Source organism: Convolutriloba macropyga, chromosome 1, assembly GCF_964194025.1.
Source record: "Convolutriloba macropyga chromosome 1, txConMacr16.3, whole genome shotgun sequence".
NCBI classification, from domain to species: Eukaryota; Metazoa; Xenacoelomorpha; order Acoela; family Convolutidae; genus Convolutriloba; species Convolutriloba macropyga.
In genome coordinates, this window is record NC_134468.1 from 21,664,703 (window position 1) to 21,722,409 (window position 57,707).

The window sequence follows — 57,707 nt, forward strand, 5'->3', positions numbered from 1 at the left end:
CAGTATTCTGGCAGAAAGTAAAGTGTAAATTGCTCTTTGGAACAACTATTTTTGAAAATTTTGCCTCTGCTTATAAATTTTATTTTGAAATTTCTAATTTCAGCTTTTTGAATATAAAGACTAAACGGTTGTTGGTTTTGTGTAATCACATTATTCTTTTCTTTCGAAGAAAAAAGACAAATGAATCACTGATTTTGAGCTTGTAGAGGAGTTTTAGTGAGATGAGTGGGGTGGCTTTCAAAGAACATCACAAACATATTTAGAAATTTTTCTTAGTGAAAACGTCAGAAAAAAGAAGAGCTTATCTGACAAACTCCATTGCTATGTCAATAAAGAATGACTAAAAAACAAAATTATTCTATTTTTGTGGGTGAGCAATCAATATGTTTTTGACCTATCAATCTGATGTCAATTGTTAACTTCTCCAAACCATAAAAACCTGATTCTATCATCCAGTAATCACCAACTGAAGAACAGTTCATTGAAGTCATGTATGAGTTTTGTTGAAGTCATCTATGAAATCTAAGAAAAATAGAAGATCACTGATAGAATTTCGGACTAAAATCTAATCGAATGCCAATCACGAAAAATATTATCCAACTAAAGCTAAACTTCCTCTCTCTGCATAGAGAAGTACTTTAAACACGAGCTAATTTTTGTATAATTTCAGTTCCGATTTCAACCTAGAATTCAATTTACTGAATCCTTTTCCTTCAATACTGATGTTCAGGCCACTGAGCGACCAACAAAACTTCGAACTTCAGAATGTTGACTCATGTACGGCATGGATGATGTCATTTGTGGCAAAACGTCGCGCAATATTTAGGAAGTTAAAATCAACGCAGAATGCACCTTAGTGGATCCAGAGGTTACGAGTTTTTTCTTAGCAATTGCCGGCAAGACGCAATTATTGAACTTAGGAACCTTTATGAATCCTTTATGAATATTTTATGAATCCTAAGAAGTTATTAGAAACTTCGTTTAAGGATATCAGTAATGCTCTTCAAAATTTTTCCTCCAAAGAAGAAAACGCATTTAACGAAGTAACGACAGAATGTAAAAAAATACTGTATGCTGTAAGCAATGTGCAGGGGAGGTAGATGAAAGTTTCCTAGCTCATCTCAAAGAATAAGCGCGCTATTATTTTGCCAAATAATTTAAAACATGAATCAATCCCGAAGAGAAAACTGTGAAAATAAGACTTGGCTCAAGATTGCGGGATCCCGAAGAAACACTTAAACAAAAAGACAAAATAAAATTAAAACAATCGATATCTCGCTTTGAAAAGTTTGAAAATTTACAGTTAACAAGACAAGCAATGGCTTTTGCAAGCTATTCATCAAATAATCAACTTCTACAACTTCAAAAACAGCCCGAAAACATCTAATAGAAACAGCCACTTGTGCACTGAATGTGGAGGATAAATAATTTCTGGTATAATTTGCCCAGCTCTAGGTGAAAAAAACGTCAAATGTTAAAAATATGGACACTTTTGAGAAATCGGTAGATGCAATCTTTGGTTCAGGTATAATAGACAAACACAAGTTTTGTGATGAAACTATTCCATCAAAGCAAGCATCTCCAGGGTCGTAGGTGGCAATGTTTTTTATACAAGATTATATCTTTAGCATGTCTACCATATGGTAATATATCTCAAACAATAACTGATAAAAAAAATGCACGTAGATATAGGTGTAGATAGCACAGTTTTACATCTGAAATCAAGACGGGGGTTGTAAAATTTATTTATGTTGTAAAATATGATCTCTTAAAGTTTATGATAGTCATCAATTAACAGCCATGGGATCATTCAATTGCGACGTTGAGTAGAAGTGAAGTAGGTCTCCAACAAACAGCTGGCAGTGTTGCAGTCTGGTCAAGAATTTGGATTTCTTGCAAGTGGCTTGCTAGCCGGTCACGGTGTATGCAACATCACTACAGAACACTTGCTTGTGGTGAAGCGTTAGAAAATCAATGTGAAGTTAAAACCGAGCTCACAGCCAGTGTTCAGGGAAAATAGATCTTCCGGACATGGTCACAAGCAAGATCGAATAGATTCCCTGACAAGGCAATTGGAGCCTTGTGCAACTAGTTGATTGACAGAAAAATAAAATTGGAGAATTGATATTTTGCGAGGAACTGAAAGTGCATAACAATGACAAAGTCATAGACAAGGACTACCCACACCAGACATGAACACAAGGATATTCCAGAATCATCATGAGTCCTATTTATTTGGCAAAGCTGACCTCTCGGAATCTTAATATCAAATTTAAATTGACGTGGAGTAAAATGAGAGATATAAACAAGACATCACGGGGACTATTCAAAGCGTGCCGACTAACTCAGGTATTGAAAAACCTTTTTTCAGTCTTCAAGAATTGCGTCAAGTTAACGCTCAAAGGAATCAAGGATGTTGGGATCATTCAAGACTTTGTGTTGGTCTACGGATTATCAAAGGGAAATTCAAAAAAAATGCTTAGACACGAGGGTTGGCGACGTGAGAAATTTTCTTTACTATTGATGAGAAAACAATTAACCCGAAGCAAGCAAATAATGTTATTGTTTTAGAATGCTAATGTTTAAAAATTCTAAGGGCGGTGAAGTACCATAACCAAAAACTGTTTAAAAAATTAAAAATGCTAAATATTCAACTAGCTTCAAAGAACTCGAATAATTTGTTCAGCTAGCTAATTTATACGTAATGGTGATTTTCGGTTTGCAAATAAAAAAATACAATTGAATGACCTGGGAAACAGCAATTTGTGGTAAGGCAAAACACAACAGAAAAATAAAACAAACTATGTGCTCACCCCTCTGGTACCGTTTGCAGAAGAAGCCGAAAATGCTATTGAAAAACCAGTTGCCGGTGTTCTTTTGCTTTTAATGGAGCAAACTGACTACATTAATTAATCACACAAATAACATAGAGCACTGGCAGTTGACTTCGCACAAGTCCTCAGGATTGAAACTATTTCTTCATGAAAGAAGATTTACTCTGAAGACATATCACAAACCAATCAAATAACTTTTTGCACCAAAACTGCATCAGCTAGATTCATATGATGAGCAATAGCTCTGATCGGCTTCGACTTTGAGTGGAGGAACACACACAAAAAATAGCCCACGCTGATGCTGGGAGCAGAACTGATTTTGACAAAGATGACAAAGACATCAATAGAAAGTGCTCCCTAATCAACAACCTTTACTTAGCTCAAACTGATATAGTGACTCAAACAAGATCAGAACTTAAAAAGGAACAGGGCCACTCCATTCCAGCATATAATGGAAAGAATACAATGTGGAAATCTGACACAAGGATTACAAGCGGGAAACGGATTCAAACAAATGAACAAGTCGTAGACTGAACCCAATGGGTTCATCTTCAGAGGAGTTGTTCCCGTCATTCCAACCAAACTATATTATTTGGTATTGGCACAAGCACACGAGACACATTCTGCGACGAAGGAATACAAAAAAGGAGATGTTCAACATCAGAAAAGGCTTGAACACGTCGTTCATACAACCCGCAAACTCAACTCGGACTATTCTAGTGAGCGACATAAATTTCCTGAAAAGTTGAGGATCATGTGAAATTTGAACCACGAGTAGAGTATACCATATCTGAATCAAAATAACCACTTCAAAACACAGATGTTTACAAACAGCGACAAGCAAAAGAAAATAACGAAAAAGATTTGGAGAACCTTTTCCGCAAACTTAACTTTAAAATAGAGGGAGAATGTGATGCCAAAACATCATAAAGCTTAGAAGTGATCTCTTTGTTAAAGTTTCAGAAGACAAAAGAAGAACTTTCATGAGGAATGCCATTGCTATGTCCAAAAGCAATGGCCAAAACACTAGATTCAATACTAATATTTGTTTGTCCGCGATTATCTTCATATTGACCTATCAATTAGAAGCTACTTTCTCCCGCCCAAAGAGACCTGATTCTATCATCCACTGGCCATCAACTGTACAGGGTCAAAACGATCCAACATAGGCAATTATGGAAATGTTGAAAGTAGTTTTGGAATCAAACTGAACGTAGTATGAAGTTGAAAATCAGAACTGACTGATTGAAAATCAGAACTGAAAATACTGCCCATACGATGTTTGTGGCTTTTGTCACAAGCAGAGGTGACGAAAACAACGAATATCGTATTTTATTTCTCAACTTTTTAACGAGTACCGCAAAATGACTTTTTGTATATATTCAGTTCGTTTCAACCAATACTATCGACATTAACGACGCTCATTTAGCTGTTACGCCTTCAGGTTCAGGTTTGAGAATTTCATGATGTTTATTTCAAACTTGAATTTTAGTGGCACATACTGCCATAAACAAACTGAAGAATAATAACTTCAACCTTTCAGTCAGTTTGACTGCTTAGTTTACAAATTGTGTTTTAACAACGTGCGTATCAAAGGGGACAATTTCACCGTGCAAGATAATAATTAAGTAAGGAACACTTGAACAAAACGGTGAAGAATTTTGGAGACTTGTTTATCAATCAAGCGACAGGTAGAGTAGTAACCGATAACGAACAGCAGCATAGCAATAAAACTGAAACGCAGACCTTTCGTTTCCTCTGCAACATCTAGGCGAAATGTCACCTAGCCTAATCAAGGAATTTCAGCAAGTTTAAGCTAAAATAAAATTTCATTTATTTACACGTTCAAATATTCAAGAACTTGACAATTTTGACAAAAAATTTATCGAAGATGAGTTGCAGTTTGTAGTAACCGGTTCAAAACTGTTGCGCGTGATCTTGAATCATTTTAGGGTAAAATGGGACTGAGAGGGGGGTTCAGCTACAAGGGTTTTGTTAGGGTCTAAGGAGGTGTGTAGTGTGTTTGCGTAGTGTGTGTGTGTCTCTGTATGTGTTGGGGGGGGGGGGGGGGGGGTTGAGGTGAGGTGAGGTGAGGTGAGGTGAGGTGGGGGTTTGAGAGTTTGATATGGACATTGTGACTGACTGGTCTAAATAATTGTACAACATTAGGCGCATGTGGTGGTAGTGGTAGTGGTGTGATAGTTGTGTGTGTGTGTGAGCTGTGGACTAGTAATGGCACACTACTCTCAGTAGTAGTAGTAGTACACAACTACTACTACTATTGCTAATACTACTTCTACTAGCTGTGGTGTGTGTTGCGTGCTGAGTGGCGTCTAAGGCGGCAGCTGCTTTTAAATTATATAAAGGCTAAACTGACAGCACATTGATTTTGATTGACAGCTCCACCGCACAATGCAACTGTGCTTCAATTAATAGCCAATCAGAGAGCGCCAATTTGAAAAATCTATCCAGCAAGACTGAAAATATATCTCCAATATATCCCACCACCTACAATATACTTGCATACTTGTGCCGTCGGTTGCCGCCACCGTGCTTTGCTACAACTACAACCACAACTACTAGTACTACTATTACTATAAAATGTTGTACTACAATAATAGCCCCTGAGATATATTGTAACTGAAAATACGACAATTCTATTTGATCAATTCTCTTATATTTTTGTCTTTTCACTTTTTCATAAATAAAAATATCTCATTCGCTTTAATCCAATGTGCTGAAATGACCGCCTTATTTTACTGCTCCGCTTCTCTCGTACAAAAGAATAGTCGAAAAAGAACCACTGGATTTTTAAACTAAGCAGTTATTTTTCCAAATTGTAGAATCTAGCATAACTCAAGGCGAACTGAAAAATAAATAAAAACACCCAAAAAGATAAAAAAAATTTTTTCTTTACCTATAAGAAGCTTTTTAATTCATTATTTATAGAAGTCAAAAAGTCAAATTTAGTTTTATATTCCAACTATTTTACTTGATCGTGAGCGTTTTTTTTGAAAATTTCTGTTTTCGTTTTGTATTTACTGAAAATTAAAATTCCAAAAATTGTTTAAATTTAGCAGTGAATATTAAAGTTGAGATTACTTTTGGCCTGCCTTTGGCAAGATCAAACAGTTACAAGGAAAAAAAAACAGGGTTCACTCTTTTTCATTTGGACCCGATTTTATTTGAAGTTGTCCTGCTGAGGTGTTACCCGAACCCTGAAACTATTTTAAACTTGTTCAATTTTGATCTATCTTTGTGTCTACCAAACATAAAACGGCGGCTAGCCGGGTTTATTCTTCAAAATTTACGCCAGAAAAACCCTAAATATCTTGTCTTTTCTAATTACCCTGCAACTAATAAAAGTCTCGCTTTTATTTACTGCCTTAAAAGGCTTATACCTTTGTTGTAATATCGCGGCAAACTTCAAAAAACGGGCAGTTAGTTCCGAAATCTTACCAATTTTTCCCTCTTTCCCTTCTCTGTAAAGTTTGCCCAGAAAAGGTGAAGAAAAGTTAATATACCGACATTTGCAAAAACGGCGTGTAATTCTTTAATATTTAATATAACGGTTATTTTCGCCTGCAGTGTTATTACAATCATTTGGTTCAGTTTCTTATTCCGTCATTTTAATGAAGCACATACCTTTTCCATTCGTAGCGTTTGTCAGTTTGAAAAAGAAGTTCCCAGTTTTTACTAATTAGGTGAATTAATTGTAAAACTTTTCGTGGGGGAAATATTTAGTTTATCAGTTATCTTCATAGTCGTTTCCATTGATTAATTTCCTTTTGAAAATATTTTGTCTTCACTCATTCATTCAGTTTGACATTATTGATCCCGACTTAGGCGAAACTTAATATTCACTTGATAGTTAGTAATTTCCCAAAAGCCTCGAATGACACGATTTGTAATTTGCAGTTAGGGCAGTTGTTTGTTATTATCCGTTTGAGAGTAAACAAAAGCTGCCAAACAATCAACAACTACTCATCCTTTTGCCCTGGAGGAGCTAAGTCTCATTGGTTGACATTTCAACAACAAAACCAATTGTGACAATCCGGTTTTAGCACTTGACACCTCTTGTTATCTCATCGCGATAGGGAAGTTAATTCCATCCCCAAATCCCAAATGATTCTCATTTTTATTTGATAGTTATCCATACGCCAAAACCTCCTCTTGCTGTGGTTTAGTTAATTGTTTATTTGTTTGCCATGACAAATCGATCCTGAACGAAATTGCTCAGCCGCAGACTTCAGTGCCTTATTCCAAAAAAAATTACTCTGCAAAAAAGCTTGATTCATTTTGTGCAGAAACAACTGAATTTACTGAAGTATTTAGGATGTTTACTTTGTTGAGTTCCTTGTTTATTTATTCGACATTTTTTTGGGTTTTGTTTATCGTACCCAATGAAGCTTGCTCACTGCGGTGCACGTGTAGCTCAAGTGGGAATTTTTGCCCGGGGTTAAAAAATCCCCTCAAAAGTGATGTTCTCATTGCTTCGTCTACTGAATGGTGAGTACTGTTTTAGCCAATCAGCTCTGCTTTGCCGATTAAATATCAGCTCAAGGGTGCTCTGCTTAGCCGAATAAATATTTGATAATTAATTACTGGAAACCTGAGAAATACTCACAAATAGAGCTGAAATAGTTCGAGCTTTTTTTCAAAAAAATTATGGTTTTTAAGCTAATTAGCTCAATATCTGAGAACAAATCGAATCATTTCACGCCTCGCTGTCATTTCCACCAGTGTGTTATTTCGACATGAGAGGGTAAAGCCATTTATGTTGAACTAGTTCGAGTGTTAACCCCTTTTTATTCATCCGAATTCTGCGCATGGTTGAGTTTTGAGTGAAGTAGTCAAAATAGTGAAATAATTGAGTAAATGTCACTTTTTCATGTCCTTCAGACGGTGTTGATTTAATGACTCATATTTATTCGTGAATTAATCTGATAAAAGATTGCATTAAAAGGGTCTGATTTTTTGGGGTTATAAAGGTTCCAAGCTAATGAGAAACGCGATCGCTATACCATGGTCATTTTGTAGTATCAAATCTAAAACAGAAACTCAATACTTTTTATAATGAATGAAATATTATCAGCATTTTTACAGCTTTAAATTGGGTTGACATTTTGAGAGTTGAGTAGAAATGGTGTTTTTTTTAAAAAAATCATTTACAGGTAATTTAGGTTTGACTGATAAATCTAGGCTGATGTACGTGAAAAAAAATCAATCTGTCCAATTATGCATGAATAAGGTCTCGTTCAAAACTAGAAACAGCTTTTTGAAGGGCCGCACAAAGTTTTGTAAGTTTTCACAGGCGCCTTATATGTCTAAATAGGGTTTTCAAGCTTTTTCTAAGGTGTGCAACCTGGGCTATTGTTTAATTTTTAACATAGTATGACATTGACACAAATGGGTAAAAAATTGAATGGATGTGCTTCAGGTACTTCGAGAACGGGGAGTTCGAATACATTCCACTGGACACCTTTGGATACACGCCCATCACAAAACTGTGAGTTAATTACTGCAGTCCTAGACTAATCAGTAAAATTATCACTGAACTAAGTTATCATCATACTCCCGGCTCCTATGCCCAGACTCTGATCACGTCTTCTACCATGAAATGTCCAAGTTCAAACATTGCTTTTTGAAATCCGAAAAGCGCATATTCAGCAGCATTTGTGAACAATGTGAGCGCATTTATTCTATAATGCAGAGCTTAATTTGAGGAAATAGCAAACTAATTCCACGCCAGTTTTTCATTGACAACAAGCGTCAGACAAGCAAAGGCAGTTTTCCTCTAAAACTTCATTTTCAAATTTGTGACATCAAAATTATACCATACCCTACTCTTCCAGATTATTCCCAAAAAGTGTTCTGTTTTTGTAACAGCATTCAAGGGATGGATTTCTTATCATCAAAATTACAATACGCTCTAATAATGGAACAAACGGAGACATACAATAGGAAGTTACAATGCTTGTAATACCCTTGAGAAAGTTTTCAATCTCAAAATGTGTTGTTCACTGATTGACATGGGGGGCTAATCCCCTCTTAAACCCTATTACCCATTTACCCACACACTACACAAAGCCCAATCTAAAGACAAGGCACCTTTAAGATTGTATGCGCTTTGCATGGCAGTTGTTGTAGCACGTGTTTGCGTGTCCGTTTTTAGCTTGAAGTATTTTTTGCCAGTAAACTTTTATCTAAGCACCTGGTTCAAGATACTGAAAATGGCCGAACGGTTTTTATCGAAGTTGGAACATCAATTCAAAAATCTGTATTAGCAATTTCAATATTTTTTTGTCGAAAATGTGCTATCAAATCGAATGTATGAAGTTTATTTACAAAACGAAGTTGCAATTACAAACAATCACTTTTCCATCAACTTTATGTACATTAAAAAAACTATGATTCTCAAACCAGATATACCAGATTTCTCTTATTTGGCTCCGTTCAAAAATTTTGGGTTTCGCTTAACCACGAAAGATATTTGGAGTACTTACGCAGTAAAAGAATTGAATTAATGAAAAATGGCGACAATTATGCCTGGCGAGTGAATGAGGGTGTCATTTTATTGTTTCAAGTGTTCCATTTTCTCGACAATATGCATGTGTCTATATATGCGCATGTTTGTTGCCTGAGGCTGGAAAGAACTCAGGCGGGATTATCTCGCTTTCAATCGGTCAAATTCTCCGACTGGGCACCTCATTCAATTAACTGGGGTGCCGCTCGTTTCAGCCCATAAATACGCTTTTCTACCCTGCCTCTCTCTACCTCCAATCAACGGGGGGCAGTTCGCTTGGCTTGTCAAACTATTAGTTTTGAACTCTACAACTCTTTTGCGATCGCTAACTATCAAATACGAAACATGAAGCCTTTTTATAATCGAACGTCTTGGCAATATCATACCTACCCAGGCAGGTACACAGAAAGTGGGGCTTACTAAGCAGAGATTAATTGCACTACAGACGCTATAATAACGCAATTCTAAAACTAACGTCTGAAAACTGACTCTGTTTTCTTTGCTACCCTGTGTTTATATGTTTCGTTGCAGGGTTGTACAACTTGTAAACATGTTTATCAATAAACTAAAAATTGTTTTCGGTCAATGACGCCTTTGTCTAATTTTGTCCAGATTGTGAAACGTTTATTGGATTATTAAAACGTTCATTTTGAACTTTTGCCGTAATTGAGAACGCTCTAGTTTGTTAACTTATTCTTTAAAACGTTTCAGGGGCTGGGCAGCTATCATATCTAGTCAAAACATAATCACTCCGTAATTTCAATATCGGACGTTCGAGCCAAACTCAAAACAGGTGAAATTTGTAGCGTCTTATATCAAATTTTCGCCCTCAAGTTTGTTCATGTATTCTGAATTTGAAACTATCTTTATCATGCTTGAATGCAGATTTATTTGACAAATTCTGAACAGATTTCAGTTTTCACGTCAATTTCAATCAAAGTCACTGAAGCAAAACTTATTCATGACTCGCATGAAAAGTTTGCCGAGTTGAGGTTGTGCTGGAATTATAATCAGTTTAGTAAAAAAGCATTATAAAAGTAAAGTTTTGGTAACAACGTAACGAGTTAATATTGAACGACTCTTAAACGTGCAAGAACAAACAGAATGTTTTACTTTTTCTCGTCTAAAACAACTACATTTGATCAATTAATTTTTTACCTGATTTGCAATTAAGTGTGCTCTATAATAAAGCGACTAGTATTACCATCAGTAGTCAAACTCAAACTGGACTATTGTTAGTAGATTAGACTAAAACAACATTGCGTATCGCCACCAAGACGAACAAACCACGCTGTTCACTTGAAGAAAACTCGACGGGCTTCTAACGAAAAAACTGACAGCTCTAATTCCGATTTAATCATAATTATCATCACCATTTCAAGCACGCTTAATTAATTTTTCACAAATTATTATATCTTACGTCAAAAAATATTCACATAGGCTGAAGAATTCTTCTCAACCAAAAACAAAAAGGTTCATGTTTGTTTTGAAAATCACAATGGAAAACTGAACGCAAATTATTTGTAATTGGAGTTGAAAAAAATACTAACTTGGACATTTTTTGCAAAAAAAAAGATGTTGGGTTTAAAATTTTTCGTGCAATAAGTCATTAAATTGAAGAACACTTTTTCTAAGTTATACTAGAGACCTTATTTCATGAATAAGTTTAGTTTTGTTCAAGATTGAATCGGTGGAGGCGGAGCGAACTGTTTGACCTGAAATAATTGATATATGTTGATTTTGATGTCACGTTTCATTTGCTTTCAATTTCAATTTCACACTGTCACATATTGTGTAAACATTACTTCGTACTATTACACGTATTTTCGCCTCCCAAACAGCAACAATCGATATTGTCAATTTACTGCTGTTCCAAACAGATATTTTTTATCGAACATAACAAGCATTTCTTTAAACAGATAGCAAAAAATTGACTTTGATATTAATTTAGAGGGTGATCTAATGATTTGAGATCTAAGATGTCATGTAGCTATCTAAGCTGGATACCTAGACATTGTACCAGTAAGTCTTATGGACATTTTGCAGACAGCATGGTTAAATGCTGTGACATAGTGAGCTTGTTTCGACATTTCCAGCAGCGAGGTCGCGTTTCTGCTCGCTGTGCTGCAAAATTGAACAATTTAGAAATTAAAATCCATATATTGACACATGATTCACAAGTTATTCAGAATCTTTGCACAGTTCTTGGAATATTATTTCAGAAAATAAAATTTTAATAGAGAATTTTTATACGATTATATTAGAACAGGGACAATAGAGTAAATTGTATTTCCTCAAATAATTAGTCCAAAATTTTTTTCACAAACATTGGAATCCAATTTGGGACAAGATAACTCAAAACATTGAAATTAACATTAGTTGAAATAATTTGACTCAATGAATACATTAATTTTTTCTTTTTTTTTTACATTTAAAAAAACCTAAAAAATTTTGCATATTTCTGTACCTGCCGTATTTCCTTTCTAGAAGTATAAGGATTATTAAATACTTCTTACAAATACTGTTGCTAATAAGGAAATTGAGAAGAACGAAAGAAAAAAGAGAAAGGACCTTAAGTAAAAGCAGCAGCTCTCAGGGAGTCTTGTATACTATATTCTGTTCAGTTAATAAGACATGAATAAAGGGAGGGCAAGACATTCTATCCTTGCAATAGAGTCTCGTTGTCTTAAATTGGCTCTCTTTTCCTCAAATATCCCCACCCCTTTCCCTCCCTTATTTGCTTCTTCCCGTTCTTCATATCACACTTTTGTTCCCACAATTACTTCCTTACATGCACTCATAAAGAAGTCAAGGTCACTTTTATAATATGAATATCGAATTGCTCGTTGTATGTTTGTAGTGTGAGTGTGTGTTTTGTAAATAGTTGAGTTTAATTGTCCTTTATTGCTATGTTAATTCAAAAATGAATTTGTCAAAGTGTTCTAAAAAATTGACCTAATATTAAAATGCGTCGGTAGGTTTGAAGCATTCTTTTCTGAAATTCACATTGAATGTTTTTTGTATAACATTTTACACTTTTCATAACAAATATATTTGTTATGAACACCATGTTTACTGTTTTTAACATTTTGCAAAACTGCAAAAAACTTTGGAAAATGAACCGGAATTTACAACTTCGCAAATTATTTAATTAGTGACCTGTAAATTATATTCCGCACGAAATATTGTTTAAGCATGGAAGATATGAAGATTTTGGAGTATGCTTCTGAAGAGGCTTTTGTCGGCTGAAGTTGTTCATAATCTAAGATTTATTGCAAAAATATTGCACAGACATTTTCCCATATCATTTTCCCTACCCCTTCCATACTTGTACGCCACACGTGCATTCATTTGAAATTGAGTAGAGCAAAATAATATCCGCCCACATTTATTGCAAAATTGGGATATAAATGTCAGTTTTAACAAACTACAAATTGAGTTTCATTGGAATTTTTTGTCTGTGGCTGATTAAATTTGTCTCGTTCGCAATTTTTAATATCCATGAATTCCAGCCCTCATTTTTACTCAAAAATGCTCTCACAAGGTGCTCTTGATGAGCTATTTATAATCCTAAGTTGAAGAAGATTTTCAAATAGTCTTTTAAAAGTAAAGGGAAGTTATAGAAACGTGTAATATGTGTGTGTTTAATTATTAATCCCTGGGACTTGTTTTGGGTCTTTGTTTTGATTTTGCTCCAGTTGATTGAATTTGCATTTATAATTAGCATCAAAAACGGGCATGGTGTCAATAGCTAATCATGCGTGTCTAATGGACAAGTGAATAAAAGTACTTCAAGCTTAAATTATCCGTTTTTTTTCATTTTCAGCAAATTTTGACCTAATAATTATCAGTCAAAATTTCAACAGAAATGTTGAAAAAAGATACTTATTAAACTATATTTTGAGAGTTTTTAGAGAGTCTTAATTATGACGTCTTAATTATGACAAAAGTGACGTCATTTTTGTACCCCTCTGCCTCATGCGCCCCCTCCCCAAAAAGAAGAGAGGGGGCGCACATTAAAAAAAAACACTTTTCAACTGGTTAATTTTTTTGTCAATTTGTTTTCATCCGATGATTCGCATTTATAACGTGATTGAAAATTGTTCATATAAGTATACGCTAATAAGTTTATCACTGATTAGCAATAATCTGTTATCATTTCAAATGCCCCCATTCTAGGCTGTTATCGTCAGTGAAGTTTGTTAAAAATCCCTTCACATTACAGCTTTTAAATTGTCAGTAATTTTTTTCTGATTTTGATCAACTTCACTAAGGTTTAATTTTGCCCTTTAAGTGCGCTGTCATTATAATTGAATCAACTACCCGGACAGGTGAAAACAAAGCAATGATGAGTCACACAAAATAGGAGAATTTACCCAAAACAGCCCAAAACATCACCTCTAATAAATAGCATTTTATTTTTAAGCCATCAGCCTATTTTCTCTGCTGTTTTTCAAAAATTTTCGAGGCAAACAAAACAAGAGTTGATAAAATGGAAGAGTGAATTGAAAATTTGGGTTGTCTATTGAATTTAGTGTTCGTTGAACTTTGATTCGATTTTTCCTTGGCTAAAAACAGACCACCAAGGTATGGCAAAAAGAAGCCAGTCTATGCATGGTATGGCGGGTATAGAAGCGGCAGTATTAGGAGTAATACACTATACTGTGTAGGGTTGAATTTGATCGTAATTGAATTTGTTTTGAGTGGCAAAGAAAGACCAATCACTCAAATCAATAAATAGCCCTGGCATGCTGCGAGTGTGTCTTTGCCTTCTTAATACACACCTTGCTGGGCTGCTCACTACCGATGCACCAATTAGATTTCAGATTATTTGGCAGAATTCGAATCCTCTAGAATCTGTATGCAAATTGAATTGCTATCAAAATCTTGTTTCGTGAAAAAAGTTATTATCTTTCAGGATCTTTCAAAATTTTTGATTCTTGAAAAAATGTTCTCTGTTAAGATCATGCTTTACTCCAGTAAAATGGTTCCTGCCAAATTTTGCCACATGAAAGATTAACTTGCTATATTCCTACAATAGCGAAGAGTCTTACGAATTATACGCAATTCTATGGAGAAGATATCTTCTTATATAATTCGGTTCAAATCTTACAAGATTTTATAAGATAACCATTGTGATTAATTGTGAGAAAATGTTCGATCCAAGTTTAATTTTAAGGAATCATTTTCATTAAAATCTTTGTTCAACGGAAACATCATTCAAAAAATTCGACTTCATTGAATTAGTGTTGGAACCATTAGTGAATTTTAATCGTAATTTGCTTGTTTGAATAATTGATAAACTTTTGATCAATAAAATTATAATTATTGCGAAAAATTTCGGGAAAACAAGATAGAGAAAAGCGAAGAGAAAGAGCACGACTTAAATTTATATTTAGAGCAAAATTTATTGAGCTGTAATTCTGGAAAAGTTCGACGCAATTTGCTAGCTGAATGTTATGCTAATTGGCGCAGTTGATTGTAAATAGATGTGTATCGATGGATGTTTTGGTCTATTTTTTGGCCGGGGCTAAACTGGCAATGGCATTCACCCGGAGCTGTCATTTTGCACCAATTCCAAACATTTCCCTCCCTTGTCTTCTAATTTCGATCCTAGAGGGACGTTTTTAAAAATGGGGAACAGCACAACATACGCAACTTTACATACACACGCTCATTTTCTCTCAATTTGTTCACGGGTTGTATCCTGAATAAGGGCGTTGAAATTAGCAGGGCGAGGGCATGAAAAATTACAATCATACAGGGAGAAATTAAAATTTTCCGATCAATGTCTGAAATGTATTTTTTTTCCTGAACAAATTAAATTAATTTTCCATCGGATGCTCAAGACTAGTTGCTGCACTTGGACATGATGAAATTATACAAAATCTTTAGCCAAATTTCGGACTAAATAGTTAAAAAGTTCCGTGAAGTTTTATGCATTATACAGGGGAAATTTAATTTGGTTTTAAAATTTGCGCGCCATTTTATTGTGTAATCATGTCGAGTAAGACGCCAATTTGAGACATTATCTCTAACCAGGAGATTACTTGTTGACAATTGCATAATTGCTATTCCATCACTTTGATATTCATGAATTACTCCCTGTTGAATTGAAGCTTCATTGGGAGCAGGTGATAAGGTTTTCATCACATTGGCATTATTCTTCACACTTAGGCAATGGGGGGGGGGGGGGGGGTTGATAAAGTGCGTGGTGAAAATTGAAAACTAAGTCAAGCACTTCTAAATCAGGAAAAACTCAATGAATAGATTAACTTTTTATGCCTCTGATAGGTAGACTTTGGAATTGATATTGAACCAAAAATTCCAGAAGAAATCTGGTTCTCTAAAAGGGTCGCACAAATAACTGATTTCAGGCAACTACTTTCTTCCTATATGTTGTCTAAGAAAAAACACACTATGTTGTAAGTTACTATGTGCGCACTTCTTTCACTATAGCATATTTTTTGTGTTTTTTATCGTTTTTTAAATGCTTTTATAGAGGCCATACATTTGAAATGACATAAAGTGCAAACATAAATTTGATTATAAGCTAAACTTTCCGGAAATTGTAAATTTATAGCTCGATTTCCTATTAGATCATATTATTACTTGATCATGATTTTGAAGTTTGAAATGAAAATGCTTGCTGCACAATTATCAACTTCGTATGCTTATTGCATAGGGTTTCTTTTGCCAGCAGTTTTTCTATAAAAGTAGGCCGGTTTTCCTCTTTTGCTAAAATTTAATTGAATTTTTAATCATTATTGAGCAACAAATTGTTTTGATCAATAAGCTTGAAAAGGAAATGATTTGTCACCAAAATGATTGAAGGAAGTAGTTTCTAGTCCGAGAAAATTTGAACAAAAGTTTTCACTCAATAATTTTGCAGAAAATTGAGAAAAATTTGTGGAGACAGAATTTGTTCACGTCGCTAGACTAGTTAAATAGCGAAATGAACAAATAATTTAAGATAGGAGATGAGCAAGTGTTTTGACGGACATTTGAAGTCTTTTCAGTTCTGAATCGATAGGTGAATATAGAATCAGCTGAGTTTACATTTAAGCAGCGTTCATTATTTTTCCTCAATAGAGGCATAAATTGAGTAAATCTACGCGAAATAACTCAATTATTAATCAGCCCTCAATCACAGGTTGTGACACTGAGCTTAAACGTCATCAGAAACGGGGGTAGAATTAAGATGTTCATTGCTCAGAATTGGTTTAGCCAAAGAGTGACAAAAGCTTATTATTTCTATCTTTTTCACATGTGCTTAGCCACACGTCTGTCAACTATCTGGACACCTGGGAAACAAAGTGGGAAAATAAAGCCGCTTTGTTTTTATTTGGATACTGAATCTTTCATTAAGTAAACACGAGTCAAATATTTTGGCCACACACAGACAGCTGATTATTTAACCAGGTTGAGAAATACTATCAATCTAAACTTCATGGTTCATCTTAAAACTGATGTTAACATAACAAGTTTATCTCAACAAAGTTGCGTATTTTGTCAAATATACTTCTTTTATAGCTAACACATGATGCCATAATTTTTACTCACAATTTAGTTTTCCTCAGAAACAAATTTATTTGATAAACTTGATTCAGTCGATAGAGCTAAATATAGTCACAATATTAAAGCGGAAGAGCTCTGATGTCGAAAAAGATAAAAATTTCATTGAAAAATCCGTATCTTTAGTTTCCCGTTCTGTTTACATGAGAACTTTAAAGGCCAGTATATGCTAATATATCAAAGGAGAACATAAATTTATAATGAGGGGACAAATTTTAGATATAAATTTTCTTGAATTGTAAAATTTTTAGTTTGTTTCATCGGAAAATTTGTTGTCCAAATAACTTGTAACACTTACACTCATATTCCTCAATACAATATAGGAGAATGCAAACAACCCGGGATATTTGTCAGTCATAGTTGTTGAAAATGTCAAACACACTTCAATCTACTTAAGGTCAGACCTGCTGGCTTTTCCCTACAGTCTAAATTTCACATTTAGGAGCACATTTAAATCAATAAAGACAAAGTACACGCCGTTAAACACCGTCGAATTTTTACTAATTTTTGCAAATATTCGCCTTGTTTGGGGACATGATGTGACTTTTATTCACACGAGTGTGTGTGTGTGCGTGGAGGATTTATGTGCGGTCTGTTACAACAATTGAAACGTCACTTCAAAAATGAGACAGATCTCTTGGAATTTAATTTCATTTACATGCATATTCATCTCAAATAGAGAAAGTTTTTTCCCCCTACTACTTAAACCCAGCCATATTTGATTGTATGAAATAGTGATGCGATAAAGGTAGAGAGCTATTCAAATTAATCTTTCAAGGTATCTTAATTTGCTGCGCTCAATTCAAAATGGAGGCGTATCAACTTGATTAAGTTGTCTGGTAGTATTAAATTGTCGCCTTTTGTTATAACGAAGAATGTTGAAATTTGGCTCGTGTTAGAATGTGAAATCAAGGCTTGATGATCATAGACGTTTGAAATACGGCGACACAGCTTCTCTTGTGTGCTTTTTTGTTTAATTTTTGTTTGTTTTTTTAATGTCCTTGAAATAAAGTTATAGTCACGACGAAGCTCCCCTTTTTAAACATCGAAATCCTTGAATCTGATAAAACCTAGATTTCTTTGTTTGATTTAAAAGCGGTCTGCCCTCTCCTAAATTAAGAGGCAAAAATGGAAGTCCTCCATTAATCACAATGTATTCAAGTACCGCTGAGGGTGGGCCTTTCTTTGAAAAAATTCATAGGAGGAACTTGTCAACAAAACCTATTTGTCTGACCCATTTTCTCCAATAATTTTCTAATTCCAGAAATGGGGGTCTTGAAATTTCTTGCAAAGATTTTCTGGGTGATTTAAAAATTTCATTGTCGACAAATTTGTACAGCTGACAGAACTGTCATTGTGAGAATAATCTAAAGACTGGTTTAAGCAGTTCCTAATGCATTAGTGACTTTTATAGACATCACTATACTGTTAAAAACTTCTTTGTTATCGTAATTGGGATTAGTTTACTGCTTTTGTACGCCCATAAAAATGTCCTTGATAATTCTAACGACGGAAACTGTCAACGAGGACAGATAGATTTAACAATTCAATCGTGACGTTTTGACAAGTCGAATTTTAGTTTGAGCCATTAATGTTCAAGTGAAAACTACATTTTTTAATTGGCAGTTTAGTACGTAATTAAGGCGGTTCTACCCTTATTTTGACAAGAACCACAAACCGTGATGTCAAAATTGAAAAGTGTCGATGAAGGCACAGCCACATTCATAAACCAGAAAGAACTTGACTTAAAGTACTTAACTTTAGGATATTCACCATCCGTACAGTTTCTTAGCTTATCATTTGAAGCAAACAATGTCTTTAAAAAGCTAATTTTGAAAAAAAATTGAGAGTATAATCTGTCGTCTATGGCTTGTAAAGTGTTAATCAGAGTGACGTTTGAAATCGTCAATTCAATAATGTTACAAAGCTCATTATAGATCTTCTTCAGAAAGTTCTCAGAATTGTGCGTTTTAAGTTCTCTTTTTATCGTAACTTCATTTTTTATTTCAGGTCATTCAGGAACGGAAAGTTGAAAGATCTGCCCAATGGAGTGTTCAAGAAGCTGAAAGGCCTGAAAGAACTGTAAGTACCGCTCTTTTTATAGTCAAATCAATATTTACGTAATTCTGTGAGAAATAATCCAATATTCTTTTTCTGCGACTTTCTGCTATATCATCTCTTATGTGTATCATCAATTTTATTTTTAAAAAAAAGTATGATATGACGATGGCCATCTAGTCCCGGTCGGGGGAGTCGCCGTTATCGTCTTTCTTCTTCAATTCCTTGGGTTTTGTTGTTTCAAAAATAGGATCCTTGTTTCAATTTCTTTATTCAATCATTTCTTTTGTTTCGCCACGTGCACCTTTGTTTAGCTTGTTTTCGATTATTCAAACTTGTCGAAGAAATCAAGTTTACAACATTTAGGCGGCAAAATATACTTGAGAATTATCACATCGATAACATGATATGCGTTCAATTTTTCCGATCACACCTGGTTATCCAAAGATGTGATAAGATAGTTTTTTTTCGTGTAAGATCCGATAAGAGAAATTTTTTGCGGCATGCTATCGGACTTTTTTTTAAAAAAATGTTGAGTAAAATCTGGAGTTAAGTTATGATAATTGCCACATCTTTCGCAACGAGAATTCATCAGTCACTTGTATGTAATATGAATGTCACTTGTATGTAATAGTCACTTGTATGTAAAGTTCATCAGTCACTTGTATGTAATAGTCACTTGTATGTAAAATTTTATGATTCTTATTTTTCACCTATGAAAAGAATATACTATCTGCATTTCAATGTTAATATGTTAGGTTCAGACAATTATTCCGAAAAAATGCAAGTTACTGCCGAACGCTGTTTCCGTCAGGTGAGACACAAGGGGAGTTGTTTTCTCTGATTTAAAGCTAGACTTAAATTCTGCCCATTCTCTATTGTGACTTCCTTTGAAGCTGCCCACTTTGACACAATCTAATCAGTGTTAATTTAAGTGGTAGTCGACTAAAGTGACAACAAGTGGTGGTAGTAAAAGCGAGTGGTTGTTGGTTTGTTTCGTGTTGAAATGGCTGTCAATTTGGTAAAAGTGTAGCAAAAGTGTTTGTGTGATAAATTGGACCTGATACTACTTTATTATGTGTAAGTTTATATTTTGTCAAGATCTGTGTTGCTTTATCACAATGTTTGATTATAAAATATCCTCCAATTTCAGCCTATTTGTTTAAAGCTTAGACCGCGAAATCAGGGAAAGATTTCGTGTAATGAGGAATAAAGTATTAGTTTATATAAATGGTGGTAAAGCAAACATTAAACTATTTGGTTGTTAAACGACGCTCAAACATTGTAACTCACGCTACCCTTTCTCTGAATAACCCGCAGGCTCCCGTGTACAACTCGGATCGGCTTGTTTGGAAATTTGATTAAGAATACTCAGGTGTTTACTAAATTATTTACAAAGTTCCCCTGTCCACTATCCCAATTGACACTTGCATAAAGCGCAGGCATCCATCAGAAGACCTCTCAATCATTCTGCTGGAAAAGGCTGGATTCCTGTCTATCGTCCAAAACACTCACACCAACACCCGTCCAGTCCAGACACACACCAACACAACATACACTTACACACTCCACGCACACTGAATACTTGTTAACAAAACTACACTCCTAGTTTAGAAGACTTTTATTTACAAAGGAAGCAAAATGCCACTTTAATATTTCACCACAAATTTCTTAATATTTCATGCTTGTCTTCCTTGATAACTTCCTGCTGTAATTCTGGCTGATAGTTACTTTTCAGCAAGGCTGTGAACAAAATCTATCGACTTTTCACAAACAATCTTAGAGCTAGTAAGCACAAGTCATGAACAGGAGCAGCCATGTTTCACAAAATTGACCTAAATGTTAGATCCAATTGTGGTCCCCTGATAAAAGGTACTAACCAATTATAAAAGCAAGACTAACTGGTTAAATTAAGTGGCGGCCGAAGCCACAACCAAAACCTCAAACCCTCAACCCTCTCAGCTCAGACCCTGTTCGTTGTCGATTGTGCCACCCGTGATTAGGAGCAGCTTGACTGCATATTCTGCAGCTTAAATCTTGATTGGCTAAATCTCACCTTAAGTCTGCCGCTTAAACTGATTAGATCTTCAAATGCCTTTTTTGTAAACTGACTGCACAGTCAAATCTCAACACGCATTACGCTTCCCTCACTCAACCCCACTTGTTGAGGTTTTGACATTTCCAAGTCAATTATTTCTAATAAAATTTTATTTAATCACTCCATGTCTCAAAACTGGCAAAACTTCAAAAAAAATTATTTCGTCCTATCAGCTTAAATTTCCCACTTCTTGTAAAAATGCTGAATCATCAATTAAAATAATCGAAAACAAATGGTGATTTTGTACTCCAAAAAACTGTTGAGGAAAAAGAATGCTTAAGATAATTAAGATAAATTTTAAAAATCGATTTAGGATCTCAAAATCATTATGATAAAACTACTCGACATCGTTAAGATAAATTGATTTTCTCGAAAATAAAATATTGTCGAATAGTTCCGAGAATACTCTAAGCTCTTGAGCTGAGATTTCTGATAATAATTGTTTACAAAAACCTATTAAGCAAAAAATCGATCCCATTAAAAATTTCTACCTTAAAAGAGTACCTAAACAAAGCCACTTAACTTTCCCAGAAATTTCACTTTCTTGCAAAATTTTGCAAAACTTCAAGATCTTGTCAATGACTTTATGGTTTAAGCTTCCTCTCTGGCTGGGGGTTTAGAAGAGGAAATTGCTCCAGTTTGAGAGCTGTTGAGCCTATTTCATCAATTGTTTTTGTTTTTCGCGCGCGGTTGTTGTTTTTTCCTGCAGTTGTTGCGTTGTGTTGTTTCTTCTTTCTCTCTTCCTTGCTTGTACGTTGCATCTGTCTGTCAGAAGAAATAAGCGCCAAATGGCACAAAGCAGACACGGGATTTCCTTCTGGATTGAAATGAACAAATCCTTTTTTATGACTTGCAGCACTGTCACGTATAACAACACAACAAAACACCATCCCAATCAATCAATTTAATTTAACTGTGCCAGCTCCGCTTTTGTCATATGTTGAATGCTATACACACTAGTAATAACTAAATTTTTGCGCTGTTTTAAAACAGTCACCACCACCGAACAAAGAGAGCCATACAAGGCCCTTTGTCTGAAAACAACACGGCAATCACGCCAATAAACAAAACTGAGCAGAATATAAACAAACAAAAACAATGCCAAATCAAATGGAAAAGATTACAGGTTTATTAATAACGCTTTGCAACGTCACAATTAGAGTTCATTGAATTTTCACTCTGTGAGAAAATGCCAGCAAAAATTTAATTGCAAAAATTTTTGAATGGAAATCTATGTAATAAGCTAAAAAGTTTAACCTCTTTGTGGGATTTAAAGTTTAAAGTTTGAAAAAAGCAATGAACTTTCTCTTTAACAGTTCAATTCAACATTTGTTACTGATTATCATTTAAATCAAGATATAAACTCCTTTTTTGTTCACTGAAAAAAAGTGTGAAAAATTGTTGAATGGAAATTAGTTAAGTTCAAGATAATTAAAAAGAAAAATTTGAAAACTTTTTGGGAGAGATGAAGTTTCAATTTTACAAAAAAAATGATCACTCCGTCCACTTGATTTCCATTTTTTCTGAACTTTAATCATTTCGAGCTTGAAAGTTCTTTTGTGAATGATAACTTTTGATCCGCTTTTTATTGGGAGCATGCGATCAAATCCTTAAAGAGTTCGTTCACATTTACCTTCGCAAGTAGCTGATACCCTTGCTATAATACCATAAACCAATAAAGACGTCATGTTTTAATTTAGCCCTAATTTGCACAAGTCATAAAATGGAATCGCCTATTTTGTGATACAGCTGAACACAATGATTGTGAAATGCATACAATGTTAAGACATCTGTTATTATATGTCAAAAGTGGGTTAAGTAACGGAAGGTAAAGGATCTATAACTTGTCTTTAAAAACAGGTGATAGTGTCCAGTTTGTTTATAACTCTCTCCAAATAACAAAAGCCCAATTTCCCTAGAGGAAGGAAATGATGAGACATAATGTTATGTGGATTATGAATATAAAATTCAATGCTTATTATAACTTATCTAGGATTTAAAAAGTGACTATGGAGCAATAATGTTATCCCTAAATTCATATTTCATATTTTAATGGAATATTCCCCAGAGTTAAAAAAAGAGAATAGCTTGAACGATATTTTTGAGTTATGTTGCTATAGAATATGTTCACAGGGTTGATTAAATTTAAAGGTCGCTAAAATGTTTACTTAGAGTACTGAAGTTCGAAATGAGTGGGCTAATGAATTAATATGATATCACTATTTTTTTTTGCAAAATTGCGTTAATATAATAAAACTTAGAATGTCATCAAATCATTAAGCTTTGTTGTGTTCAGGTAATGAAATGTTTGGTTTTCATTTTTTTTTCAATTCATTCACCATTTTTTATTTGTTGTTGTTTATATTTCATTTGTTGTTTATTTTTCAGGGACCTTTCGGGCAATCAGCTGACCTATGTGAAGCGGGAAACCTTTGAAGGTCTGGAGTACTTGGAAAAATTGTAAGTCATCCTTTCTCTTTTGCCTTACTTTTTGAACCAAACTGTTCCCATTTTGTTAAAAACTACGCCCGCCTCCTCCTCTTACCCTAAAGTCAGTAGTCAACTTTACCCAACTATCTGTAATCCATCTATAAGCCACTCCCCTCCCTAATTTTGCCCCTTATCCACCCTGAAGTGGACTATTTGCCCAACTGTGAAAATACTCGCATAATTGAAGAACTGCGACTAGTTATATGTAAAAAGATTTTTAACTTTAAACTTTTTAACTTTTCATTGTGGATGAAATCAGAGGGAATAATTCACGTGTTTTTTTCTGATTAACTTTGCATGTTTGTTCTCTGGACTATTTTTGGACTGCTTGTGAAAGGAATGACTTGTGAAAAAACAAGTGGGAAAAAGTTTTGAGGCCGTATTTACTCTATCAAATGGGTGGGCAGTATTAGCGGAGCCATTTGGGAAGATTACGCCCACTTTGGCACGTGTGTTTGCATTCCAAAATGCAAATTTTAATCCCAATAATTTGCCTCAAAATGTTCACCGATCAAAATGCCGGCCATGCGGTTATATTTGTTGGGTTTTTGTGGAAATGCTGCGAATGCTGGTTCAAGTCGCAACCCCTTTGCGGCTCATCAGGAAGTGAGTGTAGGGCAGCTATGGTTATAGCTTAGACTCAATTTTTGCATCTTTTCTATTTGCCCCCCCCCCCCCCCGTTTATAGATTTTATTTTGTAAGAGGGGGTATAACATAACGCTGTGAGAGAGGGGCGATAACGGAATAGGAAAATGCACCACTTTTTAGCTAGAGAGGAAATTTATTACGTGAATGTTTTTTGAAACGTGCAATTTTGAAAGAGAACATGAGTTTAAGTAATTACATGCTCACGATCTCGTTTTTTGTCCATGTTTTTTTTTGTAATTATTTGTGCAGCGCTAGAAATAATTCATTCGCATTCTTTCATTCATTTGTTTAGGCAATGCGAAATTGACAAAAATTGGTTCACGTACATTTACAGATATTTAATGAACATAAAAGGAACCCACGTAGGGTGCTGACTTCTTAAACTTTTGTTTTTGCGTTTACACTTAATAAATTATACAACTTAGTCTACTTGAGACCCCATCTTATAAAAACGTCATGCTGTTCTCAAATTGGGTTTGAGAAATATGCTTGGCCTAATTATTGTGTCTTCGAAATTCAATAGCTTGACCCAAATGCGCACCCTTGACTTCCTGACCCAAATTATCCATAAAACATCTCTTGTATACCCTACTTTCGTGTACAATGGTTAAGGAAAACCAATACCTGGTCTATAATGTCCGTGAATAGACCCCATTAACAACAAAACAACATTACTAGCGTCTACCGGTACCAAATTTTGCGAGTAAGTTTACTAAACCACATTTCACTTTTCCTTTCTTAATACATTGTAGGTGTGAAACGTACTTACAAATTTCGAGGATGAAAATGGAAAGTTCAGTCAGTGTTTTTCACCTTTAAACTCAAAGTTTTAAACTTTTTGCGGAAGCGCATTCCACAAAGAATTGTGTGGCAGATTAATTGCTGTACAATCCCTCATTTTAGTAATCTTAAAACATTAAATCGTAAAGGCATAAAAATTTTGTGAAATATCCTTACCGTCGAATGTAACTATAATCATATTGGGCGTCAAAAAAACGGTGGGAAGGGCGAGCCAAATTCTTAGTAATTAGTTTCTGTTTTGGTATCAGTAGACGCTAGTTATGAAGTTCTATCGTTTATAACATCGCCCAACAACTTGTTCTCAACAAAAATTGTCCTTAAGCGAAATAAGAAGCACGCTAACATTATACGTTAGAGATGTACAAGTAATACAACGTGACCAGTTGGAGATAAAATCGGAATAAAAAATTGAAAATTGGAATAAAAAATTGGAATAAAAAATTGAAAAAATTGAGAACTGGTGAAATTGTTAAATAATGATATAGTTTTTGACCTTTAGTTAGAAATAATTTTTATGAAATGTCACTGATGAACTCGCCAAGAACACATTTTCGTCAGATGTTCAATAATTCGACTACAAATTAGCAGTCGCTATTACACGCATGTTTTAACAAATTCAATCGGATAATTTAATCCCATGTTTGGTTGTGATAGTTTTACATCAAAACCCACGGGCCGCTGAGGCATAGTCATGGCCATAAACTACGTTAAAACATACGTATAAAAGCGACTGCTTATTTGTAGTCAGATTATTTAATGAAAATGTCAAAATACATTGGTTATAATATTGTGTTGACACTAAAAACAGCTATCATTTTGTCTGAGTCTAGTTTTAACTCTGAGTCTAATTGTCGATAAAATTTATATTTTTATCTGTGGTAATGAGAAAAATCGTGGAGTAAAGAGAAAAATTTTGATGGCTTGGATCAATTGTTGTGCAGTTTTTAATTTCGTTTTGTTCTCAAGCGTCCGCTCACTAAGTTTCCTAACTCCGTTTTTAATGAGTCTGAGTGCTATTCGTCAGATTTGCGCTTGGTTTTGTTTCACTTTAACTTTAACTTGGCGCTTTTTTATTAGAAAAAATAAAGATTCAGTTTTTCCCAGGATTTTGGTTTTTTCTTCTCCACCGTTAACATTTGTTTAAAATTTAGGGTTTTAAGTTAAATTGTTACGGCTTTGAAAAATGTCTTTGTCATCAGTTGGCGGGCGGAAAATCTTTAATGAAAAATTGTAGAAAAAATGATATATACTTAATTTCTTGACCCCCTGCTTACTTTAGATCTAGAATTCATTAAAATATCAAGAACAACAAGAATTCATTAAAATATCTATTTCGTAATTATCTTTTTCAACAAAAAATCATCTGTTTAATAATTAGGACCGTTAAACATGGTTCAAAATTACTTCCTAAGAACAAGAAGTTTTAATACGTTGTGGTAAATTACTCTTTTTTTGTTGATCATGTTTAAGTGCATTAGGTGGTCAATGTCAGAAAAGGCAAATTTCCATAAGGTTTTGCTTCTTGTTTAAATGAGTAAATATACTTTGTACCAATTTTCACTTTTCATATATTATTTTCCACGGCGGAAAATAGTTACGCAAAACGTGAAAATAAGTGAAAATAAGTAATATGGTAACTAATAGCATAACTTAAATCATACAAAAAGCTTACAATTCGTAACTAGTTTTCACGGATAAAGATAAACCAATTCCACGATTTTGAGCATCTATTTATTCTAATACTTTTTTGCTCAAATTTTGTTAGCAAGTACTTGAGACTATTTTCAGAGACCTAATTGTTCTAGCGAACAATGCTGTGGGTAATTGTAAAACCACTAATCGTCTTTTGAATCCCAATTTGAATTGAGAGGTTCATTTTTGAAGTTAATCACCAATAAGGATTTCTGGATCTTTTCCGCTAGCGCCCCCCCCCCCCAGTCCTATATAGCCGAAGTTTAGGCACCCCCCAAAAATTAATGTTTTGCTCCCTTCTGAAAAGTTTATTTATTTTCATAATATCGTTCCTAGTATAGTACATCAACAACCATATATGTAGCAGTTTTCAAGAAAGTTATAGTTTTTAACCCCTTTACAAAGCTCGTAATTACTAAAAATGCAATAACAACAAGTTTTTGGTTGATGCTTACATTATAAGCAGTGACTTATTTCTATACACATATTATTTTCAAACCTCCGCTCTAATAGTATTTTCTAAATGCCTATTCATACGTATACATAGGTAATAACTCAAATGTATACATAATGTTTAAACATATACAAATGGGGGGTGCCTAATTTACTGGGGGGGCGCTAGCGGAAAAGATCCGGATTTCCATTATTTCGCTTGGCTGGTCAATATTTTGATTATTAGATACTTCAACGGTAGAAAAGGTAAAGGTGATGCGTGGAAACTATTGACTGTTTGCGTAAAAATTATTTAAGAAGTATTGTTCATAGTTTTCTCACTAGCCCCAAAACACTCATTGTGAAATATGAGTACACATAAATCCAATTTTGAAATCTAAGTAATTTTCTTAAAAAGAAGTTATATGAATAGAACGTCATGTAAGATCTTTGAACCTTGCATTTAAAAAATTCCTTTAGCAAATATTAACTAGTCACTACTTTCATTGCTGTTTCAAAGAAAACTTGTCAAAGCTTCAAGAGAGGCTCAAAAGTTTTGAATGGCTTAATATTGAATGTTTATGAGAGCAGGGTTCTAGATACGCCACTTCCTGCCAAGGTTGTTTTCAATAGATTTAAGATTTAGAAATATATGTTTGATAGACTATTAATTGTTGATAAATTTTTCAATTGTTACGGCGTCAGGATGCGCTCATTGTTGTGTCCATGTGTCTGTTATGGCTGTCAATGATTGGACAACAATGTAGCTTGTGAAGCATAATTTGTCAGTGTGAAAGAGTGATTGTACGTCTCTTCACGCTCGCCTTCACGCGTGACATTTTCAATAAACGCCATTCGTAGCTGAACAAGCGCAGATTTCTCTCTGTAATAAAAGTGGCAGTTAAACTATCCAGATTGGACAATATTGGCATCTCTTGATTGTATAGAAGCTTCCTTGTGTGAAACATGTAATCTTGTCTTTCTCTCTTTGTTTCCCAATCCCAATTGCAAAGTCGAGAGAGCGACGCTTGATTATTGTGGCTTTATTGTTGTGCAATCGACCGAGCAATCTTCTCAGCTTAAAGTCACAGGCCTCTTTTGTATGTGTGTCTATAGATGAGTGGCTGGCTAATGCGTCAAGGATACTAAACAGTTATTGGCCACAGTTGTTTGTTGTGTCTGTAAGACTACACTTGAACTGCGTCCTTTGCTTAAGTATATCATACAGACAATCAGTTACAATTAAGGGTATAGAAAATCAACTATAGCGTTGGGGGGGGGGTCGCTAAAAGAAAAGTTTTCTAGTTACATCTTGATGAAGCTCTCTTTATGTCATTTAGCAATTTCAGTTCATAATAGCTTTTGAAAGTTCACAATTGTGCTCAATGAAATCTCTGCAAAATACTCACCAATCAAGATTTCCGTGATACTTCCTTTATTGTGAACATGAACTTCAATTTTTTAAGTACTTGTAACAACAAATGTTGAGACAATTTTAATTTCAATATTAATATTTGAGATATCAAAAGCAACAAGGCGGCTCGTTAATGTGCGTTCGCACATGATGTTCCGACCCGAGCTCATCTACTTTTTTGACTAAAATGTCAACCAAATCAAGAGATAACAAAAATAGATGTTTGAGTTTAAAACAATCGTTACACATTCTATCTACTAATTGAATTACTAATGCCATGCTTCATTACAGCACCAACGTGACCTGACATTGAAGAGACTAGAAAAAAAATAGCACCAACAAAATTTTGGCGGCAAAAAATGAATATCTAAATTTAAAAGCACCTGGTAACAACGTCAAAATGCAGTCAGATAAAACCTTAACTACACAAGTTTACCTTTTACTAACTATACAGCAGATGAAAAGTTTTCTTAACGAGACTAGGTAACAAGCCGACAAAAAGAACGAACAGTGAGGCGAAACTTAAAAATTAATCAACATTTTTTGCACCAAGAAAATTCAAAAATCTTAAAAAACATTGGTTTTTAATAAAAAAATCCTTGATAAATTACTAAAAAGTCATTACAAAACCAAAAGCACCCGTCTGTGGTCAGACTATGCCATAGAAACAAACTAAAGAGAAACTCAAAAAATTACAAACGATTTGCGAAAACACAAACCTTTGCTACCATTAAAATCAATACCTATCATCTGAATATGTATTTTTAATTCAGTTGTTATTTCTGCTATTTCAGTTGAAGGATTTATACTGAAAGATTAAATAAGTTTACTTGGGCCACATTTAAAAACCATTGGGATCTGTTATTACGCGATTGTTCTGAAGGAAGAGAAAAAGAAACGCAAAAAATGGCCATTCAATAAACGTTCAGAAAAACGAAACAACAGTGGCATATAATATCAATATATATGTTATTTCTTGAAATACACGAAATTCGATGGGACATCTGATTGATGAATAGAAGTTAAATTTGACGAAAGGAACCTATTCGCTATATACTGAATGTTTCGAGCAACATCATTCATTCAGTCCTCAATTACAAGCCTATGAGATCTGTGAGCAATTTACGGCTACCTAAAGAACAAAAACAGCGAATTCAGGAAAAAAAATTGAGCGACAAAAGGGTCGAAGGCATTAAAAAAATGAACTTTTCACTAAACACTCTTCAATTTTAAATTAATTTTTCAGGAGCAATGGGAAAACCTTTTTTATCAATATAATTTCAAAAAATCAACAAATATAAACAAATACATTAGACGCACGAAAATTGCGGGAAAACACGTATTATCAACGCCATTAAATTCATTAGCCTTCAACGGAAGCCAGTATATACAATAAATGATGCCTCGAGGGGACAATAAGTTTTTTTGCCAATCGTATTTCATCAATAAGACCTTACAACAAGTTAATGACTATGAAAACAACAACAGAGAGAGGCAAAAACCACAAATTCAGTAGAAAAGTGCCTGAAGAAAATGTCGAAGCAACTCAAATCATAAGCTCTTCCCTGAAAACTTTATTTATGATCCGTTGAACTTCTTCCCTAAACCAATAGGGACTCTCAGCAGTAAGATGATGTGATAAGATTTCAAAAGGATCGAAAAACAAAATAAAGTACCCAAAAAAAATATGAATTCTCGTGGCATTGATGTTTTAAAACTAATAGGTAGAAGATAAAACCGCTAACCAGATTAATTTTGGCTATAGTAGAACGGAAATGGATTCTGTTAGAACCAACAATGACCAAGAGTATTCACGAAAAAAAATTAGGAATGGTTGAATTTCAAAAAAGTTTCGAAAAATTATTTTTAAACCCTTAACAGCCAGTAAACTCAATCTTTCATCGGAGCTCAATGACGATGCTCAGATATAACCCATAGAGAGGAAAATGATGTCCGTCATGCATAGATAGTTAAAAAGACATCACAATAAGTCTTATGACAGAAAACAATAACAAAAACAGCAAAAACTAAAATTCAGTAGAAAAATGCGAGAAGAAAGTGTCGAAGACAATTAAACCATTAGCTATTCTCTGAAAACTTTCTGTGTGATCCACTGAACGTCCTCTCTAAGCCAATTGGATTACAATAATCTTTGGATAATGTGATAAAGAGTTCAAAAGTGACCAATAATTCAAAAAATCCAAAAAAAAAATTTAAAAAAATTGAAATCTTTGTCATTGAAGTCATATAACCAATAGCTAGAAGATAAAACAGCTAAACAGAATATTTTTAGTTGCAGTAAAAAACAAGTGGGTCCAGTCAATACTGAAACTCACTAACAGTTCAAGAAAAATTTAGGAATTGTTATTGTTCAAATAAAATTTTCGAAAAACGATTTTTATTTTAACAGACATTAAATTCAATAGCTTTCAACGGAAGTCAATAAAAACGCTCAAAGATGCCCCGGTGGCAGTACATTTATGTTTGTCATGCATAGGTATTCATTATGAGATCACAGTAAGTATAATGACTATTAAAACAACAAAAAAAAACAGGAGAAAACCAAAAAATCAGTAGAAAAGTGCAAGAAGAACGTGTCGAAGCCATTTAAACCATAAATTTTTGTTTAAAATTTTAATTGGTCATCCACAGAACATCGTTTTTAAGCTAATGGGAACTGTCAATATTTGGATAATGTGATAAGATTTCAAAAGTAACCAATAATACGTAAAAATCCAAAAAAAATTTTAAAAAATTGAAATTTTTTGTCATTGAAGTCATATAACCAATAGATAGAAGATAAAACCGCTAACCAGTTTAATTTTGGTTGCAGTAGGAAGAAAGAGGGTGCTCTCACCCCTGGACTGACTTACAATTCACTATAATAAGATTATGATTCTTTAATATTCAAAAAAAAATTCGAAAAATTATTTTTTAAGTCTTAACAGCCATTAGCCGCCCCCTCAATGAAATAGACATGTTCACTTAATGCTCATTATGGAACATATTGCACTGTTAGTCAATGAATCCCTACCATAGGACTCCATAAAAATAGTAAAACTTCAAAAAGAAATTCAAAATTTCATTCAAAATTACGAAAACTCAGAATCGAAGCCAAAAAAAAACATGAGCAATTCCTTGAAAACGACGTTTTTTGTTCATTGCGCTTCATTCGACTATAAAGGAGTTTTGTCATTAATAGAACGTCGATATAAAATGTGACTTGTCTCTAGGTGACTTAAAAAAGCAAAAAAGAGAAAAGTTTTATTAAAAAAAGGGCTCTCAATTAGAGTTCGATTTTTTTTGATAGTGAACTTCCCTATGAGACCAGAACTAGTCTTTCTATCGCCTTGCATTCAACTTTTACGAACTCAAAATTTATTCTTTTTATAGAAATTTGAATTAATGTTTTCGTAAAAAAGATCTTAGTTTGAAGAAAATTGTACTAAAAGTGAACAATCATGCTAAAGATCCCATTGTTCACACAAAACTTCAATCCTCGATAACTCCTCGAAAAAAACGAAATTCAAAAAAATCTTTTTACTTTTGAATTCTACGCTGGACCAGCTTTTTAATGATACCACTCACATTTCTCTACGACGAATATATCGATCGGCCAAAATTCACTGAACAAAAAAAAACCCATTTGAGTATATAGTTCCTTCCCCCACAAGTGGGGTCGGAACAATTACTAAATTGCCGCAGAGGACCAAACTAGACCACAGAAATAAGTAAATGCTGCTTAAAAGTACAAACTATTCTTGTTCTCCCGGGGATCATTTTCAGGGTTTTATTAATTTTTTATAAATGCTCGGCGTCTATTTGACTTACAGACTGGCTGGCAAATCTTACAAGCACTTTATTGTCTCAGAGAGCCAGCTAAGTTTGGCTCAATAAGTCTGCCAGATTTTTCCAGACCAAAGAGTTTTTACAATATAGTACAAAAGGGAGTTTTTTTAAAGTGAAAAGCTGCTTTTTGAAAAGGGATGTAGCAAATATCAAACAGAAATTGTTATTGCTTTTTGTAAAGATTAGTAACTCCGCTGATCAGAAGATCAAAAAAATTATTTTTCGTTGAGACAAAGAGAAGTGTTTTGCGCGACATTAATAGAAGACATATTTGTTATCATTTTCTTGCAAGTAATAAAGAATGAGTAATAAGTAGACATCTTTTTGTTACATGAAGATGTGAGTAGATAATTTATCTGTTCCAATATCGGCATTTTACAATCTTTTTCTTTTCAATCCTAGCGTATCTTACTCCTTTCCTCGCTCATCTGTTAATCATAGGTTCAAAATGGCTGTCAAGTTTCTTATTGTAAGAATGAATGAATTACTGAAAGGGTGGTAAATTGACCAGATTTGACCTCTTTGTGTCTGTCTGTTTCAGGAACCTGTCGAACAACTACATGTGGACATATGACCCCGATGTACTCAAGTACCTGCCCAGCCTCAGAATCCTGTAAGTTCTGTCATGTGACACAAAACTAACCGATTTAGTCTTATATATGTCTGTTTATTTTGAAACGAGTTTTTCCTAATTAGCCCGTAAGATGGTTTTTGAGGGTCTAGGAATTGAATCCCCACGAAAAAAAATCTATTTCTAGTTAAGGAATTAAGGAAAATGAGAATCATCCCTGAATTAAAAGAATTGACACTTGCTTGTTAAATTCAACGAATTATTTTAGTTAACACGCCCCAGCTCTTTAATTAAAAAATTAATCCATTCAACCCATTAATAACTGGATGTGGCAAAAATCAGAAATCTAATATACACTTGTGTGCTTGCAGTGACGTAGGCTCTGCTGAGTTGGCTTGTGACTCGGGTACAAAAGGACTCAGAAGGTATACGGAGGAGAACTTGATCACGATTCCCCCACATGTCACCTGCCAGAGCCCCGAGGAGTTAAAGGGACGCCCGTTTGCCCAAGTACCCACCAAGGAGTTTCGAAGTAAGTTCCCGAGTCGGGTTCAGATGTTTATCTATCAAGATCTCCTTTTCGAGAATTCAGAACAAGTCATGCATGAGACAAAAACGTGACGATGCTCTTCTGGTTTTAAATATAGCGATCCAATTTTTTAACATTTTTGTATAATGTCGATTATTTCCGTTATTTTTTAATAATTTTTTCGTCATGTAAGCCAAAAACTATTAGAAAATTCAGATGTTTTTGTTCATCAGCAGCTTCGATTTGGGTTTTTTACTTTTGAAAAATAATAACAGTTTTGGAACTAAAATTAAGTTTTACTGATTGTCGAAAAGGGGTGCAATTTTCCGGTTTTTTATTAGTATTTTTCTCGACCCGTCAGCTGTTATAATCAGGTTTTATCGACGCTGTTCAATTTTCAAACTTGTCAGTTTCTGCTGTTTTCTAACTGTTCCCAGGTCGACAGGACGCCAAATAAGTGTGAACAGAAGATTTTGAAATTGGCCAAAAAGTGACACTTATATAATACAGGACGTTTTCCTTGTCATTTAACAATTTGCTCTAATTTAACCATCAGCTCAAGTAATTTTGGTGACATAAGTGAAATATCTGAAGAGCCTTCTCGAATCAACGGCGACATTTTCCTGTCATTTTTCAATTACATCAAGTGCGTCTTAGAGGAATTAGAGCAAGTGTGTGTTTTGATTAGTCTTAGTTTTGTTCTGTACGCTTCGTGCTTTGTACATTTATGAAGCACAATGATGAAAATGTTATAAGTATGAAAGTGAAGTGATTAATTTTCTGTCAGTTTCAAGTGGTCAATTTAATCATCTTGGCTTCGGTGTAATTGCGTGAACAATGAAAACAAACGAAGTTTCAATCATAAATGACGTTTTAAAGTGCACAGGTGACACACACGTGAACTCTCGGAGTTTTCACTCACTTTTCATATTATACTTTTGCTCATAGGTACATATACATGCATACAATCATACACTCCCCATGTAGTTGATTAGAAGGCCCAAGTTAGCCGTGTCTGAAAGTTGGTTACCAATTGTCAGTAACCATATGTGGTATCATTACAAAGAGTTGCCATAATGGCTTTCGTTCTTGCTATGGACTTTGGAGAGGTCCTTACTGCTAAGGACATTATAAACATGTCTATCTTTATGTCGTGCCACGTTGAGTCGATGAGTGCGACTTTGACTGTGACATGCATGACCTTGACTTGTGGGTTCCAGCCACAACACACAACTCTAATATATCCACAATGATATAAAAACTAAAAATAACACGTGCTCGTGACGATTCTTAAAAATGGGTTGCTAAAATATCACTTTGAGCTAATTTTACTTTTTTATAATTTTCTTTTCGACCGGACAGCTTTTTTTGTTAATTAGAACTCTTGTCTATATAATGATCGACAAAACCTACCAAAATTTTATTGTCTTAAATTATTCTGGATAAATCATATGATAATGCATACACCTGTGAAAGATATATATCATTTCAAAGATTTAATATAGGTTTTGTAATATTATTAATGATAAGATATTAATAATTATTCATGTGTAACTAAAAAGATTTTGTACTCAATCTTAGAGCCAGTTTTCAATTTTTTGCATTTTTGGAAAATTTAAGATAGCCATAAGCAAAATATCACAATAAATAGATAAAGGGCAGACAATCAAAAGCAATTTACTTAACAAATGACTAAATTAAAACAGTGCGTACATGAAAACCTTCTACGATTACAATGACATTTAACTGACTAGAATAATTACACCTGAAATTATCAGTACAATTAGAGTTTTTGAATAACTTACGATTTGTCTACGAAAGTAGTGAGATGAAAATATGCGCATATAATAGTCTATTTATTAAATGGTTCTGAAGTAAAACGCAGTTTAAATACCACATGAAGATTGATTTATGAATTTTTTCATGCTCAATTTGAAAGAAAATGAAAAGAGCGTGTATTGTTGTGAAGAATTCACACCGTGTTTCACGCGTCATGTCGTGACTTCCGCTGTGATGATAAGATGTCCCTTTGGGTTGTTGCAAGATGTCCCTGTTAACCTCACAGTTATTTCTGCAGGCCAACCGAAACAATTTATTAGAAAGCGAAGAGCAACCTTCCAAACTCACTCGTAGTTGTAAATTGCAAAAACTGTGTCTGCCTTCAAGGACCAATTTGAACCAACTTTTGTTCACTGATTGTAGAATCTGGTTAGCATAACACTCGAATTGCAGATATCGTGTCTCAATTGAATAAATTTAAATAACGGAATTGCAGCAATAAATCTGAATATCTGAAATGCAAATCTCACGAAGCAGCCTTGATTCCTTAATGAAAGTGTAATTTTCCTCAAAATTACTCAAATACGGATTTTCACATTTTTCCCATCCAAAACGCCACCTTTTTATGATAATTTTAGTGAAGCTCTTTATTGATTACATTTTGTACAATATTGCGTGAAGGGAAAAATGAAGCTCATAATCTAATTCAGAATAGAATATGATAATTCTTATTTTTTATGAAGATTTTGTTAAAAAGAAAACAATTAATTCGACAGAAAATTGAGAAATAACAAGAGTTCTTGATTGAAGAACATGTTAGTTGTGTGATATGAAAATGTGATTCCTGAATTGTTGTTTAGACCACGAATCGAGGTTCCCAGTGTTCCGAATCTCACCTGAAATCCGACAGATTGTCTTTGCAGACGACGAAATGCCCATGAATTGTTCAGTATCAATCAACGCACCCGACATGCAACTTAACTGGCTACACGACAATCAACCAATCACCACTACAGACCCAGGCACTAAATCTGTGAACACTTTTCTATCTGGAATGAATTCACAACAACCGCGTTTCCACGAAACGGTAGTCGAATCCAAGGGAGTGTTGACAAGCATGCTTGTCATTTCTCAACTGAAACAGGAAGATACAGGTTTGTAATAGCTGCACGCAATATTTACGATTAGTTATAAAACACTGGGACGATGGGCTTACATAGCATACCCCCCCCCCACCCCCCCCCCCCCACCACCACCACCACGGCGTCAACGGAAATACAGATCTCCATATATGGTGTCAAAACAGACCCCCAATTTGAGTTGAGTACTCTGTTCTATTAGTAATGTGTGGGTGCAGGATCGAGAATCCACTACTGTATTTCTTATTTTTGAAAAGTTTTTTGTACTTATTTCTTTTTGAACTTATAACTTATTTTGTGTTTATAACGTAAAAAATATATAACTTATTTTTGAAAAAAAGATATTTGAGAACGGGCGACCCAAAAATTTTCACCTAAAATTGTAATCTTTTGGAATTGTACATTTGTAAGTTTGAATACAGTTGTTCCTGGTGGTATCATTTTTTTAATCAATTAAAACAAATTTTTAGGAAAATGGCAGTGCAAAGTGAGAGATTCGGGGGAGGCGGTTACACAACTGAGCGTTGATGTGATGGTGCTAGAGAACAGTGCTGTATTCTGCGCAAAAGAGACAACTCACAGTCCCAAGGGAAACTTCTTCTGGCCCAAAACAGTCGCAGGCTTCACCCACCCACAATATGCATTGTGCCCACATGGAATGAGTGCGGGCTACTCCTCGAGTGCGGGTTTACCGAAAGCGATGCGAACATGCAACCATCTGGGCCAATGGTCCGAAGTGGACGACTCAGCCTGCGCCTTTGAGAACCCAATATCGAGAGACCTTTCCCAACTTGCAAAGGTAAACACAATCACAATAATTATGTCAAAAATTGTTGACATATTTTTGATTATCTAATTTGCATTGTCAATGAAGTCTCTGTTCATCTGTCTTTTATAGACAGTTTTAAATTCCCATAATCTCAATATTTCACTGAATATATACATCATATATCTAATATTTGACGGTACTTGACATTATTGGATATTTGGCCAGTAGACAAAAGTTCATTAATATAAAAGAGCAAACGATTTTGCGACAGATGCTGTTTTGAATTTTTCCGCGGAATAATTAGCAGCTTAGAGTTTTAGTTTCATTTTTGATCTGTTTAAAGACTTGCTGTCAGCGCATAAAATAAGAATCAGATCATTTTTATCGACGTCACTAGTGAATCAGTGATAACAGTGAATTATATTGGTTAAAGTTGTAACTTCCTGGTACTCTCATTTACCAAAATTTTAAAACTAAACTTTGACAGCACCATTTTTAGCACTTCAATAAAAATTCCACCAATACCATGTCGCGCTTTTTTGTTTGTAACAGGTCCAATTTAGGTTTGCTTATGACGATGGCCCAAAAAACTAAGGGACAGTCACCGACCTGAATTTATATAATAGCCGTTACTTATTAACTGAGTGCTTGCATGCAAGATTAAAAAATTAACGTACGAAGTCGGTGGCAGTTCAATCCTCATCATTGAAAAAGCATCAATGATCATTTGAACGAGTCTAAATCTGATCATATGCTCTGGTCTGGATCCGTCTTAAGTTACAAAAAAAAAATTAAGTCCAAAAATGTCTGATCAAAAATTATTTTGAACGAGCACATCTGCCTGGGTAATAATGGGAATTTTAATTAATAAAAGTTTTTCCTGATGTTACAGCTGACCAACATGAACTTAAAAATCTTTTTTTTATATTATAATATGTAGCACCAACGAGGACGCTATAATATCAACTGGCCCTTTTTAAAGTGCATCTTGTAATGGGGTACTCATTCTAAAAATATTCAAATTAAGTGAGTGAAAACAGTTACAGTTCCTATCTTTGAGCAAATGAAAATAATGTACAAAAAATGTATTAATAATTGGATGTTACAGGAACGAATAACGAAAGACAGCTACCTCGAGCAACTGTCTCGTCTGGTGGAGATAACAAAGAAGTCTGCTTTCATTTTCAACATGGAGGACATCAACTTCGTGTCTCAGATTGTGTCAAACGTGTGGACATTTGTGGATGAGGATGACATGAACTTCATAGGAGTCATGCACAACAAAGTATGAGCTTTTCGACACTTTAGTCGATCAATTTTTTAATTGACTTCAAACGAAGTTTGAACCAATTATTGTAGTCGTGTGTCTTTTTTAATGCAAAATGTTTGCGTGACTTTTTTTACTTTTCAGTAACTTTTACGTTTTTCTTAACTTTTACGAGTTTTTCGTGATCTAAATTACTCTCTCCTTCGCAATTTCAACAAGCTATCAAACTCAATTAGAGTTTACTACTAAAAGTTAACTTAGAAGTGCCCTGAAACTGGCTTCATTTCGTTTTTCACTTTAAAACGTATTGGTCGTTCATTAGTATGAAATTACTATGTCATAAGTATTTTATGTCAAGTTATATTTACAAGTTATGATTACTATAAGTTATATGTTGCTTTATAGCATGCTACATACCATCTAGTTATATGGCTATGCGCTGCTGTGGGACGGGGGGGGGGGGCAGAATAGATCCTGTAAAGCAAAGAATCTGAAACCAAACTTCAGACTACATCAGATGCGGAGCATAGATTCTCCAGAATAAGTAATAGATCACGTGGCACTCGTGAAGTACTCTTTGCGGTGTGAAGTGACCGTTCGTTTTTATTGCTTTTTCAACCGAGCGTCTCCGACTGGTATGACAGCTTACCATTCTGTACCTCTCAATACGTCACACGACATGCTTCAACTTAATTGATTGGTCACTTTACAAATCGACCACTATTTCTAAAGAGACACTTCACCCTGTCACCTAAAATGATCCCCTTTCTCAAGCAAACACTTTTGCTTGTCATATTTAATCACTGCGTGAAAATTAAGCTAGGCATTGATCAAAATTGGACAGAAAATATCAGAAACAATATCGCGAAAAATGAAGAACCAATCGGACGCTTTTTCGAAAACGAGATTTTTTTCCCCAATAATCACTAAAGCTCAAGCGTTTTAAGCTTAACTAGCGTATTTTCAAATAGGGCTGCTTAAAGCACAGGTCGCTCTTAAATTAATTCTGTATTCTAAAATGGATTAAAATGAAATCTTTCAAATAATAGCTTCGATTTCCAAACTACTTTATTCTAGGCTTCGGTGCCATTTAGCATAGAGCGTTAGGGAATTAGCAGACTAGAGTATTTTGTTCAAGGATAACCTTGTCGAAGTAAATCTTATAATGTTTCTAGTTGATCAACAGTTTAAGTATGAAAATTATCTTGCTCAATAATTCAGTTTCAGATAAAAACCGTTGTTTTTTTGTTTTTAGATTGCGGACAGTCTATTACATGTGGTCAGCAACCTTCTTTCGACCAACAAAAAACTGCTGACCGGAGCCCAGACTAATTGGAACTCATGTGGTCAAATCATTGATCGACTTCAAAAATTTGCAACTCTTTGTGCAAACATGGCCGACGAAACCTTCGAGTCGATAGCCGAAAACGCTGTTCTGAAAACTCTGAGAATAAATCCTGTTGACCTCGGGCGGTTCCGTCGATCTGGTTTCAATGGGCGAGCTACTGAGGGTCTAAACTGTGCTTTGGTTACCAAACAAACCAACTCAGATGATGGTGAATTGGACCTGAATTCTAATTCGTTCACATCAACCGAAATAGAATGTCAATCGCCCGCTAAAGATTTCCGAGCTTTCATTGAACAGCTTTCGACTGAAAATAAGGTATGATTTGAAATATTTGAAGAAAAAGCAAAGAAAGCTTTTGTGTTTGAATTGTTTGGCACTCAGTTGATTGACAATATTTGTAGCCCAATAAAAATTAAAGAAGAGAATAAAGTTTATTACCATCCTTTCACAAGGTTAATTTCACGCAAGTTAATTTTCAAAAAAAATGTAAACTTCAACACTTTCCTATAAAAATAAAGGTTCTAATAGCATTGGAAATCCGAAAATGGAAACACAATTTCAAAGCATCCCGGACCTAACGCCAAGTCAGTTTCAGTACTGGGCAAGTCTAAATCCAAGTCTTATTTCATTACTGATTCAGAGCTATGATCATGTCACTTTTTACACTTGGCAGTCTAAATCCAAGTCTGGGCTGAGACTTGGCAAGTCTAATCCAAGTCTGATTTAAGCTTGGCAAGTCTAATCCAAGTCTGATTTAAGACTTGGCAATTCTTAATCCAAGTCTGATTTAAGACTTGGCAATTCTTAATCCAAGTCTGATTTAAGACTTGGCAATTCTTAATCCAAGTCTCGGCTAGCCGAAAAAATCGCCTAAAATAGCCGGGAAAACGTCAAAAATAGCCGAAAAAACCGTCAAAAATAGCCGAAAAAAACGTCAGAAATGGCCGAAAAAACGTCCAAAATAGGTCTAAAAAACGTTAGAAATGGCCGAAAAAACGTCCAAAATAGGTCTAAAAAACGTCAAAAATAGCCGAAAAAAACGTCAGAAATGGCCGAAAAAACGTCCAAAATAGGTCTAAAAAACGTCAAAAATAGCCGAAAAAAACGTCAGAAATGGCCGAAAAAACGTCCAAAATAGGTCTAAAAAACGTCAAAAATAGCCGAAAAAAACGTCAGAAATGGCCGAAAAAACGTCCAAAATAGGTCTAAAAAACGTCAAAAATAGCCGAAAAAAACGTCAGAAATGGCCGAAAAAACGTCCAAAATAGGTCTAAAAAACGTCAAAAATAGCCGAAAAAAAACGTCAGAAAGGGCCGAAAAAGCGCCTAAAATAGCCGGGGAAACGTCAAAAACGTCTCAACTTAGTCTAAAAGCTCAGAGAAAATCATGGTCCGTCAACACTCAATTGGCCGCAAGCGACCAAAAAAATACAATAACACCGACAAAATCAAAGAAACATATGAGCATCGTATTGGAAAATAAAGACATCAGAGGACTTAAGAAGAACAAGAAAAATAAAATAGAGGCATCGTATTCGAGATATAAAGGCATCAGAGCTGATTTTTTTTTCGTTTTTGACCCAGAGCAGGAATAATACAATTTTTTATGGCAAGTAAAGTATGAATGGTCGGTTTTTGGGTCAAAACGAAAAAAAAAACAACTTAAGAAGAACAAGAAAAATAAAAGAGGCATCGTATTCGAGATATAAAGGCATCAGAGCTGTTTTTTTTCGCTTTTGACTTTTTTTCTTTCTTTTCGCAAAACCGATCGAAAAAATGTTCTTTTGGCAAAATCGATCGCAAATATCTTCTTTTCGCAAAACCTTCTTTCGATAATATCTTTTCGCAAAATCGATCGCAAATACCTTCATTTCGCAATACCTTCGTTTCGCAAAATCGATCGAAAATACCTTCATTTCGTAAAATCGATCGCAAATATCTTCTTTTCGCAATACCTTCGTTTCGCAAAATCGATCGCAAATACCTTCATTTCGCAATACCTTCTTTCGAAAATATCTTCTTTTCGCAAAATCGATCGCAAATACCTTCATTTCGTAAAATCGATCGCAAATATCTTCTTTTCGCAATACCTTCGTTTCGCAAAATCGATCGCAAAAACTTCTTTCGAAAATATCTTCTTTTCGCAAAATCGATCGAAAATACCTTCATTTCGTAAAATCGATCGCAAATATCTTCTTTTCGCAATACCTTCGTTTCGCAAAATCGATCGCAAATACCTTCATTTCGCAATACCTTCTTTCGAAAATATCTTCTTTTCGCAAAATCGATCGCAAATACCTTCATTTCGTAAAATCGATCGCAAATATCTTCTTTTCGCAATACCTTCGTTTCGCAAAATCGATCGCAAATACCTTCATTTCGCAATACCTTCTTTCGAAAATATCTTCGTTTCGCAAAATCGATTGCAAATACCTTCATTTCGCAAAAACTTCTTTCGAAAATATCTTCTTTTCGCAAAATCGATCGAAAATACCTTCATTTCGTAAAATCGATCGCAAATATCTTCATTTCGCAAAACCTTCTTTCGAAAATATCTTCTTTTCGCAAAATCGATCGCAAATACCTTCATTTCGTAAAATCGATCGCAAATATCTTCTTTTCGCAAAATCGATCGCAAATACCTTCATTTCGCGAAAATCTTTTTTGAAAATATCTTCTTTTCGCAAAATCGATCGCAAATACCTTCATTTCGTAAAATCGATCGCAAATATCTTCTTTTCGCAATACCTTCGTTTCGCAAAATCGATCGCAAATACCTTCATTTCGCAATACCTTCTTTCGAAAATATCTTCTTTTCGCAAAATCGATCGCAAATACCTTCATTTCGTAAAATCGATCGCAAATATCTTCTTTTCGCAATACCTTCGTTTCGCAAAATCGATCGCAAATACCTTCATTTCGCAAAAACTTCTTTCGAAAATATCTTCTTTTCGCAAAATCGGTCGCAAATACCTTCATTTCGTAAAATCGATCGCAAATATCTTCTTTTCGCAATACCTTCGTTTCGCAAAATCGATCGCAAATACCTTCATTTCGCAAAACCTTCTTTCGAAAATATCTTCTTTTCGCAAAATCAATCGCAAATACCTTCATTTCGTAAAAACTTCTTTCGAAAATATCTTCTTTTCGCAAAATCGATCGAAAATACCTTCATTTCGTAAAATCGATCGCAAATATCTTCATTTCGCAAAACCTTCTTTCGAAAATATCTTCTTTTCGCAAAATCGATCGCAAATACCTTCATTTCGTAAAATCGATCGCAAATATCTTCTTTTCGCAAAATCGATCGCAAATACCTTCATTTCGCGAAAATCTTTTTTGAAAATATCTTCTTTTCGCAAAATCGATCGCAAATACCTTCATTTCGTAAAATCGATAGCAAATATCTTCTTTTCGCAATACCTTCGTTTCGCAAAATCGATCGCAAATACCTTCATTTCGCAATACCTTCTTTCGAAAATATCTTCTTTTCGCAAAATCGATCGCAAATACCTTCATTTCGTAAAATCGATCGCAAATATCTTCTTTTCGCAATACCTTCGTTTCGCAAAATCGATCGCAAATACCTTCATTTCGCAAAAACTTCTTTCGAAAATATCTTCTTTTCGCAAAATCGGTCGCAAATACCTTCATTTCGTAAAATCGATCGCAAATATCTTCTTTTCGCAATACCTTCGTTTCGCAAAATCGATCGCAAATACCTTCATTTCGCAAAACCTTCTTTCGAAAATATCTTCTTTTCGCAAAATCAATCGCAAATACCTTCATTTCGTAAAATCGATCGCAAATATCTTCTTTTCGCAATACCTTCGTTTCGCAAAATCGATCGCAAATACCTTCATTTCGCAATACCTTCTTTCGAAAATATCTTCGTTTCGCAAAATCGATCGCAAATACCTTCATTTCGTAAAATCGATCGCAAATATCTTCTTTTCGCAATACCTTCGTTTCGCAAAATCGATCGCAAATACCTTCATTTCGCAAAAACTTCTTTCGAAAATATCTTCTTTTCGCAAAATCGATCGCAAATACCTTCATTTCGTAAAATCGATCGCAAATATCTTCTTTTCGCAATACCTTCGTTTCGCAAAATCGATCGCAAATACCTTCATTTCGCAAAATCGATCGCAAATATCTTCTTTTCGCAATACCTTCGTTTCGCAAAATCGATCGCAAATACCTTCATTTCGCAATACCTTCTTTCGAAAATATCTTCGTTTCGCAAAATCGATCGCAAATACCTTCATTTCGTAAAATCGATCGCAAATATCTTCTTTTCGCAATACCTTCGTTTCGCAAAATCGATCGCAAATACCTTCATTTCGCAAAACCTTCTTTCGAAAATATCTTCTTTTTGAAAAATCGATCGCAAATACCTTCATTTCGTAAAATCGATCGCAAATATCTTCTTTTCGCAATACCTTCGTTTCGCAAAATCGATCGCAAATACCTTCATTTCGTAAAATCGATCGCAAATATCTTCTTTTCGCAATACCTTCGTTTCGCAAAATCGATCGCAAATACCTTCATTTCGCAAAAACTTCTTTCGAAAATATCTTCTTTTCGCAAAATCGATCGCAAATACCTTCATTTCGTACAATCGATCGCAAATATCTTCTTTTCGCAATACCTTCGTTTCGCAAAATCGATTGCAAATACCTTCATTTCGCAAAACCTTCTTTCGAAAATATCTTCTTTTCGCAAAATCAATCGCAAATACCTTCATTTCGTAAAATCGATCGCAAATATCTTCTTTTCGCAATACCTTCGTTTCGCAAAATCGATCGCAAATACCTTCATTTCGCAATACCTTCTTTCGAAAATATCTTCGTTTCGCAAAATCGATCGCAAATACCTTCATTTCGTAAAATCGATCGCAAATATCTTCTTTTCGCAATACCTTCGTTTCGCAAAATCGATCGCAAATACCTTCATTTCGCAAAAACTTCTTTCGAAAATATCTTCGTTTCGCAAAATCGATCGCAAATACCTTCATTTCGTAAAATCGATCGCAAATATCTTCTTTTCGCAATACCTTCGTTTCGCAAAATCGATCGCAAATACCTTCATTTCGCAAAAACTTCTTTCGAAAATATCTTCTTTTCGCAAAATCGATCGCAAATACCTTCATTTCGTACAATCGATCGCAAATATCTTCTTTTCGCAATACCTTCGTTTCGCAAAATCGATTGCAAATACCTTCATTTCGCAAAACCTTCTTTCGAAAATATCTTCTTTTCGCAAAATCAATCGCAAATACCTTCATTTCGTAAAATCGATCGCAAATATCTTCTTTTCGCAATACCTTCGTTTCGCAAAATCGATCGCAAATACCTTCATTTTGCAATACCTTCTTTCGAAAATATCTTCGTTTCGCAAAATCGATCGCAAATACCTTCATTTCGTAAAATCGATCGCAAATATCTTCTTTTCGCAATACCTTCGTTTCGCAAAATCGATCGCAAATACCTTCATTTCGCAAAAACTTCTTTCGAAAATATCTTCTTTTCGCAAAATCGATCGCAAATACATTCATTTCGTAAAATCGATCGCAAATATCTTCTTTTCGCAATACCTTCGTTTCGCAAAATCGATCGCAAATACCTTCATTTCGCAAAATCGATCGCAAATATCTTCTTTTCGCAATACCTTCGTTTCGCAAAATCGATTGCAAATACCTTCATTTCGCAATACCTTCTTTCGAAAAAATCTTCGTTTCGCAAAATCGATCGCAAATACCTTCATTTCGTAAAATCGATCGCAAATATCTTCTTTTCGCAATACCTTCGTTTCGCAAAATCGATCGCAAATACCTTCATTTCGCAAAACCTTCTTTCGAAAATATCTTCTTTTCGCAAAATCGATCGCAAATACCTTCATTTCGTAAAATCGATCGCAAATATCTTCTTTTCGCAATACCTTCGTTTCGCAAAATCGATCGCAAATACCTTCATTTCGCAATACCTTCTTTCGAAAATATCTTCGTTTCGCAAAATCGATCGCAAATACCTTCATTTCGTAAAATCGATCGCAAATATCTTCTTTTCGCAATACCTTCGTTTCGCAAAATCGATCGCAAATACCTTCATTTCGCAAAAACTTCTTTCGAAAATATCTTCTTTTCGCAAAATCGATCGCAAATACCTTCATTTCGTAAAATCGATCGCAAATATCTTCTTTTCGCAATACCTTCGTTTCGCAAAATCGATCGCAAATACCTTCATTTCGCAAAATCGATCGCAAATATCTTCTTTTCGCAATACCTTCGTTTCGCAAAATCGATCGCAAATACCTTCAATTCGCAATACCTTCTTTCGAAAATATCTTCGTTTCGCAAAATCGATCGCAAATACCTTCATTTCGTAAAATCGATCGCAAATATCTTCTTTTCGCAATACCTTCGTTTCGCAAAATCAATCGCAAATACCTTCATTTCGCAAAACCTTCTTTCGAAAATATCTTCTTTTCGCAAAATCGATCGCAAATACCTTCATTTCGTAAAATCGATCGCAAATATTTTCTTTTCGCAATACCTTCGTTTCGCAAAATCGATCGCAAATACCTTCATTTTGCAAAAACTTCTTTCGAAAATATCTTCTTTTCGCAAAATCGATCGCAAATACCTTCATTTCGTAAAATCGATCGCAAATATCTTCTTTTCGCAATACCTTAGTTTCGCAAAATCGATCGCAAATACCTTCATTTCGCAAAACCTTCTTTCGAAAATATCTTCTTTTCGCAAAATCGATCGCAAATACCTTCATTTCGTAAAATCGATCGCAAATATCTTCTTTTCGCAATACCTTCGTTTCGCAAAATCGATCGCAAATACCTTCATTTCGCCGAAGTCTGTTTGGTCTGACCAATGGTGGCCAACGTCTGTTTGGTCTGACCAAGGGTGGCCGAAGTCTGTTTGGTCTGAACAATGGTGGCCAACGTCTGTTTGGTCTGACCAAGAGTGGCCAACGTCTGTTTGGTCTGACCAAGGGTGGCCGAAGTCTGTTTGGTCTGACCAACGGTGGCCGAAGTCTGTTTGGTCTGACCAATGGTGGGCAAAGTCTCTTTGGTCTGACCAATGGTGGCCAACGTCTGTTTGGTCTGACCAAGGGTAGCCGAAGTCTGTTTGGTCTGACCAATGGTGGGCAAAGTCTGTTTGGTCTGACCAAGGTTGGCCAACGTCTGTTTGGTCTGACCAAGGGTTGCCGAAGTCTGTTTGGTCTGAACAATGGTGGCCAACGTCTGTTTGGTCTGACCAATGGTGGGCAAAGTCTGTTTGGTCTGACCAAGGGTAGCCGAAGTCTGTTTGGTCTGACCAATGGTGGGCAAAGTCTGTTTGGTCTGACCAATGGTGGGCAAAGTCTGTTTGGTCTGACCAAGGGTGGCCGAAGTCTGTTTGGTCTGAACAATGGTGGCCAACGTCTGTTTGGTCTGACCAAGGGTGGCCGAAGTCTGTTTGGTCTGAACAATGGTGGCCAATGTCTGTTTGGTCTGACCAATGGTGGCTAACGTCTGTTTGGTCTGACCAATTGTGGGCAAAGTCTGTTTGGTCTGACCAATGGTGGGCAAAGTCTGTTTGGTCTGACCAAGGGTGGCCCAAGTCTGTTTGGTCTGAAAAATGGTGGCCAACGTCTGTTTGGTCTGACCAAGGGTGGCCGAAATCTGTTTGGTCTGAACAATGGTGGCCAACGTCTGTTTGGTCTGACCAAGGGTGGCCGAAGTCTGTTTGGTCTGACCAAGGGTTGCCGAAGTCTGTTTGTTCTGAACAATGATGGCCAACGTCTGTTTGGTCTTACCGATGGTGGCCAACGTCTGTTTGGTCTGACCAAGGGTAGCCAAAGTCTGTTTGGTCTGACCAAGGCTGGCCGGAGTCTGTTTGGTCTGAACAATGGTGGCCAACGTCTGTTTGGTCTGACCAAGGGTGGCCGAAGTCTGTTTGGTCTGACCAAGGGTGGCCAACGTCTGTTTGGTCTGACCAAGGGTTGCCGAAGTCTGTTTGGTCTGAACAATGGTGGCCAACGTCTGTTTGGTCTAACCAATGGTGGCCAACGTCTGTTTGGTCTGACCAAGGGTAGCCGAAGTCTGTTTGGTCTGACCAATGGTGGGCAAAGTCTGGTCTGACCATGGGTGGCCAACGTCTGTTTGGTCTGACCAAGGGTGGCCGAAGTCTGTTTGGTCTGACCAAGGGTGGCCGAAGTCTGTTTGGTCTGAACAATGGTGGCCAACGTCTGTTTGGTCTGACCAAGGGTGGCCAACGTCTGTTTGGTCTGACCAAGGGTGGCCGAAGTCTGTTTGGTCTGACCAAGGGTAGCCGAAGTCTGTTTGGTCTGACCAATGGTGGGCAAAGTCTGTTTGGTCTGACCAAGAGTGGCCAACGTCTGTTTGGTCTGACCAAGGGTGGCCGAAGTCTGTTTGGTCTGACCAACGGTGGCCGAAGTCTGTTTGGTCTGACCAATGGTGGGCAAAGTCTCTTTGGTCTGACCAATGGCGGCCAACGTCTGTTTGGTCTGACCAAGGGTAGCCGAAGTCTGTTTGGTCTGACCAATGGTGGGCAAAGTCTGTTTGGTCTGACCAAGGTTGGCCAACGTCTGTTTGGTCTGACCAAGGGTTGCCGAAGTCTGTTTGGTCTGAACAATGGTGGCCAACGTCTGTTTGGTCTGACCAATGGTGGGCAAAGTCTGTTTGGTCTGACCAAGGGTAGCCGAAGTCTGTTTGGTCTGACCAATGGTGGGCAAAGTCTGTTTGGTCTGACCAATGGTGGGCAAAGTCTGTTTGGTCTGACCAAGGGTGGCCGAAGTCTGTTTGGTCTGAACAATGGTGGCCAACGTCTGTTTGGTCTGACCAAGGGTGGCCGAAGTCTGTTTGGTCTGAACAATGGTGGCCAATGTCTGTTTGGTCTGACCAATGGTGGCTAACGTCTGTTTGGTCTGACCAATTGTGGGCAAAGTCTGTTTGGTCTGACCAATGGTGGGCAAAATCTGTTTGGTCTGACCAAGGGTGGCCCAAGTCTGTTTGGTCTGAAAAATGGTGGCCAACGTCTGTTTGGTCTGACCAAGGGTGGCCGAAATCTGTTTGGTCTGAACAATGGTGGCCAACGTCTGTTTGGTCTGACCAAGGGTGGCCGAAGTCTGTTTGGTCTGACCAAGGGTTGCCGAAGTCTGTTTGGTCTGAACAATGATGGCCAACGTCTGTTTGGTCTTACCGATGGTGGCCAACGTCTGTTTGGTCTGACCAAGGGTAGCCAAAGTCTGTTTGGTCTGACCAAGGCTGGCCGGAGTCTGTTTGGTCTGAACAATGGTGGCCAACGTCTGTTTGGTCTGACCAAGGGTGGCCGAAGTCTGTTTGGTCTGACCAAGGGTGGCCAACGTCTGTTTGGTCTGACCAAGGGTTGCCGAAGTCTGTTTGGTCTGAACAATGGTGGCCAACGTCTGTTTGGTCTAACCAATGGTGGCCAACGTCTGTTTGGTCTGACCAAGGGTAGCCGAAGTCTGTTTGGTCTGACCAATGGTGGGCAAAGTCTGGTCTGACCATGGGTGGCCAACGTCTGTTTGGTCTGACCAAGGGTGGCCGAAGTCTGTTTGGTCTGACCAAGGGTGGCCGAAGTCTGTTTGGTCTGAACAATGGTGGCCAACGTCTGTTTGGTCTGACCAAGGGTGGCCAACGTCTGTTTGGTCTGACCAAGGGTGGCCGAAGTCTGTTTGGTCTGACCAAGGGTAGCCGAAGTCTGTTTGGTCTGACCAATGGTGGGCAAAGTCTGTTTGGTCTGACCAAGGGTAGCCGAAGTCTGTTTGGTCTGACCAATGGTGGGCAAAGTCTGTTTGGTCTGACCAAGGGTGGCCAACGTCAGTTTTGTCTGACCAAGGGTGGCCGAAGTCTGTTTGGTCTGACCAAGGGTGGCCGAAGTCTGTTTGGTCTGACCAATGGTGGGCAAAGTCTCTTTGGTCTGACCAATGGTGGCCAACGTCTGTTTGGTCTGACCAAGAGTAGCCGAAGTCTGTTTGGTCTGACCAATGGTGGGCAAAGTCTGTTTGGTCTGACCAAGGGTGGCCAACGTCTGTTTGGTCTGACCAAGGGTTGCCGAAGTCTGTTTGGTCTGAACAATGGTGACCAACGTCTGTTTGGTCTGACCAATGGTGGAAAACGTCTGTTTGGTCTGACCAAGGGTAGCCGAAGTCTGTTTGGTCTGACCAATGGTGGGCAAAGTCTGTTTGGTCTGACCAAGGGTGGCCGAAGTCTGTTTGGTCTGAACAATGGTGGCCAACGTCTGTTTGGTCTGACCAAGGGTGACCGAAGTCTGTTTGTTCTGACCAATGGTGGGCAAAGTCTGTTTGGTCTGACCAAGGGTGGCCAACGTCTGTTTGGTCTGACCAAGGGTTGCCGAAGTCTGTTTGGTCTGAACAATGGTGGCCAACGTCTGTTTGGTCTAACCAATGGTGGCCAACGTCTGTTTGGTCTGACCAAGGGCAGCCGAAGTCTGTTTGGTCTGACCAATGGTGGGCAAAGTCTGTTTGGTCTGACCAAGGGTGGCCAACGTCTATTTGGTCTGACCAAGGGTGGCCGAAGTCTGTTTGGTCTGACCAAGGGTGGCAGAAGTCTGTTTGGTCTGAACAATGGTGGCCAACGTCTGTTTGGTCTTACCGATGGTGACCAACGTCTGTTTGGTCTTACCGATGGTGGCCAACGTCTGTTTGGTCTGACCAAGGGTAGCCGAAGTCTGTTTGGTCTGACCAAGGGTGGCCAACGTCTGTTTGGTCTGACCAAGGGTGGCCGAAGTCTGTTTGGTCTGACCAGTGGTGACCGAAGTCTGTTTGGTCTGACCAATGGTGGGCAAAGTCTGTTTGGTCTGACCAAGGGTGGCCGAAGTCTGTTTGGTCTGAACAATGGTGGCCAACGTCTGTTTGGTCTGACCAAGGGTGGCCAACGTCTGTTTGGTCTGAACAAGGGTGGCCGAAGTCTGTTTGGTCTGACCAAGGGTAGCCGAAGTCTGTTTGGTCTGACCAATGGTGGGCAAAGTCTGTTTGGTCTGACCAAGGGTAGCCGAAGTCTGTTTGGTCTGAACAATGGTGGCCAACGTCTGTTTGGTCTGACCAAGGGTGGCCGAAGTCTGTTTGTTCTGACCAATGGTGGCCAACGTCTGTTTGGTCTGACCAATGGTGGCCAACGTCTGTTTGGTCTGACCAAGGGTAGCCGAAGTCTGTTTGGTCTGACCAATGGTGGGCAAAGTCTGTTTGGTCTGACCAAGGGTGGCCGAAGTCTGTTTGGTCTGAACAATGGTGGCCAACGTCTGTTTGGTCTGACCAAGGGTGGCCGAAGTCTGTTTGGTCTGAACAATGGTGGCCAACGTCTGTTTGGTCTGACCAAGGGTGGCCAACGTCTGTTTGGTCTGCCCAAGGGTGGCCGAAGTCTGTTTGGTCTGACCAAGGGTAGCCGAAGTCTGTTTGGTCTGACCAATGGTGGGCAAAGTCTGTTTGGTCTGACCAAGGGTAGCCGAAGTCTGTTTGGTCTGACCAATGGTGGGCAAAGTCTGTTTGGTCTGACCAAGGGTGGCCGACGTCTGTTTGGTCTGAACAATGGTGGCCAACGTCTGTTTGGTCTGACCAAGGGTGGCCGAAGTCTGTTTGTTCTGACCAATGGTGGCCAACGTCTGTTTGGTCTGACCAATGGTGGCCAACGTCTGTTTGGTCTTACCGATGGTGGCCAACGTCTGTTTGGTCTGACCAAGGGTAGCCGAAGTCTGTTTGGTCTGACCGATGGTGGGCAAAGTCTGTTTGGTCTGACCAAGGGTGGCCAACGTCTGTTTGGTCTGACCAAGGGTGGCCGAAGTCTGTTTGGTCTGACCAATGGTGGGCAAAGTCTGTTTGGTCTGACCAAGGGTGGACAACGTCTGTTTGGTCTGACCAAGGGTGGCCGAAGTTTGTTTGGTCTGAACAATGGTGGCCAACGTCTGTTTGGTCTGACCAAGGGTGGCCAACGTCTGTTTGGTCTGACCAAGGGTGGCCAACGTCTGTTTGGTCTGACCAAGGGTGGCCGAAGTTTGTTTGGTCTGACCAAGGGTAGCCGAAGTCTGTTTTGTTCTGACCAAGGATGGCCAAAGTCTGATTGGTCTGACCCAGGGTGGCCAAAGTTTGTTTGGTCTGATCAAAGTTGACCAAGACCTGTTTGCTTTACATCCATTTTCTCTTTCTGACGGTTGAAGTCGTTGACCCAGCTTTCTTCTAAACAAAAATTGCAGCAGAAGAAGGAAAAATAAATTAGAGAAAAAAAGCAAATATATACAAGGGCACAGTTTGCTCAGTTTAAAGCAAGTAGTTCATTTATTGGAGAGTTCCGAATGAGTCAATTAAGAAGCTAAGGCAGTGGGCCATGAGATGATTCAAACCATTTGTAGTATGTCGTAAATGACATCTATCCCGACCATGCTCATCAAAGTCAGTCTTCTTAACTAACTTTGGACTTTTGTATCTGTCCTTTAAATGTTCCGCCAAATAAATATTATTGGCTTCGCGTATATTTTTGTCGAAGTCCGCTCGAGGCAGCAACCCACTGAATCGAACTATGCGGGGGTGCAAAGCGCGAATAACAAAAACATAGTTCCGGTAAATTTCGTCGACACTTATACTATTTACATCGTTATCCCCGCAAATAATAAAGATGTGGGTGTAACGTTTGAGTCCCTCGATCATAGTTCGCAGATGAATTGATCTACGGCCACCCTCGCCGTCATACGAAGGGCTGTAAAAATAAGAACTAAATATAATGAACAGACAAGACTAAGCCATCAATACAAACCGAAGTAAACTTACTGGTAGCGGCATACCCGCTCATTCATCCGCAAAAGCGGGGTTGCGTCTCGGAGATTTGAATCTCCGATAAACACAATTCTAGTCTGCAAAACAGGTCATAATTCAAAATTTTTGGATTTTAAAAAGCAACGAGCACCAAGAGCTAGTGCTGTAGGTGCTCTGATGGAAAACTATTAATAGCATAACAGCTTTCAAATGACAATGTTTGGTGGGAAGCAATTAGTCGCGAAGTCAAAACCCGTAACTAGCATTACGAGTTTGCCTTCTAAAACTATTAATAGTAAAATAGTTCTAGTCGCACTTGGTTAATTTATTAAAATTTTTAAAAAGCAACGAGCACCAACAGCTAGTGCTGTAGATGCTCTGATGGAAAACTATTAATAGCATAATAGCCTTCAAATGACAATATTTGGTGGGAAGCAATTAGTCGCGAAGTCAAAACCCGTAACTAGCGTTACGAGTTTACCTTCTAAAACTATTAATAGTAAAATAGTTCTAGTCACACTTGGTTGTTTTAATAAAAATTTTTAAAAAGCAACGAGCACCAACAGCTAGTGCTGTAGGTGCTCTGATGGAAAACTATTAATAGCATAACAGCTTTCAAATGACAATGTTTGGTGGGAAGCAATTAGTCGCAAAGTCAAACCCGTAACTAGCATTACGAGTTTGCCTTCTAAAACTATTAATAGTAAAATAGTTCTAGTCACACTTGGTTGTTTTAATAAAATTTTTAAAAAGCAACGAGCACCAACAGCTAGTGCTGTAGATGCTCTGATGGAAAACTATTAATAGCATAATAGCCTTCAAATGACAATATTTGGTGGGAAGCAATTAGTCGCGAAGTCAAAACCCGTAACTAGCGTTACGAGTTTGCCTTCTAAAACTATTAATAGTAAAATAGTTCTAGTCACACTTGGTTGTTTTATCAAAATTTTTGAAAAGCAACGAGCACCAACAGCTAGTGCTGTAGACGCTCTGATGGAAAACTATTAATAGCATAATAGCCTTCAAATGACAATATTTGGTGGGAAGCAATTAGTCGCGAAGTCAAAACCCGTAACTAGCGTTACGAGTTTGCCTTCTAAAACTATTAATAGTAAAATAGTTCTAGTCGCACTTGGTTAATTTATTAAAATTTTTAAAAAGCAACGAGCACCAACAGCTAGTGCTGTAGATGCTCTAATGGAAAACTATTAAGAGCATAATAGCCTTCAAATGACAATATTTGGTGGGAAGCAATTAGTCGCGAAGTCAAAACCCGTAACTAGCGTTACGAGTTTGCCTTCTAAAACTATTAATAGTAAAATAGTTCTAGTCACACTTGGTTGTTTTAATAAAAATTTTTAAAAAGCAACGAGCACCAACAGCTAGTGCTGTAGGTGCTCTGATGGAAAACTATTAATAGCATAACAGCTTTCAAATGACAATGTTTGGTGGGAAGCAATTAGTCGCAAAGTCAAACCCGTAACTAGCATTACGAGTTTGCCTTCTAAAACTATTAATAGTAAAATAGTTCTAGTCACACTTGGTTGTTTTAATAAAATTTTTAAAAAGCAACGAGCACCAACAGCTAGTGCTGTAGATGCTCTGATGGAAAACTATTAATAGCATAATAGCCTTCAAATGACAATATTTGGTGGGAAGCAATTAGTCGCGAAGTCAAAACCCGTAACTAGCGTTACGAGTTTGCCTTCTAAAACTATTAATTGTAAAATAGTTCTAGTCACACTTGGTTGTTTTATCAAAATTTTTGAAAAGCAACGAGCACCAACAGCTAGTGCTGTAGACGCTCTGATGGAAAACTATTAATAGCATAACAGCTTTCAAATGACAATGTTTGGTGGGAAGCAATTAGTCGCGAAGTCAAAACCCGTAACTAGCGTTACGAGTTTGTCTTCTAAAACTATTAATAGTAAAATAGTTCTAGTCACAATTGGTTGTTTTAATAAAAATTTTTAAAAAGCAACGAGCACCAACAGCTAGTGCTGTAGGTGCTCTGATGGAAAACTATTAATAGCATAACAGCTTTCAAATGACAATGTTTGGTGGGAAGCAATTAGTCGCAAAGTCAAACCCGTAACTAGCATTACGAGTTTGCCTTCTAAAACTATTAATAGTAAAATAGTTGTAGTCACTTCTAAATGTTTTATTGAAATTTTCACTTTAAACGTAACCAGCACCAACAACCTAAGGGAACAATTAGCTTTCAGAATTTTATTTTATAATTTAGGAATGGTCGAAAGCGGTACAAAGTTTAATAACGAAGAATTCAAACCCAGAAGACGGAACACAAAAAACTTTAGTAAGTGTGTCTACATCAATCAAGTCTTCTTTATCAGTTTTCTTGAGAACATAAAAAAATCCTTTCACAGGGCCTATTTCCTTTACAATTTCGTACTCCTGAACACTGGCGAGAACTTTTCCATGGTAAGATTCATTCGGTATTGACAAAAAGTACAGTATTTGCCCAAAGAATTCAGTGTCCTCCCTCTTGTAACGCACAAAACTGTTGCACGCTCCAGATGATGGTGCTCGGGAGTAGGATGGTGAATCAAAATACAAACTGTTTTTTTTTGAACCGATTAAGAAATATTGCGTTTGGATAAGTTAAGCGAGCATAGCTAAGACTTTCTGTTTCTTTCATAAAATTAGAAAAGTTGTTTGTATGAGAATCGTCCAGACGAAGAAGTTGCTTGACGAGTCGGCCGTATGGGTTATCCTCACTTGTCTGATGAATATCTAATAGCCGCTGCTTCTGCAGGAATCGACGACAAATAACCTCGCACTCGTGATGCGAACCACTATAGACTTCACTTAAAATTCGGTTAGCTGACTCAAAGCTCATCGCCGAAAAGGAAAACAGTGGTCCGAATCGTCTAACTTGGTCCGGAAGATGGCGCAAGGAGTGAACGTTAATTGTCTCAGAGCGTTCGTTTCCGTCAAACACATCAACTATACCGGAACAGAACTGACCTAAAAGATTTTCCGATATCAAGATGTCTTTTTCGCGACTTGACTCAAGCAGCAATCGAACACCAAAAACGAGATTTAATAAACTCTCGAACAAAGTCTCAGAGATCCTATTGCGAAAAACAATAGGGCTAACGTAGAACATCCAGTTAAAAAACTCATTAGCTTTGAACTGGCCAATATCGTCTAAAGAACGAATTTTTCGGGAGTAGCTGATGAGTTCACGAGGACAAGCAAGCGAACTCACAATGTCATTTATTTCTCTTTTCGTAGCTGTGGTCAACTTCCTAATAATAAGTCTAAGCAGTTCCGGGAAAACTCTTAATAAGACGCAATGCATATAGTCCACCGGTGCTGTCAGAGGAAGACCGCAAACAATATCGCTAAAAGCACTGCGTCCTTTCACGCCAAAGACATTCTGCGCACCGCTTGACGAGAGGAGTTCTGCTTTATGGATATATTGATCGTTCAGCTCTGGCTCACGAACGTTACCATTCTGCCCGTAAGGGTAGTAAGCATGCGTTTTTCCAATAGTCTTGCCTTCAGCTGTACAAAAATGGCACCCAAAGTATCCGTTGAACTGAATCATGTTCAAAACGTGGGCCTTGGCACACATATCTGCAACCAGTAGGCGCACTTTGAAAGAAATGCTTGCTCCAGGAAAAGGAGAATTGACAATTTCTATCAGAGAAACTAGCTCAGCTCTCAACCGAGGCACAATCTCATTCCAATTTGGGGAGCCGGAACCCACGTAAAGACACGCTAAGACAATATTCTTCCTTGACATCCGCAAAATTGGAGGCATATCGGAGCACTGAAGCCAAACTGGCCACAATTCCTTCTTATAAGTTGACTTCTTTATATTCACGCCGTCTGTTGAAAGAACAAGATTCATTTCCAAGACTGAGCTGGTTTCAGGACAAACGATTGGAGCAATTTTTGTATTAAGGTCTATATCAGAATTTCTGCGTCTGAATTCAGAGTAGGCAGAAATTTGATGAATGTTGCGCTGTATTATTTTTTGTAGTTGATTTCTGAAGTTGAGAATAAGGACATTACCTTTGGTGCTGCAAATAAAAGCTCGCGTCTGATCTTGGAGATCATCCTTCATTTGTCTAACTAAAGAATAACCAGAAGGCAGCTGATTATCATTCGGGAGAAGAGCATGAAAAACAGAATATAAATTCACAGACGCTTCATCGGATAAAGAGAACCGTGAACTAAATAAATCGAGAAGAGAACTCGCCTGTTTTACTGTTACATTACCCCCAGAAAATAATAAATTGTTCTGTCGACTTTCTTCTGTTTCTTCTTCCAAACCGTTTATAGAAATTGATGACACAGAGCATGAAAATGTCTGCCGATATTTCAGAGGAGACGACGCTCGAGGCATCGAAGAACTAAAGCAAGCGTTATCAATGGCGTCCTCGGTTATCGAATTCTCTTCGGAAAAACTTGATTCAAAAACTTGTGAGTCCTGTTTTACACAAAACTCTGCGGGAAGTTGGTTGCTCCGTATAGTGATGTAACTGCTTTGGGACGTTGAAGGAATTTCTAGGTTTTGTTGGTGACTGACTGCAGCCGTGGTTAATCTGTTATACATTTCGACACGCTCCTTCTGTCTTAGTCGTTTCTTTTTGGGTTTGGTGACGCTGCTCACAGTATACGCAACCAGCTCATCAAACGACTCTCGTACAATTTCGCTGATAAACTCATTCAAATATAGACAAAAATCTGAATTAGTTGATTCGCTTAATAAGTTGTCGCAGGTACGGCACTTACATTGATTTTGTTCAAAAAACTCTGGACCATATTTTACCAAAAGCTCAGACTGCTTTGTGATTCGTCTTTTTGTTCTGAGTTGGACAACACCAGAGCTACTGGAAAAATCATACTCGCAATTGGGATCGCAGTCTGAATTTACGAAACGTGTAGGACCAACTAATAGTAAGCTTTCACCAGTTCTTTCAGATCGCATGACAGACCAATCGGTTACTCCATCAGGAATTGCCCTCACAAAACCAACTGGCCCTTTGATTACAGCTGAGGGTTTCAGATCTTCATTTCCAACATATAACAACCGATAGCCATCATAAT

The 57,707-nt window shown here is 36.6% G+C and overlaps 1 protein-coding gene across 1 annotated transcript; it reads left to right on the top strand.

Moving 5' to 3' along the window:
- The first annotated feature begins 5,374 nt into the window (after positions 1 to 5,374).
- Positions 5,375 to 40,165, top strand: LOC142336434 (adhesion G protein-coupled receptor A3-like). The gene is made up of 10 exons (XM_075385269.1): positions 5,375 to 7,343; positions 8,275 to 8,343; positions 18,946 to 19,017; positions 23,480 to 23,551; positions 32,960 to 33,031; positions 33,361 to 33,521; positions 36,158 to 36,451; positions 36,907 to 37,235; positions 38,314 to 38,490; positions 39,728 to 40,165. Exons 1-10 carry the CDS (start codon positions 7,171 to 7,173, stop codon positions 40,139 to 40,141), a joined length of 1,833 nt encoding a protein of 610 aa, XP_075241384.1. The 5' UTR covers positions 5,375 to 7,170; the 3' UTR covers positions 40,142 to 40,165.
- Positions 40,166 to 57,707: the final 17,542 nt, after the last annotated feature.

Coding starts and splice junctions, on each gene's coding strand:
- LOC142336434 (XM_075385269.1), top strand. CDS start 7,171: ATGTTTACTTTGTTGAGTTCCTTGTTTATTTATTCGACATTTTTTTGG. Junction 33,032..33,360: donor CTGCCCAGCCTCAGAATCCT/GTAAGTTCTGTC, acceptor GTGTGCTTGCAG/TGACGTAGGCTCTGCTGAGT. Junction 33,522..36,157: donor ACCCACCAAGGAGTTTCGAA/GTAAGTTCCCGA, acceptor ATTGTTGTTTAG/ACCACGAATCGAGGTTCCCA.